The following is a 72,089-nucleotide window of genomic DNA, read 5'->3' as shown; positions in this document are numbered from 1 at the left end:
GCAAAAGTATTTTCATTGGTTTTTAAATTCTCAAAACTAATGCGGTTAATCTGATGACCAAGTGTTTGATTGGGTCTTGCCTTAGTCGTTAACCTTTAGCTGCTAAGAAGTGCTCGGGGACACCCGAAGGGTACGGGCAGAACGTTTGTCATAAATATCCTTGCAATTTTAATGAAATGCAGATTACGCAATAGACGGGATTACGCCTGGAAGTTTTGAAGCCTTACATCCTTTATCGAACGGGGCCAAGAAACTTAAATTGAGTAAAAATGTAACAACAACACTCATTTAGTTTAATTAGTGCTAGAAATATTTAGTATGTTCAATACTTGTGTATTCAATTATGTGTACAGACTGCTATAAGTGTATCATTGTGACGTCATTGCTTTACTGATTGATACGTCACCGTGATCAACTCAGTAATGACCACCAATACTGCTTTACTCTGGTAGGCCTATTTGAAGCACTAACTTCTTCAGAGTGCGTAATCACAGCTTATAGGTTAAGGTCCAACGCCACAAGGGTAGGGTAGGGTGATAAACAGTTTTGCGTCTTTATTCACAATCGGTAAAATGTTATCTTAAACTATTATTGCAACTGTTTTGGTTTTTTTCCATCGACTTTGGTTTCATTTAAATGTCTTCACTCCACCCTACTTTAGTTCTGTACATATCAACTTGACTTGAATGACTTATACAGAAGTCACACATACCAGGCACAAACATCTTGCCAAATTAAGTTACCATGCAGGTGATGCGAATGATATCAAAAGTATCTTTGCGACTTCTGTCCATACAGGTGAAGCGGACAATCACGTGGACGGAGTAAAGGGAATCAAATGTTACCAAGATTGATAGAGGGTAACATCTATGGCACCTGCTTAGGCTCGAGCATATAAGTTTAACTTTAAACCGTTTCTTTCTGCTTTTATGAAATTGAGTCAGGTGGGTATTGATGAAAATTACCTAAGTTGACAGTAGGTAATATTTTAATCGAATTCTTAGGATCGGGTATAACATTTTATATTCATATTTTAAAAGTATGTGTTTGCGACGTTAATCCATGTGAGTCAAGTAGACAACTTATCACATGAGTTGAGTAAAGGCAATCAGAGGTTACCAACTTGAAGATTGTTTAAGTTTTAAACCTTTGGTCATCTACTTAGGCTATGGTTTATATAATTTCCATTTTTTAAACTGAAGTTTAGGCTTTCTTAAATGCGATCCTGGTAGATTTCCATGAAAATTATCACGCATGTGAAGTAACATGTAAGAGTGAGGTCTATCAAACGATATCAAAGATGACATAGGGTTACATAAACGTCGACAGCTGGAATTCGGATCTAAATAGTTTCACCATTTGCCTAATGCATTTGTGTTTCAGCTGGAGTTTGCGGAGTCTGTTTATGTGAGCCAGGTGGATATTTATGAGACTGACCACGCGGGAGGTGTAAAGGCGATCAAAGGTTACCAGGCAGGACAGTGGGTAACATTGTGGTCAAATACATCAATAGAAAACCTGTTAGTCGCAAGAGTTTTTAGCCCATCATTACAGGTTAAGTTATGTCTTATTTCTAAACCTATACATTATTTGTTTTAATATGATATCATACAATGCAATATATATAACAAAATAGACACATTTCCTGGTATGCATAAAAGAAGATAATTATATTAACCAATATTTATACCAGCAATTATATAAAAGAAACTATCACATAATCGTTCTAGTCCTGCAATAGGTAACATACACTGAATAGAAACCTCAATATGGTTCCTATTTCATAAACAATAAATATCCTTCCAAACAATCAGCAACAAATTATTTTAAGAATTATCGATTTATTTAGATGTAATATGGTTTCGTTAATGTCACCTTTGTATAAACTATTTCTCGGTTAAGATATCGATGCATATCTTTATTATTATTATTGCATTGTTCACTCTCGGTCTTTAAATCTGATTAAATCCGTTATCCTTAATTATTAAATGAACATTACAATTATTCGCAGGTTACAACCTGTTTCACAAACACAATTAGACTCGAACTCGACCTCACACTGGCCAACACCTGGATTGAAATAGATGCAGTGCAGATTCATGGAGTAATTTATAATCCATGTAAGTCGTCAAACATTCATGAGGGTAATATACTGCGTGTCAGTTATGCGTTTTTTTTCTACGTAGAAATGACACTTCATAATGATCTATAAATGTGTTAAAAACAGTGACGTTATGAACTAAATTTCAAAACTGACAGAGTCTTCCATCTTTCTTATATATTAGACAAATAGAGCAGTCGATTCAAATGAGACGGTTTACGCCTTGTCAGTTTTGCTTATTTCAATAAATAATGTAGTAAGATGCTAAATATACGATATCATGAATAGTAATACAAGAGAAGTCCGATGGTTCCATATTTGCGTAACTTTTTAACACATTTAATTACGAATGCATTGATCAGTGTCAATAGCTAATATCTTAAACTATGTTTATTTGAAACTAAAAATAGCATTAAACATTAAATATATATTTTGAAAACCTAAATTTCGTCGCCGTCGTCGGCTTGCAGAATATTGAAAAGTGGGTATAACCTAACGAACCATTCAAGACGTCCTTATGAAACTTTGAACACACGTAATCAGATTGCATTATTGGGCCGTTTTTTTTCATTTTTTGTACAAAAAAGAAATATGAATTACCAATGAATTAACCTTTTCATAAGATTTCTTTTAAAATGACAAAATGCATCCAATAGCGAAAATATAACCTTAAAACTATTTTCTTTTCTCAGCATCTGCATTCAACCACATTGAACTGTTTACCGGACTCTCACAAGACTCGTATCGTGAAGAAGGCTCTCTCCCTACTGGCGTTATACCATCGAATTTTACCGTGAACGTTGAGACGTTTGCTAGATGGGTGAAAATCAGGTCAGATGTTGACTCGGTCTTGGCTATTTGTGAGGTTGCTGTTATGGGATATTTGCCAATCAAACGACGTAAGTTCTTGACATTGTATTTTTTCATGATTGATAAAGGTCTAGTTCCTGTAGTCTATATTTTATTTATTAAATACAGCATGCCTAATATTATGGTTTATAAGTGACTCGCTCATGTTTTTGGTTTTTAGTTTTCCCTGTAATGCATCTGAAACCCTTATTTTATCATTTGTTTTCTCTCTGATATCGAAATAGCAGAACAAAAATACAGTTATAGCATGAAGAAGTATTTTGGATTTAGTGGGGTTCGAACCCACGAATAGTGTAGTTCTGAAAGAATTGTTGTGTGCTATAAAACAAACTAACATGCTTATTATGTTAAACCTTATGTTCATTTCAGAATTTAAACATAAGCGAACTTCGTACATGCAATGATATCAATAGGGTTAAAAAAGAACTCACTATGATTTAGTGTTTAATATGTTAGGTATAATGCTCATCGACTTAGTTTTTGCCAATACTGTGATGTTCCTACTCCATTTGGACAATTTCGTATGAAGTTTCAGGGGTGTTTTGAACTTTGTTTGTAGAGTTGTTTAGCAAAATCACACAGTACCAGTGCGCAGGAACACCGATTGCTACCCATTTCGCCGTACCGTCAGATACACTGTGTGCAAGGCTGTGTCAACATCAACTTGCTCCGCGGTGTCACAGTGCGCAATACGAAACCGCTTTACGCCAATGTATCCTGTACGAGGGATTTGACACAGCGCCTGGATCGGCTGGAGGCGTTATGCTTGTACACGCGTATGCTGTTCCTCTACTAGATTAGGAAATGGAACTCCTTCTTTAAAGGATCTTAGTCATAATTTTGATATTTTTACATCTGTATCAACATTACAGATGGTAACATATTGTTTTCTTATGCCTCAACTCTTTTTGTTTAACGTTGAGAATGCGGACGCAAATAACGCAAATATGAATATAACAGCATACAAATAACTAGTTCTATTTTAATCACAAAAGAAGCTTTGTAGTTTGTTTATGTTTACACTTTTAAACAAAATATATATAAAAAAAAGATTTTACAATTTTGACTTCACTTTAAAACATATTTAGTCGAACTTGATCATAATGGAATAATTGCTTTATCACTATTTATTATCCCGTTTCATTTAACTTTAACAGCTTATAGCAATTACAAATGTTTTGTTTTGTTTTCTTGTTGTAAAATTTACGATGTTATCATAACATAATATAATATTTTTTTATCATTATTACTTTATGTAATTTTATTGGTTGTTATAAGCTGCTTATCTGTTGTTTTTTGCACTTTGGTATATCATGCGCTAACGATCAATATATCAAAATCTATTGATTCTATAGAACAAATGATTTCCATCGTTTGAAATGGTGTGTTCAGGCAATCGTGTAGTTGTTGTTGTTGTTTTCCGTTCGTTTGGAATTGTTAAATCTTACATTTAATATAAAAATTGAGATACGTCTGCTTTGATGCCTTGTGTATTTGACAGTTTAAAACAATAAATATACAGTCTCCATTTTACCATGAAAAGCAGGTATGCATGCCTCCAGCGAATCACGTTTACGAACGTGTCTGTTACACCCTCAACAACGACAAATTTAATTTGTGTATGATTTTATTTAAATTTAACTACATTTTAGCACTGATGCCATAATTTACCTTAGAGGAAACTCACTTTGAGGACTCAACTAAGGGCATGCATCCTGGCTCATAAGGACCTTATATATTAAACACTAACACGGAATCGTACATTTCATAAGTTTAATATAACGTATTTACATATAGGAGCAGTTAACTGTCATAATTTCAGCAGCCTTGCTCGTCGGGAATGGTTGAATGAATCCGAAAGAATAAAAACACAATGTTAAATAACACTAAAATAGGTATATATTTTTTGTTTTTTCACTCAAAGACACGATGGCTTTAAGCATTTCTTTTTCAGATATATTGATATTTTAAAATAGAGCGCTCATTCTTTTATGCGGAATGAAATGTTAACAAAGTATTTATAACGTTAATTCAGAGGTGCGCAAAACATTTTTTTTTGTTTCAAGTGAATAAACTTGCGACTGAAAGGTGCGACAAATACCACAATCCTATTATATTTACCTTGGCACATCAGGCAGTAACTTTTTTTATGTAAACTGTGTTTTCCTCAGTTTTTGCCAATAAACAGCTTAGATTTGTAAAATGTATATTGTTACGACCGAGCCTAGGACACCTGTTGAGAAACATATATTAAATCCGGTAAAGGAAAATCATATTTTTGAATATTTTGATTCCTTAAACCATAATAAACAATCAACGATATCTTTTTCTTTCTTTTTATTTTTATTCAAGTTATAAAGGGACTCTCAAATAGCACTGATTTAAAGCGATTAGTCTGATGGCACTTAAAGTGCATGACGTATCCCAAGATCATTAGTTTCGACAGTTCAAAGCATTACAAGTGATTGGTAGATTACATCGATATTTGTAACGAGATGGAATGATTCAGACATCCGGTTATGATAACTGATTAATCAGTGTTGGTGCTTGATCTGGCAAACAAATGTAGGTAATGTCCAATTGAATTTTACATAAATTGAAACTTTGAAAGGGAACTCTCCAAGTGTATTTAATTCAATTTACTAGCACAACTGTTTTTGGGGTTGTTGTGGTATTTTTTTGGGCTATGCACGGAAATTAGTTTAACCCAAACTTAATTCAAATTTTGCTGTCCGATCCGAGGCTGCACTCAGCAATCCGAATAATAACACCTAGTGTTATATATTGTATCTGCCATGTGCTTGTTTGTTAATGTTTATATTGTTATTCTGTATTTCTGGCTTTAGCCCTGCGCCATTGTAAGGCGTTTATGTATAAGGTTTCGATCACTTGACTTGTTATGATAGTTGTTCATATCAAGATCGCTTTAATAACTATATATAACCTTGGAAGCTAATTAAACTTACAGAAAACAATCATGGTTGTTGAAAAATGTGTGTTAGCTTGACAAATAGCTATACTTTTTAGAGTTGATTTACCGTACTGAAATGATATAGTAAAGTTCTTCATAGTCTGTTTTCTTTATTTTCTTATGTGATAACGTACAAGGTAATACGTGTTGATAAGGTCAGCCAATTCAGACACTAAAACAATGACGATGATGATGATGATGACGATGATGATGATGATGATGATGATGACAACGACGACGACGACGACGACGATGATGATGATGATGATGATGATGATGACGACGACGACGACGACGATGATGATGATGATGATGATGATGATGATACTTGTGTGCACCGCCGAAGACCCTCGATTATTGCACCCGAAATATCAGAAGAATGCGCAAAAGTTTCGAGTTAATAAGAATACTTTGGGTAATTTAATAGGTTTTGCCACACTTTTATAAACTCAGTTTGCAATATGTTTGTTTGATATGCTTCAGAAATATTGAATCATGTATTTAAATCACACACTTATAATAAACAAACGAAAATTGTCAAATAAACAGCGTAATGCACATCGCCTTTTATAAGTTTTATGATTTATTATATGCCTATCAGATTCCTTTTCCATATCAAACAGTGAAAATACAGCACGGCGTATTGAAAAATCCGTATCATAATACTGTCGTTTTCTGATTCCGTATCATGCGAGTACCGTGTGTAATCTCGGAACAACTTTCGCGTTGCTAAAAATAGCATGACAAACAAATCTGGTAAAACCTGTCAACTTTTAAATACATTAAACAATCGAACTTTACTCACGTTCCAGAAGCATGTAAATATTCAGGAACATGGTTCTCTTGTTCTTCAAAGAACCATGACGATAAGCATTAAGAAGAGAACACTTCCAGTCTACCTAGATAGCTACTTCAGTGAACTAGTTGTTTGCCATTTCGAAGTTCATAAATTGCTGCATTAATGATTATCCATGTTTATTATCATACATGTGAGCAGCTCGCCAATATTAAGATGACATACTGTGTGCAAGGCTGTGTCAACATCAACTTGCTCCGCGGTGTCATAGTGCGCAATACGAAACCGCTTTACGCCACTGCATCCTGTACGAGGGATTTGACAGATCGCCTGGATCGCCTGGAGGCGTTATGCTTGTACACACATATGCCGTCCCTCTACTAGAATTGGAACTCTTTCGTTAAAGGATCTTAGTCATCAATTTGATAATCTTAAATCTGTATAACAAATGTTAACATATTGTTTTTCTTATGCTTCAGCTTTTTGTTCAAAATGTTTAAGACCCAGATTAAGCAAATATAAGTTAAGCATTCAACTTTTAACATTAAGGTAGCAACATCTTTTGACTAACATCTTAACGAAACGTAAACCAAATGACTGTTACAGCATAAAAAGAGTTATATTTCATTTCCATACGTAGGTTTGGTAGGTTTGTAAATATTTACGTCTTTAATCAAAATTGATTTTTTAATTTATTAAGATTTAACAATTTTAACTTCAATCATGATAATAATAATAATAATAATAATAATAATAATAATAATAATAATAATAATAATAATAATAATAATAATAGTTATAATAATAATAATAATAATAATAATAATAATAATAATAATAATAATAATAATAATAATAATAATGATAATACGGGCTTGAAGACAAACGCGAAGCGTTTGTCTGTAAAAGCCCTCTTACGGTTTGTACGTGTATGCAAGGGACTACTTCTTTTTTGTCGGAGTGATAGGCATTCAAAATTTAATGGGCACCACTGAACCGTGAAAATGAGAACCAGAAAAGCTCGTCATACATTGTTCATATTAAGCGCGTGCATGCCGGCATGCAAATTATACATGTTTAGGGCGGGGTTTGACCTCCGTTAACCAATGAAAATCAAAACGGAAATACCCGAGGTACATGTACAATCCACCTTCGGCACTTCCATAAAAGGAGTGGAGAACACATATTATGAATACACGTCTAAAGAGTACTTCTTTTGACCGGAAATTATATTTCATAACTCTGCAATAATAATTCAAAACGAACAGGGTTTGTCATAACAATTATTTATTTACCCCACATCTTAAAAAAATACCGTCTAAACCGGATATCTAAATTAATGTATTTATGCGCATTTTACGACGGTTGATGTAAACAATGATTTGCATATATCAATATCATGATGCAATAACACGGATTTAACGTTGTTTTCACGGTGAGTTGAACTAAGAATTATACTTGTTATTGTAAATTCAATCGTTCATACGTTGCTGTTTGGACACCATAATGACATAACGTTGGTTTTTACGTAATGAACAAGCTAAGTTGATGCAATCGATATCCACATCATCAATCGATATGACCTTCAAGTCATAATTTATGACTCATCACTATAGATGCCAAACTAACTGTTAACTGTGCGGTTGTGTACTTCGTTCATTGTATTGTAAAATATTGTAAGTATTGAATAAAAATGTTAAAACTTAAGTAGTGAAAACTAAATTTAAAAAACATTCATTTTTCATTGAAAATCATTATGCATGATAATGGTAAACATGAGAAGAAAAGTGAGCCTGGTGTGTATAGTTCTGGCTTCCATAATTTTAATGTTGATATATATTTTTAATGTTTACAACACATTAAACACGTCCAAAAAGGTAAAATATAACGTGTTCGCTGAAGTTCTTTAACTACCTGGTGTGGGGCTCAGACTCACGACCACAGGAACACTAGCACGGCGCTCTTGCCAACTGAGTTAAACGGGCAGCTGGTTCCAACTCACACAGACTTGACTCGTCCGTCCATTAAAGGGGCTGTCTTACAGATGATAAAATAGCACAAAAAAGAAAATTATCGAAAAATATCATAAATTTGGCATCTATCTGTGACACAGTCCCTTTAACCATTTAGGCTCTAGTAGTGGTGCCACCATAATATAAAGCTTTGAAAAAATGTGAGTACATTACTTTACGCTCTAGTAGTGTTGCCACTATAATATAAAGCTTCGAGTAAATGTGAGTTCATTTGTTTACCCTCTAGAAGTGTGGCCACTATGATATTAAACTTCGAGTAAATGTGAGTACATTTCTTTACCTTCTAGTAGTGTGGCAACTTTGATATAAGGCTTCGAATTAATTTAAGTACATTGGTTTACCTTCTCATAGTAAGCCCACTGTGATAAAACGATTTGAGTAAACGAGAGTCTATTGTTTAACCTTCTTATAGTGAGGCCACTATAATATTCAGCTTGGAATTAACTTGAGTACATTGGTTTACCTTTAAGTAGTGTGTACACTGTCATATAAAGCTTGGAGTTCACGTGAGCACATTGGTTTACCTTCTAGCAGTGAGGCCACTGTCATGTATAGCTTGGAGTTCACGTGGGCACATTGGTTGCCTTCTTATTGTGAGGCCACTGTCATATATCGCTTGAAGTTCACGTGAACACATTGGTTACCTTTTTATTGTGAGGCCACTGCCATATATCGCTTTGGAGTTCACGTGACCACATTGGTTTACCTTCTAGAAGTAAGGCCACTGTCATGTATAGCTTGGAGTTCATGTGGGCACATTGGTTACCTTCTTATTGTGAGGCCAATGTCATATATCGCTTGAAGTTCACGTGGGCACATTGGTTTACCTTCTAGTAGTGTGGCCACTGTCATGTATCGCTTGAAGTTCACGTGACCACATTGGTTTACCTTCTAGAAGTAAGGCCACTGTCATGTATCGCTTGAAGTTCACGTGGGCACATTGGTTTACCTTCTAGTAGTGTGGCCACTGCCATATATAGCTAGGAGTTAACGTGAGCACATTGGTTTAACTTTTATCAGTGAGGCCACTATCATGGTTTACCTTCTAGCAGTGTGATCACTGTCATATATTGCTTGGAGTTCAAGTGGACACATTGGTTTACCTTTAAGCAGAGTGACCACTGCAATACATAGCTAGGAGTTAACGTGGGCACATTGGTTTAACTTTTAAACTTTTAACAGTAAAGCCACTATCATATAAAGCTAGGAGATAACGTGGGCACATGGGTTTACATTAAAGCAGTGTGGCCACTGCCATATATTGCATGGAGTTCACGTGGGCACATTTGTTTACCTTCTAGCAGTGTGACCACTGTCATATATCGCTTGGAGTTAATATGGGCGCATTGGTTTACCTTCTAGCAGTGTGGCCACTGTCATATATTGCTTGGAGTGTACGTGGGCACATTGGTTTACCTTCTTGCAGTGTGGCCACTGTCATATATTGCCTGGAGTTAAATATGGGCGCATTGGTTTATCTTCTTATAGTGAGACCACTGTCATATATAGCTTGGAGTTAATATGGGCGCATTGGTTTACCTTCTTATAGTGAGACCACTGTCATATATAGCTTGGAGTTAATATGGGCGCATTGGTTTATCTTCTTATAGTGAGACCACTGTCATATATAGCTTGGAGTTAATATGGGCGCATCGGTTTACCTTCTTATAGTGAGACCACTGTCGTATATAGCTTGGAGTTAATATGGGCGCATTGGTTTATCTTCTTATAGTGAGACCACTGTCATATATAGCTTGGAGTTAATATGGGCGCATTGGTTTATCTTCTTATAGTGAGACCACTGTCATATATAGCTTGGAGTTAATATGGGCGCATTGGTTTACCTTCTTATAGTGAGACCACTGTCATATATAGCTTGGAGTTAATATGGGCGCATTGGTTTATCTTCTTATAGTGAGGCCACTGTCATATATAGCTTGGAGTTAATATGGGCGCATTGGTTTATCTTCTTATAGTGAGACCACTGTCATGTATAGCTTGGAGTTAATATGGGCGCATTGGTTTACCTTCTTATAGTGAGACCACTGTCATATATAGCTTGGAGTTAATATGGGCGCATTGATTTACCTTCTAGCAGTGTGAAAACTGTCATGTATAGCTCAGAGTTCAAGTGGGCACATTGATTTACCTTCTAAAAATGAGACCATAAGGATTGTCATATATAGCTTGGAGTTAATATGGGCGCATTGGTTTACCTTCTTATATTGAGGCAACTGTCGTATATAGCTTGGAGTTAATATGGGCGCATTGGTTTACCTTCTAGCAGTGTGGAAACCGTCATGTATAGCTCAGAGTTCAAATGGGCATATTGATTTACCTTCTAAAAATGAGACCATAAGGATTGTCATATATTGCTTGGAGTTAACTTAGGCACATTGGTTTAACTTCTTATGGTGAAGCTTCTGTCATATTTAGCTTGGAGTTAACGTGGGCACATTGGTTTAACTTCTAATGGTGAAGCTGCTGTCGTATTTAGCTTGGAGATAACATTGGCACATTGGTTTACCATCTAATGGTTAGGCCACTGTCATGTATAGCTAGGAATTCACGTGGGCACATGATTAACCTTCTTATAGGGAGGCTACTGTCATATATAACCTGGAGTTGATTTACCTTCTAATAGTGAGGCCACTGTCATGTACAGCTAGGAATTCACGTGGGCACATGATTAACCTTCTTATAGGGAGGCTACTGTCATATATAACCTGGAGTTAGCGTGGGCACATTGGTTTACCTTCTAATAATGAGTCAACTGTCATATATTGCTTGGAGTGTACGTTGGCACATTGTTTTACCTTTTTATAGTTGTGCTAATGTCATATATAGCTGGGAGTTAACGTGGGCACATGATTAACCTTCTGATAGTGAGGCTACTGTCATACATAGCTTGGAGTTAATATGGGCACATTAGTTTAATGTCTAATAGTGTGGCCACTGTCATATATAGCTTGGAGTTCGCGTGGGCACATTGATTAACCTTCTTATTGTGAGGCCATTGCCAAATATGGCTTGGAGTTCACTCGAGCGATTGGTGTACCTTCTTATCATGAGTTCACTGTCATATATAGCTAGGAGTTAACGTGGGCACATTGGTTTACCTTCTAATAGTGAGACCACTGTCATATATCGCTTGGAGTTAATATGGGCGCATTGATTTACCTTCTAGCAGTGTGAAAACTGTCATGTATAGCTCAGAGTTCAAGTGGGCACATTGATTTACCTTCTAAAAATGAGACCATAAGGATTGTCATATATAGCTTGGAGTTAATATGGGCGCATTGGTTTACCTTCTTATATTGAGGCAACTGTCGTATATAGCTTGGAGTTAATATGGGCGCATTGGTTTACCTTCTAGCAGTGTGGAAACCGTCATGTATAGCTCAGAGTTCAAATGGGCATATTGATTTACCTTCTAAAAATGAGACCATAAGGATTGTCATATATTGCTTGGAGTTAACTTAGGCACATTGGTTTAACTTCTTATGGTGAAGCTTCTGTCATATTTAGCTTGGAGTTAACGTGGGCACATTGGTTTAACTTCTAATGGTGAAGCTGCTGTCGTATTTAGCTTGGAGATAACATTGGCACATTGGTTTACCATCTAATGGTTAGGCCACTGTCATGTATAGCTAGGAATTCACGTGGGCACATGATTAACCTTCTTATAGGGAGGCTACTGTCATATATAACCTGGAGTTGATTTACCTTCTAATAGTGAGGCCACTGTCATGTACAGCTAGGAATTCACGTGGGCACATGATTAACCTTCTTATAGGGAGGCTACTGTCATATATAACCTGGAGTTAGCGTGGGCACATTGGTTTACCTTCTAATAATGAGTCAACTGTCATATATTGCTTGGAGTGTACGTTGGCACATTGTTTTACCTTTTTATAGTTGTGCTAATGTCATATATAGCTGGGAGTTAACGTGGGCACATGATTAACCTTCTGATAGTGAGGCTACTGTCATACATAGCTTGGAGTTAATATGGGCACATTAGTTTAATGTCTAATAGTGTGGCCACTGTCATATATAGCTTGGAGTTCGCGTGGGCACATTGATTAACCTTCTTATTGTGAGGCCATTGCCAAATATGGCTTGGAGTTCACTCGAGCGATTGGTGTACCTTCTTATCATGAGTTCACTGTCATATATAGCTAGGAGTTAACGTGGGCACATTGGTTTACCTTCTAATAGTGAGACCACTGTCATATATCGCTTTTAGTTAACGTGGGCACATTGGTTTACCTCTCGTTCTGTGGTCACTCTGATATAAAGCCCAGAGTAAACGTATTCATATTTGTAAACCTTCTCGTTGAATGAACATGATATACAGCATGGATTTAAAGTGATTAAATTGGATTATCCATTTGCAACCGTGCTATTCGCTTGGAGTAAACGAGAGTTCATTGGTTTATCTTCTCGGTACGTGGCCTCTGTGGTGTAAGGCTTAGAATAAACGTGAATACATTCATCAAAGTATAAAGAGAAATACCGAGAAAAATTATAAATAAAACAGAAAAATAACTTATAGGTAACCCCAAGTACTTTTAAGATAAGGGATTTCAACTCCGTCTGTAGATGCAGGAATACAATTCAGAGTACCTAATGCGAAGATTTTTTCAATTATATGATGCAGTTATTGCACACAATTAGTAAATAAAAGCGTTTAAGGGGTATAGACGCCAGATTGTCCAAAATCGACATATACAGTATTTCATCAAAACCAAATATAAATGATCATGATGATGATATGAGCAAGTATGAGGACGATAATATATCATTTTACAAGATTAAAATAATATTTAGTAGTGTCAAAACCGTTTTTTAATTTATGGTGCTAATTTAGCATTTGAAAATGATGTGATTAGTACAGATTCATAAACTTAAACTATATCTGTTTTCTTTCCAGTTCACCACATTGTTATTATGTATTGTTTTGTAGTGCGTGTTTGTTATTTATGTCGAAAAATACCTTCTTGAGCGAATTATTCTTTTGCATCATATACCCAACTTTAAATAAAGATTCTTGTATTTTGTATCTCGTATCTTGCAATAAGTCATATTTTTAATGTTTGCTGAGGACATAAGTAACAGTTCTTGTAAATTTTCCTTTACATTATCATTTTCACAGGAAACATTTCATATCGACAGAAAACGCTTTGGTGTATATTACAACCATACATTTCCTAACAATTAAGTTTAAAACCAATTGATTTAAACATAAAACGGTATGTCACATTTCTTCTAACAAGATTCAGACGCTTTGGAGTAAGCTTATGTTATTTTTTCAAGGAATACATTTTGCGTCAGGCCGATATTAAACAAAATTCTAGTTGCACAGAAATGTTTTCATCTTTGAGATATTCGTGATTTTTTCCCTTTTGATTGCATGTTATTGTCCTTTTTAAACGTACACAAACATACAAGAATGTACTTTATTCAGACATTTGTATTGGGTCAAATTGTTCAAAATATCAGTTTGAAGAAGAATTTTGATCTTATATATAAAGAGTGCATCCGGGCACTGTGTATTAAGTTTTAACGTACTACTACTAATGCACAATTCAATTGTAACCACGCAAGGTCCGGGGGTATACAGAGTATAGCTTGAAAAATGGGCCGTTTTTTTACCTTTTAGGTGGCTCTGCAGTGCCGGGTGAATGCGGTGGTTTTGTCTTCGCGCCAAAACTAGCAGGGAACAGGACTAACCTAGGGTCCCTTGGGTGCGGGGGCATTTGGCGGGGATTTTTCCAGCAGTTCATCCTTGGATTTTACCCGGGCTTGACCAAAAGTCAAAGTCCCCGCTATTTCACGGACCGGGGTGGGCGTGGTTTCAATTGACTGGTGCGTAATTAAACACATTCGTAAAATATCCTGATAGTTGTCTTTTGTTTAAAGTTAGGCTATCCTTTGTTTGGGTACATAGTAAGTAATATCACAAAAACTTATGTTATGATATATGACTTGCTTAAATAGTTCTTAAAATGTGCAGCAATTTGTTATATCGTATTTAGTACTGTTTATTGAAAACTCGTGATGTTTGTCCTTTGTTTATAGCCGGGCAATCCTTTGTTTTACTTAAATAGTATGTTATGAAACAATGTGAGAATATGACTTACCTTAATGAATATTAAAATTAGTCGCAGTTTACTTATTTCAGTGATAAACAACAATTCCATCCCAGGTATGGTTAATTGGTATTGTAGGTATCGCGAATCATCCTAAAAATGACACGACTAGGACCCTAACATTTAGCCGAAATATGCGAGATAAACGTTTTCTTACTTATTCATAGTTTAGTCTTACCATTTGTTTTTATAAATGGTATCTAGGAAATGAATTTATTCGGAGAAGGCAACATATACACAAAAAAGTGCATACTCAAAAGCATCAGCTTAAAGGCCTAGTTTAATGAATGTCTGGCGTGATAATCCCCTGCTGTGCATCTCCTGTTAATTGCACTTGTGTCACAGTAGGGGCCAATTTCCTGTGTATTCTTTTATTGGCTCAGGGCCATTTAGGGTCCATTTTTATAATAAAATATTGAAAATTGCACAGCAGGATACTCAGATTGGAGATCTGATAAGACAATAAGGTAATAAGATTAAAATCAATTAACAGAGGTTGTGTACAAATACACTTTTTTTTCTTTTTTCTTGTTGTGTGTTGTTGTTGTTTTTTTTTGTTTTGTTTTTTTTTGGGGGGGGGGAGGGGTCACTTATAGAAGGCTTAAACTAGGCCTTTAAGAAACATTATATTAAACATAACAACGTTCCAGTTGTATTTGTCATGGAAAGCCAAGACACTCACACACACACGCACGCAAAACAAATATAATAGAGTTATAAGTGCTGCGTTTTGATCCGGGAGGTTGTATTCGACTCGAGTGGATTTTTGCAGATTCGGAATTCAATTTCACGAGGTGCAAGCCGAGTGAAATCAAAATCTGCAAAAATCCGCGACAGTCGAATACGACATTCCGGATCAAAACGCAGTACAAATAACCCTTTTATTATATACATTACTGGTTAGATCACTTAAAAGCCACATGTTTTCATAATAAATGTCATTTTAACGACGCACTATTTTGTTCTATGACTTCATTTTGCGCAACGATACTTGTTATGACGTGACGTCACAAGAGTGGAATACGGCCGTATTGCAATGGAGTTGAATACGGACTACCGTATTTTGCGATATATAATGGGTATATAATAAAATTAAATGCCAGTCAAGATTATAACCATTTAAACCACATTACTTTACAAATATCTTCCATCATGGTATTTGCGGAAGATTACCATGTTATACTGCCACAAGTTACAATTGAAGAAAATCCACCAACAGCACCGGGAATCAGCTTCGCTATGAGCACAATACTATAAAAAACATTAGAGTTTAATTGAGATTAAAAAGTAACAGATTACTTCTGAACATGTGAAATTAAGATACGTCTGCACAGTAAGTTCAAAAGTATTACATGAATATTTGATAAAAATGTGCGAAACCTATTTGATTACTAACAAGATCCATGATAGATATCAGAAATGTATCAAATCTAGAGGGAGGTAATTAAGAAATATCCGTGTCTTACACATGAATTCATGATCAGATTTGCTTTTAAAAGTATAATACTGTTGTATCATTAAAACATTAGTACTGGTATGTTATATATATTAACAATGTAACCATGTAACCTTGTATATCTTTCGTATATGAGTGAAGCCCTACGATCTAAAACATGTTTGTTTGTTTGTTTTAAACAGAACTATGTGTCTAAGGATGAAAATAGTAAAAACAAGTCAGGAAAGAAATGCACTAAGTTTGATACTAAGTAGTAAGTTGTTTTAAAGTAATTTATTCCAAATAAAATTATGAATATACATTGCACATTATATATTTTTAAAGAAGATATTGAATCTCTAAAAACAGCGTGACAAGACTTATTTGTCAAGCTTCCAAACTTTAAATCTCGAAACAATTAAAATGACGCTACAGCAAATTCAGCCTCATTGAACTCGGAATGCGCTTGAAATGTAAATTTTACCGGCGTACTTAAAGACTGTGCTTCTGCTACGTGTGTTTGAATGTTTCCTAAAATGCAATCTAGATATGTTAAGGCCTATCGTGATACAAGTTTGTTGTCGTTGGCATTCTCCGACTAGCATAAGTTTCAAGAAAGCTAATATTCATTCGCATTTTACTTATCCTTTATTTGCATATAATTTAAAAGCTATGTCCGGTAATTAACATAAGTCGTACTTAATCAAATAAGATTTTTTTTCAATAAATTTTGTCTGTCTTCAACGCTTATTGTTACCCGATCTTTTAACCAACATTTTGTAAAGCCAATCACCTCTCCAAAACTGATTTGAAAATATTCTCTAGGTTGACTTTATCGGATGTAGGACATTTTGAATCACCTGGTTACTATTATCAATTAAATCTACAATTAATTCGTGTTTGTTCAATATGACTGAATGTACGTGTGTTGTTGAAATATGTGAGTAAATATCAAAGAAGTAATGCTAGTACCTGACACACAACCTGAATGTGTCTGCTTTTGAATAAGTTAAATAATAATTATACTAATTTAAGTAAGTAAGAACTGTGGGCTATAAGTGTAGGGATTCCAAAGTGAATCCCGTCAAACGTAGATTCGAGGAACAGCCACTATATCATGGAAAGTTATATAAATTAGAAACATATCCACATAGAAATTGCAGCGTTTTAGATGAGTAAGATACTTACGTAAAATTAAATATAATGAAGGCATGCATACTGTTTTGAACAGAGACAGATGAACTAGTTAAAAAAAAACAGCAAAAAGTTAAACGTCGACCTTCACTCAATATTTAAAAAGCATCTATAACTACCGTTGTTTCTACTGTGACAATAAATGAGGAAGCATTGATTGTTACCATGCACTTGAAGAAATAGACGCTTTATTGGCGCATCGTCAATGCCGTCATAGGACTGCGCAAGGTGCCTTAAACCGTATAAGGTTTTTGGATTGCAGCAATGTAGGTATTGTTCTTAAAAAAATCAGGAATTTTACATGTTCTATGTGCAACGATGTTTAAATTATAAAAATGTAATTCTGGATCAACCCTTGTATGTGTTGGAATTCTAGTCTTTGTTACATGCATGTTACACAGTGCATTAATTCCTGAGTACGATTACAGTGTTGAAATATCCAAATTTCTTGCAGCATGCAACAGAGTCCATCGATGACCGAATGTGTTACATATTATAGCGTTAGAATCCCCGAGTTTGTTGCATGTGACATATATATTTTCAGAATTGACGTCAACATTACATGTTTTAGTTTTCAGTTACACTATGTTAGAATGTCCGTATATGTTGCATGTTTCACATTTTTTGAGTGTTTGTTACATTAAAAACAATTTCCGTCTTTGTAACATGTTAATAAAATTATTTAAAATGAACGGCTATATTACATGCAATACAGTTTCGGAATGACCGTTATTGTTAAATTTTAAAGAATTTTAGAATGACCGTCTATGTTGCATGTTTCACAGTGTCTGAAAGACCGTCTATGTTGCCTGTTTCACAGTATATGAATGACCGTTTATGTTACCTGTTACACAGTATTTGAATGACCGTCTATGTAACCTGTTTCACAGTGTTTGAATGACCGTCTATGTTGCCTATTACACAGTATTTGAATGACCGTCTATGTAACCTGTTTCACAGTGTCTGAAAGACCGTCTATGTTGCCTATTACACAGTATTTGAACGACCGTCTATGTTGCCTGTTACACAGTATTTGAATGACCGTCTATGTTGCCTGTTACACAGTGTTTGAATGAACGTCTATGTTACCCGTTACACAGTATTTGAATGACCGTTTATGGAACCTGTTTCACAGTATTTGAATGACCGTCTATGTTGCCTGTTACACAGTATTTGAATGACCGTTTATGGAACCTGTTACACAGTATTTGAATGACCGTCTATGTATCCTGTTTCACAGTGTTTGAATGACCGTCTATGTTACCTGTTGCACAGTGTTTGAATGACCGTCTATGTAACATGTTTCACAATGTTTGAATTACCGTCTATGTTGCCTGTTACACAGTGACTGAATGACCGTCTATGTTCCCTGCTACACAGTTTTTGAATGACCGTCGATATTACCTGTTACACAGTATTTGAATGACCGTCTATGTTACCTGTTACACTTTGTCTGAATGACTGTCATTGTTTCATGTTATACATTGTTTGAAAGACCGTGTATGACACCTGTTACACAGTGTTTTGAATGACCGTCTATTTTGCATGTTACACAGTGTTTGAATGAAAGTCTATTTTACATGTTACACAGTGTTTGAATGAAAGTCGATATTACCTGTTACACAGTATTTGAATGGCCGTCGATATTACCTGTTACACGGTATTTGAATGACCGTCATTGTTACATGTTGCACAGTGTTTGAATGACAGTCGATATTACTTGTTACACGGTATTTGAATGACCGTCATTGTTACATGTTACACAGTGTTTTGAATGACCGTCTATTTTACACAATATTTGAATGACCGTCTATGTTACCTTTTACACATTGTTTGAATGACCGTCATTGTTACATGTTACACAGTGTTTGAATGACCGTCGATATTCCATGTTACACAGTGTTTGAATAACCGTCTATTTTACATGTTACACAGTATTTGAATGACCATCATTGTTACCTGTAACACAGTGTTTGAATTACTGCCATTGTTACATATTTCACAGTGTTTGAATGACCGTCTATGTTACCTGTTACACAGTGTTTGAATGGCCGTCATTGTGACATGTTACACTTTGTTTGAATACTCGTCTATGTTACCTGTTACACAATGTTTGAAAGACCGTCAATGTTGCCTGTTCCACAGTGTTTGAATGACCGTCTATGTAACGTGTAACACATTGTTTGAATGGCCGCCATCGTTGCATGATACACAGAGTTGGAATGAACGTCATTGTTACATGATACACATTGTTTGAATAACCGCAATCGTTACATGATACACAGTGTTTGAATGACCGCCATCGTTACATGATACACAGTGTTTGAATGACCGCCATCGTGACATGATACACAGTGTTTGAATGACCGCCATTGTTACATGATACACAGTGTTTGAATGACCGCCATCGTTACATGATACACAGTGTTTAAATGACCGCCATCGTTACATGATACACAGTGTTTGAATGAATGTCATTGCTACGTGTTACACAGTGTTTGAAGATCCGTCTTTGTTATATGTTACACTGTGTTTGAATGACTGTCTATGTTACATGTTACACACACAGTGTTTGAATGGCCGTCTATGTTACACACACAGTGTTTGAATGGCCGTCTATGTTACCTGTTTCACAATGTTTGAATGACCGTCTATTCTACATGTTACACAGTGTTAGAATGACCGTATATGCTACATGTTGCATATTGTTTGAATGGCCGTCATTGTAACATTTTACACAGTGTTTGAATGACCGTTTATTCTACATGTTACACAGTGTTTGAATGACCGTTTATTCTACATGTTACACAGTGTTTGAATGACGGTCGACATTACATGATACACAGTGTTTGAATGACTGTCCATATTACATGTTACACAGTATTTGAATGACCGTCATTGTTACCTGTAACACAGTGTTTGAATGACTGCCAGTGTTACATTTGATACAGTATTTGAAAAACCGTCCATGTTACCTGCTACTCAGTGTTTGAATTTCCGTCATTGTTACATGTTACACATATTTTGAGTAATCGTCTATGTTACCTGTTACAGAGTGTTTGAATGACCGTCTATGTTGTCTGTTACACAGTGTTTTAATGAGCGTCTATGTAACATGTAACACATTGTTTTGATGGCCGTATATGTTGCCTGTTACACAGTGTTTGAAGTATATGTTGCCTGTTACACAGTGTTTGAATGACCGTCTATGTAACATGTAACACATTGTTTGAATGGCCGTCTTTGTTGCCTGCTACACAGTCTTTGAATGACAGTCTATGTAACATGTAACACATTGTTTGAATGGCCGTGTATGTTGCCTGTTTCACTGTGTTTCATTGACTGTCATTGTTACATGTTACACAGTGTTTGAAGAACCGTCTACGTTACCTGTTACACGTTATTTGATTGACCGTCTATGTTGCCTGTTACACAGTGTTTAAATTTTCGTCATTGTTACGTGATACACAGTGTTTGAATGACCGTCCTTGTTACATGTTACACAGTGTTTGAATGATCTTCATTGTTACAGGTTACACAGTGTTTGAAAGACCGTTTATGTTACCTGTTACACATTGTTTGAATGACCGTCTATGCTACATGTTCCACAGTGTTTGATTGACCGTCTATGTTACATTTTACACATTGTTTGAATGACAGTCTATGCTACATGTTCCACAGTGTTTTAATGACCGTCATCGTTACATGTTACACAGTGTTTGAATAACCGTCTATGTTACCTGTTGCACGGCGTTTGAATGACCGTCTCTGTTGCCTATTACACAGTGTTTGAATGACCGTCTATGTTACATGTAACACAGTGTTAGAATGACCGTCTATGTTACATGTTACACATTGTTTGAATGAACGTCTATGTTACCCGTTACACAGTGTTTCATTGACCGTCAATGTTGCCTGTTACACAGTGTTTTAATGACCGTCGATATTACCTGTTTCACAGTGTTTGAATGGTCGTCTATGTTACCTGATACACAGTGTTTGAATGACTATCTTTTCTACATATTACACAGTGTTTGAATGACCATATATGCTTCATGTTGCATATTGTTTGAATGGCCGTCTATGTTACATGTTGCACTGTGTTTGAATGACCGTCATTGTTAACTGTTACACAGTGTTTGAATAACCCTCTATGTTACCTGTTGCACGGCGTTTGAATGACCGTCTCTGTTGCCTATTACACAGTGTTTGAATAACCGTCTATGTTACATGTAACACAGTGTTAGAATGACCGTCTATGTTACATGTTACACATTGTTTGAATGAACGTCTATGTTACCCGTTACACAGTGTTTCATTGACCGTCAATGTTGCCTGTTACAGTGTTTTAATGACCGTCGATATTACCTGTTTCACAGTGTTTGAATGGCCGTCTATGTTACCTGATACACAGTGTTTGAATGACTATCTTTTCTACATATTACACAGTGTTTGAATGACCATATATGCTTCATGTTGCATATTGTTTGAATGGCCGTCTATGTTACATGTTGCACTGTGTTTGAATGACCGTCATTGTTAACTGTTACACAGTGTTTGAATAACCGTCTATGTTACCTGTTGCACGGCGTTTGAATGACCGTCTCTGTTGCCTATTACACAGTGTTTGAATAACCGTCTATGTTACATGTAACACAGTGTTAGAATGACCGTCTTTGTTACATGTTACACATTGTTTGAATGGCCGTCTATGTTACCTATTACACAGTGTTTGAATGACCGTCTATGTTACATGTAACACAGTGTTAGAATGACCGTCTATGTTTCATGTTACACATTGTTTGAATGAACGTCTATGTTACCCGTTACACAGTGTTTCAATGACCGTCAATGTTGCCTGTTACACAGTGTTTTAATGACCGTCGATATTACCTGTTACACAGTGTTTGAATGGCCGTCTATGATACCTGTTACACAGTGTTTGAATGACCATCTATTCTACATGTTACACAGTGTTTGAATGACCGTTTATGCTTCATGTTGCATATTGTTTGAATGACCGTCGATATTACCAGTTACACTGTGTTTGAATGACCGTCATTGTTACATTTAACACTGTGTTTGGATGACCGTTTATTCTTCATGTTACACAGTGTAGGAATGACCGTCTATACTACATGTTACACATTGTTTGAATGGCCGTCTATCTTACCTGTTACACTGTGTATTAATGCGCGTCATTGTTACATGTTACACAGTTTGGAATGACCGTCATTGTTATATGTTACACAGTGTTTGAATGACCGTCTATGTTACCTGTTACACTGTTTTTCAATGACCGTCATTGTAACATGTTACACAGTGTTTGAATGACCGTCATTGTTACATGTTACACAGTGTTAAATACCCGTCTATGTTACCTGTTACACAGTGTTTGAATGACCGTCATTGGTACATGTGACACAGTGGTTTGTAATAACCGTCGCTGTAACATGTTACAGAGTGTTAAATATCCGTCTTTATTACAATAAGTACTACATTACATATTTTGTGTTTTATTCAATACAAATTTTACAATATACTTCCATACGCTTATAATATATAACTATGTAATAATGAAAACTTTGCATACTTATCAGAAATGTTAATCAATTCCAACCGATGTACAAAATAGATATTATTCGTATTAAAAATCTGTACAGACATATTGAAATTTAAGAATCTTACAGGTATTTGGTTTCGTTGTAGTCTCTATCTAACTCAAAAGGTTCTGTTTTGTTTTGCTCACTTCCCATAACGAAACACAACGTGTTTCCTGCGTTGTTTGTGCGTCGTCTTGATAGGCGTCCTAGGGCAATTGCAAATGGTGTACTGTCTCAGAGTTTCGAAAATGCATTCCACGGAGCAATCCGTAGTCTCTAGCGGATCGAAGCGTGTTGTCGCAGACGTGGTTTGTAAGACAACCAGAATGAACATTCCTGTTATGAGAATCTTAGCTGACTCCTGCAAGTATATGTATGCATCGTCAACACATGCATGAATCAAAAAAGATATTTAGTGTATATTGCAGTGACAGCAAAATATCACACGAGAGGGATTAAATCAAAGCGTAAATAATGACAGATTCTAACAAAGAACAAGTTCGATTTGGAATAACGGTATTTCTAAAGATACATTTATCACAGCATTGTGTTGTTTTTGCAATCAATATGAACATATGAAAATGAGTATTAAAAGGTTTGAACTTAAATAACAAAAACACGACTAGTATGAATATATTTGATTCCAAAAGTAACTAATCATATACTCAATATATGTAAATGTTTTCTTTTGCTGTTGTCGAAAGAATATATATTCAAGGCTTTGAATATTCCCAACAATGTCAAAACAGTTCCATATATTTGTACTTACCATTATAAATACGCGTTATCCTCAAACGAACTTGACGAAAACTGTAGGGTCGACTGTAGATCCAGATGGCACCAAGACCGAAAATATTCGAATTTAAATGTGCTTTTATCTTGATTGAATGGCCTTTTATACTTGTGTTAGGTAAATACCAGTCACAGCGCTAGTCATGATGACACGGTTTCAATAACAAAAAAACAACAGGATGGGTCTAGTGTTTAGGAAACTGTGAACATTAATTGAATTGTTTGCACAGAATGTGTCTTTTATTGCTTTTCAGTTCTAGATTCCAGTTCAAGACCAGTTTGATGAAGATTTTGTTTTTGTAATGCAATCACGACAAAAACGGCCATTTTATATGATTTCTTTGTAAGTCACAGGAATATGTATGTTTGTATTTATTAGGATTGTTTTTTGCGAAAATATTTGCTTGTTAAAATAGTGCCGAATAATCATGACATCACATATTTCAGCTAAAAACCTAGATGTACAATTCGAACATTATATCGAGCGTATATTTAATGTTTGCATTTAAAGAAATGATGAATCTATCGTTGGATATGCTTTAACTTGTACATAATGTTTTCAATTTGTAAATTAAAAGACGATTAAATGAATGAACTGTGTTAAAAAGCTATGAGTAAACATGATCCGATTGTTTCCCTTCTGGAAGTGTGATTTCTGTGCTTTAAAGCGTGGAATAAACGTGAGTACATTGGTTTACCTTCTCGTTGTGAAATTAAGCTTCGGGAAAACATTAGAACATTGTTTGACTACTCGTGTGACCTTTATGATAATTAAAAGCCTCAAGTAAATTTGAGTAATTTGTTTTATATTTTCTTAATATGCTTTCTGTGTTATAAAGCTTCGAGTAAACATAAGCATTTTGTTTAACCTGTTCGTATTGTGTTATCTGTGTTATTCGTATTGTGTTATCTGTGTTATTACGCTTTGAGTATTCATGAGCTCATTGATGAACTCTTGATGAACTCTTTGGCGCTGTGACCTCCGTGATATAAAGCTGCAGAAAAAACAGGAGTATATTGATTTACCTCTTAGTGTGATATACAGCTGGGGCTTAAGGTAAGTAAAGTTTATACCTTTGCATATGTCCCTTGTGTTATATAAGACTTTGATTCCGAAAAAGATCAACTTTGAATTGCAGTAGTGCACTATGTTGACGAATTGAATATATCAGATGATACAGATGATTGAGACAGATGGTCATTTCAAATAAGGCTATAACGTAATGACAACTTTGATATTTTCTTGGGATTGTTATTGCAAAACGGATAGACAAAACATCCCCATATTTTACAAAATATATGTCAGTTATAATGTGCATTTTTTTTTATCAATTTACATTCACTTTGGGTCGTTTTGGTCATCGAGTCGACAACATCCAAAGTTAATTTAAACTTATGTCAATGTTGACAAAGTCTAAGATGTTGGTATCCATTAACACTAACTGTTATAAGACGTTGACATAATGTGTTATCATGAAATAAATTTACCTTAAGAAACAAGTACTGCATAGAAATGAATTGCAAAATAATTATATGACTATTTAATTTCCTACATATTGTATGCTAATCCTGGTACGGCGCAGTTTGTAAGCAGCATTTTGTTATTTTTTATCTTCACCTTGCCTTTAATTTAACAAAATTTTATACGATAAACATTCCAGGAACCACAGTTATTGTAAATCTCACTGTACAAGGACAGGTGGACTTGTGGCAGCAAATCGAAATTTGACCAGTGTGGTAGAGTGTTCGGACGGAATATTTTCGAAAAATATGATTAACCGAACAATATGTAAACAGATTGGAATAAATTTTCTATATCACTGAATCTGAACGGCAATGTTTTGATAAATCCTGGATCTTCTGATTGTAACTATATGAACAAATTCATTGGTAACAATAAAAATGTAAATGGAAATTCACCTTCCACTATAAATCGTTCCCATACTTCATTAATCGTCCTCTCTGTGCAACATGCCCTGATTATATTCATTGCGATAATTTTTCAGAATAATGTTTTTCTTATCCCCAGCCCCGAGAAAATATCAACTAAACGATCAGATGGACCATGAGCATCTGCAACTGACAATTGCAACAACTTTTAAGATATGAATGACTCTTTTCGTCCAATTCCAGATCCCGAAGAAGACTGATTACATCCTCGCGATTACAACAAGTCATTGACGAGCATCCCCAATAAAACAGAAAAGGCAAAATAGGAATCCGTCACATTACGTGATATCTTGGTACCGTAAACATATTTAAAGGCTTGTAAGGCCAGAAACACCTATAATAGAAATAAGAACACGGCAAACTGATTTAGCTACACACAGTCCTTTATAAAAAGAACAATATAACTGTATTTTACCATAGATGTCCTTATATATAAACGAGCCATGAGCAAGCAACTGAAGAGACATTTTGCTAAGGAAATCATCATTTCCTGGTAGCTTTCAGTACAATATATGGAATTTGAATTACCCTGTTATGGTTAGTGGAAGACTGGGAAAAAACCTCGATGAGAACAAATATGTAGGTGCAGTGTTGATGGACCTCTCATAAGCATTAGACTGCCTGCCCCATTGTCTCATCTTAGAAAAGCATAATGCATATTGCATATTGTCTCTGAGCCAAATTATGCAAATTAATGCACAGCTATCTTACAAACGAAAACTAACAGTTTAAACGTGGTCTTTTTACCAGTGAGTGAAGACGGGCCACAAAAATCAATATTTGGTCCTTTTAGTCTTCAACATCTTTCTAAATGGCATCTTTTACTTTATCAATAAATTAACGCAGATTTGTATAAAATGAAGATTACAAAACTCTTTCAGTGTGTGATACAAATCCTGATGTTGTAAAGACTACTATTTATTAAGAGGAATTTACATTTCGATGAACAGGTTTATATATAACTACAGAACAATTGCAGTCTAACCCTGATTAGTAGTTTTAGTTTGCTCCAAGTCTGTTAAAGAACTGAAGGAATTCAACAGACTTAATCTCGCTATTTTTGTTATGATCAAGTTAAATTTAAAGCTTTCGGGTAGATAATTATTAAATTTTGATGCCAACATTTTTATAGTGTGCAAAAAGGCCAAGCAAGTGAATATCCTTTAAATAATTTGGCCATCAATTCAAGGCTAATTATAATTTAAACTTTTCTAACATCAAATTTCAACTACTGTTTTGTTGTTTGGTATTTGTGTAGCAAGATTAACACAGAAAAATTGAAACAAATCAATACAGATATAAAAATATTTTCAAAGATTGCACCTCAACTTATCAAAACCTTCATCGAAGAGTTCACTTGCCAACATTACATCTGAGCAGAGTTAGATGCATCGTCATTGAAACCAATAAATGTCTTTACGGTATTTCTTCACTCGTGACTCGTGAAAAAACGTACGTTTCCTTACAATTAAGTAAAACGCGAATTGATTTAAACAACAAAAAGGTATGTCACAATTCTCTTAAGATCATTTACTCGCGTTGAATTAAGCCACCGCGAATTTTTCTAGGTATCCATTTTGCGTCAGGCCAATATTAAGTTCTAGTTTGCAAAAAGTATTTCATTCATGAGATAGTCATGTGGTTTTCTTCCTGATTGCAGGAATTTGTCTAAATTTAAAGTACAATTACATTAAGGTATGTACCGATTGTTTTCAAAATATAAGTCTTAATCTTTAATATAAGGAGTGCATCCTCGACCACATCCGAATACTGTGCATTAAGTTATAACGTTTCTAGTACTGAATATTGATTATTGTAAAATACCTTCAAGTTGATAGTTGTCCTCTGATTATAGCAAGGCTATCCTTCGTTTGGTTACAAAGTAAGTAATAATACAAAACAAACAGGATATATGACTTGCTTAAATGATTCGTAAAATGTGTAGCATTTATTAATTACGTAATTAGTACTGTTTATTGAAAAATCTGACAAACATATTTGTCATTTGTATATAGCCAGGCTATCCTTTGTTTAGTTTAATAGTAGGTTATAAAACAAAGTGAGAATATGACTTACCTAGATGTGTATTAAAATTAGTCGCAGTGTACTTAGTTCTGTGATAAACAACAATCCCATACCAGGTACTGCCGAACCCCTTAAACAGTAGAGTAGGTATCGCGAATCATCCGATGAGAACACAAATCACCACAATACGACCCATTTATTAGCGCATTTTTCATAATAATTATTGATGTATTCCTTTTTGATATAATAATGATTATAATGGTAATCATATTTATAATAAAAAAAATATAAATATACTGAAAAATAGAAATCAAGTCAAATCACGTCAATCAATAAACAAATTGAAAATAAACCGTGTACATTACATACACAGTATCTGCTATTTTTTAATGTAAAAGCTTGTTTCTATGATGAGGAAATTGAACGTAAAACGGTTTGGTGTTTTCAAGTTATTAAAATTGAAAACATATTTAACTAGAGCGTTCATGTAAGTCCATTCATAAGCAGTCAAATGTATAAAGGCATATAATAACTGAAATATACAAGGAAAATGTTTGAATATCCCCAAAACCGGTCTTGTCAAATGTTTGAAATCTTCAAAAAATATCTTGAAAATATCAATGGCATGCTTTTAACAGCTGAAAATCGTTCGTAGTAATGAAGCGATTTATAATCCAAAAAAAGAAATACGCTTTCCATTTGTTAAAAAAATACATATTTATGTTTAAACATCGTAGATATATTGGAAACAGATTAAAATATGTTCTTTATTACTGACTATTTACATGTTTGGCATTTCGTTATTGACGACGTAAGAAATATATCCTTTATAGACATAAAGGTTTCAATTGACCCTGCCCTAGCCCCAAGGCAATTGTAATTGGTATAATTTTCCAAAAGCTTAAGCAAAACGCCACAAAATGAGTTTTGTTTACGCTCTGGGAGCGGGTGTATAAGTGAGTTACGGGCGATATCCTTTGTTGTTTTCCATAGTTTGTCTCCCTACTATTTCTTTTATGAATAATGAACGTTTATAAGGTAAAACGTTGGTAAATCATTTCTTTTAAGTTCTGTGAAGTATTTCTCATAATTCAAACGGAACAAATTGGTGTATACTTATTATTCGAACCGCCAACATTGGTGTATATAGCGTTACTTATAACATGTTAGTACACATTGAAAACCTTTTATACAAACAATAAGACACACAGAGTGCTAAAACAAATAAAATCGTGTCATATTGCTTGATGAAAGAGGAATGTCATATTACGATTATATCAATAAACCACTAAAATGTCTTATGATTGTGCAGATAACGCGTGTGTAATTTACATTACCTCGAGGTATTTTGCACAATAACAATTTATGCTGGTAAAGATAACATTTTTGTTTTAAATTAACACTGTAGTTATACGCAATTTATTTTCTGGTTTTATTGTTTATTTGAAACCAATAATATAACCTTGCCATTTTTAACACGGAAAGATAACTACATCAATTTGATACTGTTTTTTTTTTCATGAGTGGAAGAATACTCTCATGAAACTGTTTTCAGAAAATTGAGATCAGTATGTGACATTGTTTCACGTATGATGTCGGTATGTTGTTACTTATGTAACTGAATATGTAGTTTCTGAAATAATGTCGAGGAGATTACATATTTTTATGGAATATTGTTTAAATGCCTTTCAACTTTTTGAATCCCCGAGTATGTTGTATGATAAACAGTGATTAAATCCCCGTGCATGTTACCAGTAACAGCACGTAAGAACACCCGTCTATCTTACATGCGATATAATGTTTAAATGGTCGTCAATGTTACAAGTCACACAGTGTTAGAGTAACCAGAATATGTCAGACAGTGTTATAATGTCCGTACATGTTACATGCTACACTTAAATACCGCCTATGTCGTGTATTGCACAGTGGTAAAGTCTCCATCTACGTGGCATGTTACACCGTGTTCATTCAAACAAGAAAGAAATCATGGAGGTACTTCTAATATTCTATTCTATATCTAATTCATTATTACAAATCTCGAGGTATAATGAAGTTTCACATATGTTATGTAAATTAAAACAATATCTATGAAATGAAGTCAACCAACCTCATGAATATTATATTTAAATATATCATTCGAAAACAAGTCTTAAATAAAGGAAAAGTTATACAATACTTACATTTTATATCTTGTTTGGAAACACGGACTGTGTAGTTTCGAAGAATCCAAGTCAGAGAGGTAAATTTTAATAAATATCCAAGTTTATCCTAAAATGCAATACTACTACTAGTCGTATACCATTGTATATGGCGTTTCATTATTAATATGAAAAATTAACGCTTTAATAAGCTTCGATGAAGGTTCCGGCAATAATGATTTGATGTTGTCCCTGGTGGTGTTAAAGTTTACGAGCAAATATAGCTACATAATCTACATTTGTGTTGTTACATTGACCATTGTTCTTAATTGCAAACGAAATAAAGTTAAACTAATCAACAAGATTTCTTAAAATTATTTTATGACAGTTTGTTGGATCTTTAATTTTGACAGCAAATCACAACCCAAACAGCCCCAAATACAAATACGAAGCACAATGAAGTATATGTTACGCGCTTTTTAAAAATACGAGTATATAATTTAATATGGAAGCGAACTAATGTCACTTCTTGTAACTTAGGAGAAACAAAGTGATATCTAGATGATAGTTAGCCTCATAAGGATATACTAAGTGCTTATTAACATATGCTAAGTCTTCTTAATGAAATTGTAATTTTGTAATTAGGAAGCACTTAGTCCTTATTAGGATACACCAAGTCCTTATTACGAGAAAATATGATATATAATCTCTTATATTAAGTCAAAATGAGAAGACACTAAATTCTTATTAGGAAATGCTATCTCTTAAGTTTTGGATACGAAGTCCGGATTAAGATAAATTAAGTCCTTATAAAGAGACAGTATCTCCTAAACATGAGATGCATTCTCCTACTAAGGTGATTTAAAGTCCCAATTGGACCATTCTTTAATATAATTCATAATTATTATAGTCGTTTATAGGGGATAGAAGGTCCATACTACAAGACACTTGGTTCAAGGCTTATTTCTGCTAGTGCCTAAAATAAAAATATGTCTGTTTCGGGTAACCCGACCCTACCTATAAAATGCACCGACCCTAACTATTTTTTTCCGTTTCTGAGCCAAAAAAATATTCGTTAGCGAAATGAGAGTTACGAAGGGCGGATAAATGCAGATTTTTTATTCAGAATTATTGTTTATATGATAAAACAAAGTCAGGCAATGACAGTAATGTAGGAAAGACTGCCATGTGCAAGAAAACACTCTGAACTTACGACAGATTTTGAAAAAAAAAAAAATCCCGACCTACCCTACCTAGAAATATTGGGAAGGTTACCCTAAACAAACATTTTTTTTTGGCCTAATTATGAACAAAAATGGTCTTATTTGATGCTTTGTATAACAATAACGCTATTCCAAATGGTCATTTTTTTTATATATATACATGTATACGATTTTGAAGTTGATCTTGATCTAAACTTCACTGCTCATAAAGTACATGGTCACAAACCTTGAAAATAACTCCGACGTATATTCTAAGAATATCTCATTTATAAATGTAAGTTTCATACTGGTAGCAGAGTATTAACTAAAGACTTTATGTCTTGTGTAAGTACATTTGCCAAACATATATTTCCAGAGATTTCTTACTATAGTAACCCATGCTAATATGCCCCTTTAAATCAACCTGATTCTTTGCTAACAGTATTTATAACCAATTAAGTTGTTTTCCTATCTGATGAGATAATTATTAATTGCTTAATTATAATGATAAGGTACTGTTGAAGTGTATCGGACTAGGATATTGACGATCTGTATTGCACTAACCTTTGCGTTTAGCCCTCAATTATAATGTAGTTTGATATCGCTAAAACACTCTGGCACATGTTGAATTCAGTAGTTCTTTTGTTTGTTTGCAATTGAATGCATGCCATATAATGTAATTATGCTTTCAAATGATTCTTACATAAGCATCGCTTGAATAGAATTCAGGTTGCGCAAGTATTTCATATGTACGTTGTTTTACTAGTCTGAGAAATAAAATGTTATAAGATACGTAATATGTATCAGTGGAATAATATTGATTTCTCGCTGTTTCATACAAAATTGTATTTAATTATTCAATATTTCAAAAACGATGTAAGAAATGATATCACAGGTTATTATTTTTTCCTCATTGTCCGATGTATGCCGATGAAATTGACTTTGAATGTAAGCGTAAGAGAAAAAATATTAAAATTCCCTTCAAATGTAGCTCACTCATGTTAGAACACAGAATTTGTTTTATTATGGTTCACAAAACCAAATCGAAACAGTGAATAACAACAATTTGATACTTTCAATTGATAAAACCGTGCATATAAAATGATGCTTTTATAAAAGTCATTCATACATGTCTATAAACCACTGTAAAGCATACAATTCATATAATTATTTCAAAAAATACTATTGACACACAATTTATCATTAATTGAATCGTAATGATCCTTAAAATATGATAAAGTAGGTGTGAAATAAAAGTTAATGAAGCCACAACGCCAGTTATTAAATGCTTTAATGAATAGATAACTTTCAAATACAAAATTAAACTGTACTGTAAAACTTCTGATCAAATACCTTTATACGCTATCAATGAGACATAGGTTTTAAAATATTGTTATCAATATGTTTGGAAAAACAACAGCCTACATACTCGCAGTGAAAACAGAATTGCACTTGGGAGATTGGGTGGGAGCTTCGGACTCCACACACTTTGACCATCCCAATTGCGTTCATACCCCGATAATGACATTAATCCCGAAATTCATTCCTTAATTGATGCCTGGTGTCAGACCCAATATTAACTTTGATATCAATCGAAATGTAATACTGATAATTAATATGGTCAATAAATGACCAAACTTCATGATTGACACCAAAAATGAACGATCACATCTTTTTGAATTCTATTGAAATAAAAATGCATAAACTTTCACTATTGCCTGGCTAACAAGCTTGTTCTCAGCATTAAATCCGGAATAAATATATTTTATGTTTCATATATACAAATATTGCATTATATTTCTGTAACTTTTTGCCAAAATAAATTGCTATGTTTGATAATATTAGAGCACAAGACATACAAAATTAATTATAGAGTACGGTTTACTTAAGTTAGGCCCTAAGTGTTTCCTTCCTTTTTAGTTTTTTTAAATAATAGCTTTAAAATGTAGATTCAGTGACATTTAAATCGTGTATGCTTACTTAAAAAAGGAAATGGATGTTATGTTTTGTCAAGTGTTTTCTTTATATCAACGAAATAGCATCAAGGATCTATGAACTTTAAACTATTTACAAACATAGGATCAACAGCTTAGGAAATGTAAACTGTTCGGCTTGTTCGTATTGATGTTAAAGAAAGTTGTATGGATTTAATATATTTTCGAAAGATAGTGATTTTGCTGGCAGTGGCACAGATGAACGGCGGCTTCGGGGCAGGAGACCAGGAAGGTTGCGCACACGGCGCTTCTAATTACACTTTTATCGAACGGTACTATCATACACATCTGTAGGTACTTAATGTTAACAAATAAATGTATCAGTCTGAAGACAGATATGCACACAATATCTCCGAAATCCTATGCATTAGAATGTCTGAAATAATCTTAGAGCTTGTATTTTAAAGATTTTTTAGGTGTAAAGCAAAATACTAGTTTACCCGAACAATGTCAGAGAACGATGCCGCTATGAACCAAAATGTTTTGTTTTTTTTGGCAAAGCTGAGCGTAATTAGTTGACTGTATGCTCTTTAACACGTATGCTCATGTGAGAGTAAAGCATATTTAAAGTGTGTTTTTTTTTGCCTTTTATCAATGTAATTCAGCAAACAATTATTCAGTTATAGTCTCTAATTAAAATAACTTGACCATGTAAACTACTTAGAACGTAAGCACACTTATTTCTAAGGATTTCCGAAAATTATTTCAGAGCGGTTGAGAGTGTGAAAAAAAATGTCATGGTCTATCGCCTAGTGAGCTACAAACCATCTTGTGACTTTATCGGAAAACTGATCGACATGATTAACAATAAATGTAAAGAAAAAACAAGGTAGGTTCAATTGCACAATGTCCTGGAGGAATAACGTGGTAGCGTAAGACAACATTGAATTCTTTTTACTGAATAACTGAATATGGTAGTTTTTTCTACATGTACTTGAAGGAGAGTTTCTCACATTTTTCAAATTTTCTTTAAACTTTCATAACCATCATATTCACCGTAGATCTTGAGAGCTCACGTCACCCTAGAATGACAATACAATTTATCAAGTGAAATGTGAAATACACTGACATAATTGTTATTTTCAAGTTTATCGATATATTCTTTTGATTGTGTCCAAAATCTTAAAAAATACGTAGATGATATTTATATCCTATCACACACATTTATCGATGATAAGACAGACATGCTTTTTAATTACTACACAGACTGGAAATACAGTGAGAACCCCCCCCCCCCCCACACACACACTATAAACAGGAGAATTGGAAGTATTCATTATCACCTTTTCAAGTTTCTAAATTAACCAATTAATTGCAAATTTATGTCACAAATAAGGTTTGACTCAAACTTTTACCAATAACGTTTTAAAAATTGCATGTATTAAAATATTAACTTAGCAAACTGTGAATCTGTCCTGTTTGGAAATATATTTGACATAATCATTTATTGAATGTTTTAACCAGATAAGATTATTTAATAAAACATAATTAACTGTAAACTAGTTTTGAATAGAAACTGGAGTAAATACCGAAAATAAAAGACAAACGTCTAACAATTATTTAAACAGCTGTCTTCACCCAAAACAAAACAAAATAGAACATTTATAATCTTTATCGATGAAAATAGTTTCAAAAGCTTAAATGAAAAACGACGTTTTCAATGGAATGGGCATTAATTTTGCACGACATGATTTCACATTCGGACAAGGCATAAGGTGTGCACCATCATAACACCTACTTCATGTTAGCTGTTGAAGTTTGAGACAAATATGAACAGTAAAAAATGTGTGACAACAACAGTCAACAAAAGTTGACGGTATTGTACAGTAATGCGTACAGCAAAGGATGCGGATCTTATCCGGGTAGTCAATTTCTCCATTCATTCAGTTATTCTGATGCTTGCATGTAAACATGTGTTACAGAATTGTGTCTCAATCTGAGCCGAAGTATCACAGCATAATCAGCACAACCCACGTGACAAAATGTTGTATTGGATTCATTACAGAAAATGATATCTGCGTTAGAGGTAAGCTTTGTTCCAAGCCCTGCTCCGATCACAGCCCGATTTTAACTGGCTGAATAATATGTGCGGCATATAAATCAAAAACTTCATTGGAAATTTTTGTAACATTTAGGGTTATACTTACTAGTATATTAAACAAGAAAGTCTTAAATTAAAAATGTTGCCTGCTTGGAAGGCCCTCTTTTTGAAATGAAAATTGATTAATCATTACTAATTATGCGAAGGGGTGATCTTATTAGAGGGATGTATTTTATCATTATACCACACTCCTCAAGTTCGTCTGCATTTTTGCCCACTGACTTCACTGACTTCATAGGCCGTACAATACAAGCACTGGGTGTATTGCTATTGGTTAGTCCGTATTAGCCAGACACTTTGCTAACAAAATGAAGTCAAAACGATATTATCAAATATCACTGTTAAGATTGTTTTTACGTAGGGTATTAAATGAAAACATATGGTTACCAAATTGAAAGTAACAGTCTTAGAATTGTTCGGTATCATAAAATAATGTTGGCTTTTTTGAGATGACTGTGTATCTTGTCATATATAAGCAACACTCAGGTTGAACATAAATAACAAATGAATTTGATGAAGGAAATTTAAACATAAATATATATTAGAACCATTATTTTACCTTAAACATTTATATATAGAGAGAGAGCAGACAATAAAATATTGGTATTTTTTGACAATCTAAGGGTTATATTTTTACTCCTGATTTTTGTATTTACAGGATTTATTTTGTCCTGTAATATATTCGTTTTTTTCCATTCAAATAGTAGGCATAGTTGAATGGCTGTAGTAATAGCCAGAGCTTGTGACCCTTCTTTGTCGTAACCGGTCCCCGCGACGGAGCCTGTATTTCGTATAAATAGCCTCTAAATTTCGCGGTTGGTCGTTCCGTAGGACTTGCAGCATTGTTCTTGGTTTGACCTTTTCTTAATATAACTATGGACAAAACTAATCCAACTCGGGAACTATATAGCAAAAAAAATAAAATGAAAACAAACTTGGATTCTGACTTATTTATTGTACAATAAAACAGAAAGTATATCCTAAAACAATATGTTATAGGGTAACATTATAAAGCACAAACGTTATATCGAAGCAAGTAAATAACAAGTGCATGCCATTCATATCGTCACGGCGATTTGAGCGATACTGTACAGCTTATTTGGCAGCCAAGACAAAAATAACATTTGGGTGACAGCCGATTCCTTAAGCCTTTAATTGTCATGGTAAATTAAATGTACCAACATAATTGAAATTTGATTTATGTCACTAGTCTAACAGCCAGTTATTGTGCTACACGACGATATGTACCCAATTGACATATGGTGCATGTAATGTGTATTGTCATCAAGACGAACGAGCTAAATAAATTACAGCACAGTTGTACACAAAAGGCTTATTATTTTATTGATTCAACAAAAAATACCGAATATTCGAATATCGATTTAGACATTTGAATACCAAAAGGTTTAGAACATTTATATTTTTCGAACTTATTATTGATTCTTTTGATTCTTAATAAGACTATATATCAAGATATATCTTAAAGTTATATGTTTTGCGATTCCATGATTGTTATGATTATGATTTTTTAAATTTGTGTTGTTTTTTGAAGTCGAAGCATGCTCTGATGAAGCTTGTATGTTTAATTCAGAAAGTGTTGATACATGTTTGGACATGTGTGATATATATAAACAAGTTTGAGCCCCAATACAATTCTGAGTGTTTGTATTGTCTGCTCCAAGTGCGCCAACTTATATGATGTCGTTGAAATTTGTCCCAGCCCAGTACTCTGATGTTTGAGTTGGAAGTGATATCGGGCCAAACTTGCAAAACAGTCAACAATTTCAAATACACTACACATATCTGTATGCTATTTAAAAGCTTATTATAAAATATCATCAATATTTGAGATGTTCTATTCATATATTTGTTGCTTTTTGAGTAATTGTGTGCTCGTACTTCTGTCTTTTTTAGTGTACACTATATAACTAAAATATAAGACAGGAACGGGTATTGGATATGACTTAAATAATTCATAATTATGTTTTGATAACACAAAGTTAATGCGAACACATTCGTTGTATCATAAGTTGATATAAATGCCCTTAAACTGCTGGATAAAGGTATATATGTTTAAAACTTCTACCAAGGAAGTTATCTGGGCTAATACTACCCTTTGCTACAATCGCCAAGCTTAGTTGTGGAATGATGCCTGCTGTTGAACCACGCCTATAAAGCAGAGGCTTGTCAGCTATTTAAGGATTAAAATTGGACATGTTGCATTTTATTTGGGTATGGTATGCAATGGGGCTGTTCAAAATGGGCGGAGTCCTTTTCAAGGTCAAAATATTATAAATACATATTATTGCATAAAATATGTGTTTTCGGTCCGTTATCGTGGTGTATTCAAACGCAAAAACGGGGGTTATCGGTAGAAAACATGCATTATTCAGTATATTCACGTGCTGTTAATGCCCGGTTTTTTGTTTTACATATGCGCTATCAGGGCCCGCATCATAACAATGAAGGCTGAGCGACCTGGTTTCTGACCGAAAGTTGGTCAACGATGCAAACTTTTGCATAAAAAACATATTTTAGCATATATAATGTAGCTGCATACAAATAAAAAAACATGAAATAAACCAACTATAACTTACATATTTTCTACTGAGTTGTCTTTTCCTGGCAAGCTGATGTGTTTTCTAAATAGTTTTTTCTGCAATTATTTTGACTATTAAAAGCACTAAATTATGTCTAAAACGACTAACTCCTCCGAACTTTAGTTATTTCTGTCGATTTTATTCAGAACCTACGACTTATATGGACATGATTCCATTACGTCGTATGCAATGAACAAAGAAATTTAAAATATTTTTTTTCTGATGCTGAGGATGCTGTACATTTTGTCAATAACATGTTTACAAAATTGTCAGGCTTAAATTAGTTATCAAAACAAAGAATGGTTAAAGTAGGACTGTATAGGTAATTAATTGATTACCCAATACGTATTGTGTGTAAATAATCCCAGTAATCCAGTCAATTTTCGAAAAAACAACACTTTCAAAACGAATGAACACTGCAAAAAATGGCGTCGAAACAAAATGCAGCTGCCGAGTTATGTTGCGGCCCGAAATGAGCTTTATGTAAAAAAAAATTCAATCGCATCACTCATGACGTCATACAAGCACCCGTTATAGAGGTTATTTTGAACTAACTGTTTTTGCATTTTCGTGACATTTAACAGCCTTTTTAAACACAAACGTTTCTTCAACTGTTTCATCCATCATGAAATCATCTATATTAAAATCAATCAAATTATCGTTGCCCACCTTGTTTTAACTGCTTTACTACGGATTACAGTTTTGCATGTCGCCAATAATTTTACTACGATGTGATTGAAAAAATAGGTCCGTAGTAAATATTAGTATTATTGCGCCCAATGACAGGACAGAAGTATCGAACAAATGCACGCGATTGCGATGGGAAATGCCATTGCACATTATACAGATATTATATGAAATTGATAAACAAAAACATCGTTAAGGAATGAAGTGTTAATGTAAATATTGATTGACATGACATATGGGCCTTAACAAACAGAGTCTTTTTCAGATAGCGATTTACAAGGATAACGCGACAGCTCATAGTATAATCTTTCAAAATGTGACACTTTATCTTCTTAGTATATTTTCTAATAGCCCCAATTTGCTATTTGCCGATACTCAATACATATAAAATTGAGCATTCTTCAGTGACATTGGGACATTTCAAGGAAAAGAATAGATGGGGATTAACTTGTCAGACATTCATTAAACTAGGAGTTTTAGCGCATTTTATTTTTCGTTTATAGCAGAAAGATCAATTTATGATGTTGCACACACCTGAATAATAACAGTTCCAAAGCATCATTGCCTTAATAAGGGCACAAGGGCACGGTTCTATACAGAATGTATGTCTGGGACATGCGAAAATAGAACCTGGCAATACATATGGTTATGGGCCATTAAACCATACGTGAAGAAATCAGGCAAGCAACAAGGTTTGGTCATTAATTATAATGCCATGAACGAAACTATTAAAAAGAAACAGAAAATATCAAAAGGCAATTAGGTTATATTTATATTCTTACTTATAAGGAAAACCACATTAGTTTCAAAGAAAATAACAACACACGTCTCTACTAGCTGTATAACTGACATGTTGTTTGTTCGTATTAGTTTGGGATTTAAAATATTTTATGGCTCTCATATACAATTCCGAAGTAAACCATGCGTCCTATTCCTTCGTTGCATTAGTCGTTACTTGAAAATGTTATACATAAGGTGTCTAGAAATGCAGACCACACTTATTTGTCCTTCATTGACAGTTTTTTTTAATATAAAGTATGTATGCACTGTGCTGTTTTGTGCTGTTCTTCCATGTTTCTTGTTTTTGACTTTTTGTTTTTTGTGTTCTATGTCTTTTGCGTTTACCCAGTGCCCAGAGTTTAAACTTTTTGCTACTGAGCTTGTTTCTGTAGTTTTCCACATAAGTATTGATCCGGATGTTTATACAGGACAAAAGAGTGCTTGTGCTCAAGTATCAATATGTTTTTAAAGTTGAATAAAAGAGAACAAACGGGTGCTCTTTTTTGCATATAACTTAATATAATTTGACACTGTATTGCAAAAATTGGTAGTTTCCAGTGTAGACATTGGAAATATATTTGCCTGTATAACTCTGTCAATTAGTTGTTTGTAGCTTTATTCCGTATTGACCTCAGGGTCATGTATTTTGACTCAACTTTGTAAGACGGATGTTTTCCTGTGATTGAAGTTTGTGCCTTGGATTGTTATACAGCAGGCTATTGCTTGTTTCTCATTTGGCACTATTTTAAAGTAAAAAGCCTGGTCAGTGTCTATATAACACATATACTAGTAGTGAAAACAACTGTTGTTTCACGCCATTGAGCCGTGAAACGCAACTTCATTGTCGATGACCGATACGGACTGTTCTTTAAGATGCGGTCCGACATACACTTGCTCTTCAGTCGAAAAATGAATGCGATAATAAAGACTAGTAGGACAATGATGTGTGTGACGTTTGTGGGTAGGGTCGGTTGGGCCGAGTGTCTTCTTGCACTCATGCACTTTCTTTTAAACCGTTGTGTACGCACCTAGGTAAAATACACATAACAGTCTCTCGTATAACTAAGATTGAAGCCAGGTGATCGTGTCATTGTAACACCAAAAACAGTTTTATTAAAATTGAAATAAATCTTTGCCGACTGAACAAAATAAGAGAAAAGGGTGAAACCTTCGATTCAGAAAAAGATACACGGTTATTGCCATTTTCTTTCTACTTCATAAATTTGAGTAGAACCATTCAATAGATGACCTTTGTTTGTTTTGGTGAAAGGTTTTGATACATTTTGCCAAGTGATCAATACAAGTTCTACAGTGGCTATGCGGGGAATTAACTTTTTTCACGTTCGGTTGTCATACGATAAAACATATTGAAATGTATATCATTATATTAAAGAACTTGCTACTTAAGTTCATACTTTTAAATCATTAAAATAAGACTAAAATGATTTTAATTCAGCAACTTCGCTGATTTCTAGCTGACTGATTTCATAGTTCTCACTATCACAGTGTTCTTTTTTCCGGTTAAAATGTCAGAAAAAGTTAGTTTATTTTTGTTATCAGTTCGCTGTTTCAAACCTAAGGCTAATTATGTTACAGTAATTCGTTATTTTGCCAATAAACCTCCAATAAATATGAACTAAATACCCTCAACATCCAATTCTCTATCATCTCCTCGAGACGTCTCGCCATACACACCATAAAGTGCTAAAGCTAATATCACAATATGATTAAAATGGGGTTTATGTTTTAACTTTTGGCTACTGAGCTTGTTTCTGTAGTTTTTCACGTAAGTATTAAATGAAAATTTTAATAAACACCAATTCTATATTTCATCTGATGCGAATCATCCTGGCAACACAGTCAAATCAAACAACTTTCCAACGGGTGCACTTACAGGGGGAGTTATTGGTGCCGTTATAGTCTTGGGTGCTGCTGTCGTTATAACTTTCTTGGTCACACGAAGGTTTGTTGTAATGATAATACTGTCAGCGTCGTGTTACTGAAGTTGATTTTGGTATCGCTTTGCTTCTAGGGAGAATGCCACTTATTGTATTAAAGTTTGCTGCAATAGGCTATGTGATTTTCTAGCAATCTTTTATCTTATAGTTAAAGTATCATATTGTTGCTTCTATTTAATTTAATTTAATTATAAAATTTACAAATGAAATATAAATACTGGTTTGAAGGTTTTAACAAATACATTTTCAGATTATTACAAAAGGAAGCACAAGGCCATAACGACGAGCGAGATGATACAAACCCTGGTATAAAATACATTTCCAGTTGTATTTGTAAAATATCAATTAAAATAGTTAAACGAATAAAAACATTATTTTGATGCGTATCTGGTCTGTTTACCGTGATTGTATTTTATGCATCTCGTTCAGTGTCGTTTTGGCTCTTAATCTGTACCTCTTAACGAGTTTATATTTGAATTTCTGACTATCTAGCTTCTGCCTGTAATTTTAATTGTTCTCCTGACTGACCTCAATGAATTTGCAAATATAGGAAGTCCAACTTTACTAGAACTGTATACACTGTCCTTGTAAGAATGGGGGATGCAATAAGATGCTTGAAACCTATGTATGGCCATCACAGAATGTTTTTGTTATTTTTCCAGTAAAAGGGGAATCTTAAAGACCATAAAACTTCATTTTCCCGCTGGTCCCGCTGGTTGTTATTCCAAGTGTAAATGTATACAGTTGTTAAATCATATGCTTTATAAAAGTATTTCGTTTAACATAACGGATCTATAAATGTTGTAGGAGGGGCAGCAACTCAACCCGGACTATACGAATCGTTAAATATAGCCAGCATGGAGGAACGTGACAGGGGGGATGCCTTCACAGTGTTATTCACGACAGGGCAAGCTGGAGTGCCGGAGAGTGACCATTACGAAACAATACCGAACTAATTGCAATGGGTATAGCAACAATAAGTCAGAGTTCTCACTCTGATACAAACACGATGACAATATCGGTCAGGAAATGACAACACAGGTCAAGAAATGAAAATACATTTCTGATCAGAACCTATTTCAAAATTTTGGTTTAGGGTCTAATTGGTATAAAGCACTAGACCTAAGTACAGAGTAGAACAAACGTTAACTACTCTACGTTTATAAATGTATCATGTTTATTGCTTTGTTAGGAAAGATGTCGGCTACTTGTTTGGATACTCGTTTTTCTAGATCTTCGTAAGATTTTAAGAAATTTCATTTACAAACACTGTAAAATATTAATAACTGTCGGAAAATAGCTCATTGAGCTAATGTTTCTTTTCGACACATACCCGACTTTAAATAGAGATTTTTGTTTCTTGTATCTTGTACTTCATACTATTTACTTTTTCCCAGCATTATGTAGGTTTGTATTCCTATTATTAATGAGTGTTGCAAAATGAGGATTGTTGAAGCTTGCTTTTCATTATGAATGACATCAATGTGTAAATGAGAAATGATTTGGTTTAATGTAATCATTGTAAATATCATTAATAGTGTTTAATCCATATTATGTAAACAAGACACACATTAACCTTTAGTAAATATTTTATCTTGTAGCAGTAGTAGTAGTAGTAGTAGTAGTAGTAGTAGTAATAGTAGTAGTAGTAATAGTAGTAGTAGTAGTAGTAGTAGTAGTAGCAGAAGCAGTAGCAGCAGCAGCAGTAGCAGCAGCATCAGCATCAGCAGCAGTAGTAGTAGTAGTAGTAGTAGAAGTAGAAGTAGTAGCAGCAGTAGCAGTAAATACTTAAATATTTCAAAGAAATAAAAGGATCCTACAACACTGTTAACAAAGAGAGACTTCGGCGATATTATAAAACATTGCATATATGAATAAGTTTGTTTATCTTCTTCTCAGATATTTGCTTACATAATACATTGGTCAGGGATCAAATACTAATACACGAATTGTTTAGAGTATATGAAACGTTTGCATATATATATAGTAAGTAAAAAAAGCAAAATAGAGTGCAACAACTAGGTTACATGATACAATTTTTAAGTCGTCATGTTTTCAGTTTTGAAAATTTTCTTTCATAATATTCATGTATATGTTCACGATAATTAAGCAATCAATCTGATTCTATTTGTATTACTAAGTTAACATTGAGTTTTACAAAATATGTCAATAGATCAATCACTATTTTGTTTTTATTATTACGTTTGGCATGTCCAAATTGCTTAAGGATAAGCATGCTTAATTGTAACATGTTTCACCATATATGGTACATACATGTGTGTGCGTGAGTGTGTGCGTATGTTTGTGCGTGTAATTTGTACCTTATTTGTGAGTAGTTCCAAGTTACTTGACAATTTACTTCCTTTGTGAAAAAAATCCCGCCAAATGCCCCCGCTACCCGGAGACATTCTATGTACAAAGGCCAATTTCCCGCTATTTTCGGCGCGAAAACAAAACCAACGAATTCACTGCGCACTGCGGGGCCACCTTGAAGGTAAAAAAACGGCCCATTTCCCATTTTCCCCGCTTTACCCGGTAAACCACGGATCTGGGTGAGGGGGAGCCGTGGGTACAATTGACTGGTGCATTTTAGTTGGTTAAACATGAGAATAAACAATTGTGCATTGTGGTTGGTTAAAAATGAGAATAGACAATTGAAAAAGCTTAATAGTGAAAATTCACCTAATTGAATCGCTTGTTGTTGACTAATATCGTATCTATCTACACACATATATATATATATATATATATATATGTTTTGTACATTTTCCTTCCAGATATTCGCTTACAGATTACATTGTATACGGATCAAATGCTTATAACCGAACTGTTTTATCCCACAGGTTACAGTATATGTAACGTTAAACTTTGCAGTTTATCGTTGGTAAACACAAGCAAAATAACGTATAATATAAGTTAGTACTAAAATTGGTTTTAAGTCATCATCTTTTCACTTTTGGCCATTTTCTTTCACGTTTGTCAATGAATACTTATTATTTAAATTATTACAAACAAAAGATATTTGGATACATATTGAAAACGTCCAACAAAAAATAAGTAAAAGTAAACTTGTAAATAGAAAGTGAACCTATTTGCTTAACGGAACTAGACTGAACTATTTTTTTCGGACTGACCAAAATTCGTGTAAGATTATGAAATATAATCAAATATAGAATAAACAGTCAACATATCCGTTTTATATTTGTGAAATATCGATATGTAGTCAATTTCTAAATGATCCATATTTTCCTTTACATATCTGAGTTGTGTATGCATTTAAAAAAAAATAAATAAATAAAAAACTATGTAAATAATAACGCCAGTACGTACTGATACGTATCGATTCTGTTCTTTATGAAAATATATCAATTAGTGATAATATCGCACATTTCTACCACTATCATTGAAGTTTGAAATCCCTAATACCATTGATTTCTTCGTAATTGCTTCGACATCCATAATTCCACGACTGACTCTGTCTTAGAATTGTACATAATATTATTCATTAGGAAAATTTATCTTCAAGAACATTTAGTCATAAATTTATAACCTAGTTTAATATTTATTACTATGTTTTCATTGAGTTTTACCAAACAAGTCAATAAATCAATCAATATTTTGTTTTAGTTAAAACGTTTGGCATATCATGTTTCATCAGATGTGTCCGCGCGCGCGCGCGCGCGTGTGTGTGTGTGTGTGTGCGTGCGTGCGTGCGTGCTTGTGTGCAGCAAAAATACAAAACGTAAGTTTTACCATATTGGAGAGTAGTTATAAATATCTTGGCGATAGACTTTTGGGCCAAAGTTGGTCGAAAATAAAAATAGCAAATTGAAAAGGTACACGACACTTATTTGGAAATATCTTTTGATGATTTATCTCGTAATTGTATATATATATATATATATACAATGCAAGTTTGAAGGGGTGCAGGTTTAAGAAAATGTTGAATAAAAATAAGCGTTATTTGCCAACCGGTTTGACTTCATGCTCTTGAGGGTAATTCACCGTAACCATATGGCGTCGATTCTTCGTAACGTACTCAACATAGCACCGACACAATTTTGCTTTTGTAATACGCCGTGTAAAGAGTGAAGGGAAACCTGTTTGCCAAGAACATTACGATCCACCCATGTAATGTCGTTTATATATTTTATTTTTCGTTCATTTTCAATGACCATAATAGAACGATATTGAGAGGGAAAGCTTCTCTCGACGTTTTCGGACAATGATAAAAAATACCTCCGTATTTCCGACAGTGTTTAAACATAAATGTGAACTTCACCCTTCAAGCAGGTAAGGACAGCTATATCGATGCCCCGAAGGCGGCTTTTGTGGGATAATTAATCAAAGCACCGATCTATCCATATTACCTTAACAGTGTGTGTATACCACGTGATAAATTGCGTCATAAATGCTACGTCGGAAGGCAATATTTTGCTTCGAAAGAAGACTTAAACAAAGATAACTTTACTATTTTTTCACCATTTTAAATGAAACATAGCGCAGTCTACGCCGCTTACGGAGCCCCGCCTTTGGTCTTTCACCAGAGTTTGATTGCGAGTCAGTTTTATAAAAACACTTCTAAAAACCTTTTCACAATACGGCCGTCTGACGGAGCACTGTCAAAGCATTATTTCGGAAACAGGTTTGTCGAAGTGTTTGATAAAACTAATCATCTATGAAACTTAGGTAATACAACGAAGACGGGGCTCTTTAGACGGCATAGACTGTTCTTTGTTTTATTTAAAATGGTGTAGTATAAGAAAAGTTATCTTTGATTTAAGTCTTGATTTTAAGCAAAATAGTTGCCTTTCGACGTAGCATGTATGACGTAATATATCACGTGGTATACACACACTGTTCAATCAATCAATGCAGTATTTACGTAAATTTGGGATAAACAAGTTTATTGATGATTTGTTCTCTTGATTTGATAAATATAATCCATATAATTTGGGCAAATATCACCATCGATTTTACTCAATAACGCATACGATCATAAAATCAAATAATAGCTCCAATTAATTAGTGATGTCATAGCGGTACCCCATGAAACATATTTTAGGGACCGCTATCACGTCACTGGAGGGGATTTCCAATCCAGTATTAAATCGGAGAACACTAATTATTCCTTGAATTCTAAATGTTTATCTGTATAATTTGTGTAACATTATAACTGTGCCTTACTTATATCTAACAAAATCAGCTGATTTGCATTTTCAACAAAGTATGTCCTTTAAACCAACGCCATCGAATCGTTTAAAGCATTATTGGAACATAAATAGGACTATTTCCCTTGTTGTCTTGGGGTCCGGCAAGGTGAAAGTTTATCTCCTTTTCCTAATTTTATTCTTTGTAAATGATTTGCATCAATATTTTCTAAGTAGCTTGGTTGTAAATGGTATTGTTATTAACAAACATGAACATGATTACAGGTTAATTGATTTTTTAAAGTTATTTGTACTCCTTTATGCGGATGATACTGTTATATTGTCTGAATCTGCTATAGATTTACAGAATGTACTAAACCTGTATGAGAACTATTGTATACAGTGGAATTTAACTGTTAATACCTCAAAAACTAAGGTTGTCATTTTCTCCAGAGGTAGACGAAACCACCATACGTTTTCTTTATGTAATGATACAATAGATGTTGTTACGGAATATAAATATTTAGGAGTTATTTTTAGTAAAAGTGGATCGTTTTGTAAAACAAAGGACTATATTTCAATACAGGCAACAAAGGCAATGTTCTGTTTGCCTAAAAATTAAAAATATTTATGTTTATCTATTGATTTACAAATAGATTTGTACAACAAAATTATATAACCTATATTACTATACGGTTGTGAATGTTGGGGTTTGGGCACCAATTACATACTCGAAAAGGTTCAATTGAAATTTCTAAAATATATATTTGATGTTAAAAGTAGTACGCCAACATGTATGATATATGGTGAAACGGGTGTTACGCCTTTACAAATAGATATAGATTCAAGTATGGTCAATTACTGGTCCAACTTGATCGTTACATCATGTCATAAACTCTCAATCTCAGTATACAACGTCACATTGAGTAAATTCCTGTTTTCTGCCAATGTTAGAGCTAATGACTTCAAATGGATTAAACATGTTAAGAATAGCTTCATCATATGTGTTCTTGTTAATGTTTGGCAAAGCCACGAATTCCCAAATAAAAAATGGTTACAAAAGAGTGTTAAGCAGAAATTGTCTGATTTGTTTTTAAACGAATGGTACACTACTGTGAACTCTTTAAGTAAATGTTTAAATTATAGATTGTTTAAAGAAAGTTTTGAATTTGAAAACTATCTTGTTAAAACACCGCCAAAATTATTGAACTATGTTATACGATTTAGAACAAGAAACAATCATTTTTTTATTGAAGTACGTAGTTGGAGGAATATTGACAGAAATTGCCACCTTTGTGATTCAAATCGTATTGGTGATGAATTTCATTATTTGTTAGAGTGTAGTTATTTCACTAACGAAAGGCGACGTTTCATTGATAACTGTAATTTTAGAACTCCGAATATATTGTCATTTAAACGTGCTATGAAACTAAACCCAAAATGTATTATGTTTCAAAGTTGTGTAAATTCATGAAATGTATCATTAAAAAGTTCAATCATAGAATATAATGTACTCCTCTTTATACCATGATGTTAATTATTATAGTATGATTGAAGTTCATTTTTCAAAGCCTTTTTATGTGTAACTGTATAGTATGTTCATTGCAATTCTCATTTTGTCATGCATGTATGACATGAGTTTACTGAATAAACTTGAAACAAATACTCTAATATGTATTTTAGAATGTTAAACAAAACGATCTGTTCTTCTCTATACGGAATAATCGTTTGACCGCTATTGCTCTCAACTTACTATTTGATGATTTTGATTTATTTTCAACTTGTGAAAATATGCCTTTAAACAAGTAATTGTGTTAATGTACTGCTGATTGGTTGCAAGCTAAAATTCCATATGTTTCAATAAGTTCAATATATTCTGGCATATATTTCTGCTGTGTTCTGCGGAATTCCGCTACTAACTTCCTCCATTTTTCGCAGCCTCACTTTAATTCGAAAGTCTTGCAGTTTCACGCTATTTTCCGCAAAGTTACGCTAATGTTATATATATATATATATATATATATATATATATATATATATATATATGTCAATTAGTGAACATTATAAAGGTGACAAGCATGATTAGTTTTTGTGCATTGCAAAAATTCAAAGGGTCGCGAGACCAGAGAACTTCAGAGTGCTAAGTTTACCTGGACAATTCGATGGACCTGTTCTCGTTCACTGCAGGTAAATTCCAATGTTAACGTATACAAGTAGCATAACGCAGCTGTTTCAAGTAAACTTGGCCTCCATATAATTACTGTGATTTAAATAATGTTAAAGATTGTTATTAACTAATAAGTGTTAGTACGTTATAGGCTAAGTTTGATAGGACAGTGCTGCTTTCAGCATTCGTATGACTAGTAAAAACACTCTTGTAAATGATATAATGTATTTTGAAAAAAAATGTATCTATTTGGGTGTGTTGATATGCCATATAAACAGTACTCTTGGCTTATGTCGTGTGCACTTACGGATTTCGAAACATTTGTCATCGGTTCATTCAGTACTGGGGTTGGACGCAATACATATCCCTGGCTGTGGGATAAACATGAGACACGATAGGACCATCAAAGGTCAATGATACAGACCATGGTGCGTTATGATATGATATATATTTTGAAATCCTTAGATTATGTTGTCACTGCCCTTATTGCCCTTAGTGCAATGTACGTAGATTTTATGTTTGTCGTTAAATGTTTCATGTATATAATAGTTGTGTCGCTGAGGCTGAACGAAAGATATATTATTCAATCAAGTTAATTGCTTTTGAAATATGTATGTATATACCTATAATGACTAAAGGTATATACATACATGTTTTTAAAGCAATTACACTACCTGTATAACAATTTTTTTGATTGTAACATCTCATACTTTAACGTCTAATGTATGTGTCTAAATCATACATTTTTAGGTTCTGTTCAGGCCCTTTATGTTATAGTCGCAATTTATTGTTTGAAAAGTGATATCACACCTCTCCAAATAGTTGTGGGTGTTAATAAAAAGTGATTGTTCACTGTATATTTTCAGAATAAACCAATAAAAAATGCATTTGATTGAATTTATTTTAAACTATGTGAACACAAGTTGAGTATAACAAATGGCGAGTTCGAAGTGCATGTTTCTATTTAGAACCAGTACGAGTTCTTACATAAATCAGTCATCTGTTCACTGAGTGATATCAGCACACCAGTAAGAGAAAAATATTTTCGCCCGTAAATGAGGAAGATGGGGGATGAAGTCTTCAACGGAGAGTTTCAGTTTTGTTTTTTGTTTTTTTTACTTTCTTTCATTCTAATTGGCACTGTTATTCTCGATGTAAATATTCAAATACATTCCCTGCAAATGAAACACAGTTCAACGTTTCCGTTGTTCACTACCATAATATAATCCCTATTAAAACCAATTAAACGTATGCATATTAGCAAATTTGTGACAATTATGAATAGAGAAAATAGTGTTATTTATATGATTGCAGGAGATGCAAACCGTTTTAGAAAAGCCATCAGATATGAAAATACATGCCGTTGAGAGGAATAAGAAAATGAAAGGCAAAAACAGACCATTTGCAGTCATACCAGGTAGTATGATGTTTATATTATGCAGAACAAGTTATGAATGCTTCAATTCCAGAACTTTGATTGGTTTCACTGGTCTTCGTTATACATGCACCAACCAAAATAACACTGCAACACTTTCATAATGTATATGTGTACGAACAAAAACTATATTTAAAAGTTGAAACAATCGAATAAAGTGCATGAAATGGTCGTCACCTGAGTAATATTGCTTCACCATGTTGGCATGCCATGATTTTCCTGCATATTTTGCGTATTTTGCGATGTATACAAGGTAATATCTTTTAACTTGTGAAGACTTTGAAACGCATTAATTCACGTTTGCCCACATTGTTATACAACAAATATTTTTCTTATTGCAGTTATTTACGTGCTTTTTCGTATATGAGCAAAGAAAACAGAATAAAGCACCAAAATGTTAAATATTAAATGGACTTAAACATAGTATACTTTATTGGAAAGGGGGCATAAAGAGGTCTATCATATTCGTTATATATAGCCAAACCTTTTTCTGTAAAATTTGATATAAAATGAAGCTTAATTAGAATTTGTTAGAATATCCTTCACTGCGAATATTTTACTGCAATAAAATGTTAGATTTTAAGTTGCATTTCATGCTACATTCCCCCGTTAAAATGATTTTGTGTTTGCTGTTCAATTTTAATTTTATGCAAATGGATCAAAACTGACTTTATATTTAAAACCATTCATACTTAAGCTGCATTAATGATATATATTGCAGGAGATCGCAACATACCTTTTCTGTTTCTTGATAATCCACCTAGAGCTTCTGGATATATAAATGCAGTTTACATCGACGTGAAGAGCATTGAAAGAGAAGGATCATTTATTGGTTGTACTAAGTCATATGAAAGAAACGATGACTGACTTTTTGACACTGCTGTTCTAGGAAAATTACATCTGTGTCGTATGTCGTCTTCAACACAAGACCAAAAAGTTTGGTTTTTTACGTTTACGATAATGTTGTAAGATTGATTTATGATTAAACATTAGCTATGCATTTTTATTTATTAATCAACATCGAACATACGAATGAAATATTTGATACCAAGACTTTTAAATAGTCAAAGGTACCAGTATCAATCAGTGATTGTAAATATCGTTTTAGGATTATATTATATGTTTTAAAAGAATCATCATCTCTGACTGAGATACTTTCAACTTACTGTGAATCTAATTAAGGATACTGGAAATGCCAATTTTTCATGAGCAAAATGTCGGATTGTATTATCCTGCTGCAAAGCACGTTATGAAACAGGGCATGTTGCAACGATCAAACATAATAAAACCAATGGGGTAATTATACTTCTTAGCTATAATAGCTATTCAGCTTGTGTTTAGACATATTAGAACAACGTTTTGATTGAATTTATTTTAATTGTTGTGCCACTTCAGCTGGTACATATTTTATCAGCGAATATTCAAGATATTTTATAAAAAAACAAATGTTTACATAGATCACACCATTACAAATATTTTGCTGAGTCTCAATACTTAAATTTTCAATAGCAACCTTCTGTAAGGGATGTCAATCACTTTTCATTCAATGGATGGAATAATACCAGTGACAGCCCGCGATCAACTAAAGATTTCCTTGATCGTATCAAAAGCGTTAACGCAAACTTAAGAGAAACTTCTAACCGAGGCCCGGTTCTTGTTCTCTGTTTGTGAGTATAGGATCTACTTTATAAATTTATCATCTCTGCAAACGCAACTTTTCAACGAGCAGTGTTTATTATCCCCCACCGAATCGAAGATTTCGGGAGGGGGATATTGTTTTGGCGTTGTCCGTCCGTCCTTCCGTCCTTTCGTCCGTCCGTCCGTCCAGTACCATACTTTGGTAGGCATTGATCAGAAAATGTTCAAACTTGGTCAGAATGTTCCCCTTGATCAAATCTCGATCTATTTTAAAAGTGGGTCACATAGGGTCAAACACTAGGTCACTAGGTCAAATCTTAGAAAAATCTTTGGAACATACTATAGGCATTATACATGGTCAAATATTCATGAAACTTTATCAGAATGTTTCCCCTGATGAACTCTTGGTCTTTAATAAAACTGGGTCACATCTGATAAAAAGAGGTCACTAGGTCAAATCTTTGAAATTTTTTGTCCAGAACCATATCATGGTAATGATTGGTCAATTTATGTTCAAAATTGGTCATGATGTACCCCTTGAAGAAATATGGAACACTTAAAAAAGTGGGTCAAATGGCTCAAAAACTAGGTCAGTTGGTCAAATCTTAGAAAAATCTTTGGAACATACAAGAGGCATTATTCATGGTCAAATATTCAAGAAACTTAATCAGAAGGTTTTCCTTGATGAACCTTTCGTCGTACATAAGGTTATGTTCAAAATTGGTCATGATGTTAACCTTGATGAAATATGGACCACTTAAAAAAGTTGGTCACATGGGGTCAAAAACTAGGTCAGTAGGTCAAATCTTAGGATAATCTTTGGAACATACTAGAGGCATGATACATGGTCAAATAATTATATAACTTAATCAGAATTTTTTTCTTGATGGAATCTTGGACTAATCTAAAACTGGGCCACATAAGATTGAAGATTAGGTCACAAGGTCAAATCTTAGATTTTTTTTGTCCGAAATGGAAATGATTGGTCGGATTATGTTCAAACTTAGTCATGATGTACCTCTTGATGAAATAAGGAACGCTTCTTAAAGTGGGGCATATGGGGTCAAAAATAAGGTCACTAGGTCAAATTTTAGACAAATCTTTGAAACACATTAGAGGCAATAAGTATGGTCTAATGTTTATGAAACTTCATCAGACTGTTTTTCTTGATGAACTTGATGTTTTAAACTGGGTCACATGTCATCAGAAATTAGGTCACTAGGTCAAATACTTCAAAAATCTTGTCCGAAAATATTTTACTTTACTGATATTTTTACTGCGTTTTAAAAGTGGGTTAATGGGTCAAAAAATAGGTCATTAGGTCAAATCTTACAGAAATCTTTGGAACACTCTAGAGACAATACATCTGCTCTATTTTTCCATGAAAATTAATCAGAATGCCTCGATGAAATCTTGGAATAGTTTGAAACTAGTAGGTCATGTGGGGTCAAAAATGAGGTCACTGAGTCAAATCTTAAAAAAACCTGTGGACACTCTAGTGGCTATATTTTTTGCATATATGTGGACCAATCTTCATGAAACTTGATCAGAATGTTTGCCTTGATGAAATCTTGGATAATTGGGAACTGGGTAGCATGGAGTCATAAACTAGGTTTCTTGGTCAATTCTAAATTTTATATATATACACTATTTTTTTTATTTCAAACAGTTGCAATCAAACTCAAACTCATAAATATATATATTACATCAATAATTGATTTCCATTCCTTGACCCAATCAGGGGATATCAATTCAACGAATTTGCTTGTTCCTGTTGTAATTTGTATATTCAAACAATGTCTTTTGATGATTGAGATGTGTTGAGAGCATCCTTTGGGATGATGGTCTATAACAAGGTCGTAGTTACTCTACAAAATACTCATGAGTCAGTGAAGGACATCTACAATGTTTTTCTTACCTTTGTTGTCAATAAAGATTCTATACGAAATACAAACTTTCGTTTTGTTCGCTTGTCTCAAAATATCTCTTTTTAAGAGTATTTTGGAAACTAGTAAATAAGTAAGTATAACCAAATCCTCTGCGTATTGTCGTGTATTAATAAGTAAAGTGGAAACTATTAAGACGAATCCAGCGGCAGTACAAATCAAAACGACCTTGTGTTATGGTGCAAGTATTAAAGACGAACCCAAAACTGTAATTGCACTAACATTTGCCAGTCAAACTTAGTAATGGACTTTATCAGTTATCATCCTGCGTATGAACAATGGATAACATTGATAACATGAATTATCATTAAATTATTAACGTTGTTTGAAATAATATTTGACTCTTATTTAATATCATTGCAGAGACGGGGCGGGGAAAGGGCATTGTTTTGTGTTGTTTCAATTCTGGTCGAAAAGACGGGCATAAACCAGGAAGTCAGCGTTGTTAACACAATCAGGAAAGTCAAGTCCAGACGGAAATTAGTAATCCCTATCAGGCTTTCTGTAAACTACCATTAATGATTAATATAATTAAGCAATACTATATGCTGGAAGAGTCTTTGACCAGCTGCAAAATTGTAATTTGCAGACGTTGCTACCTGAAAACAATATATTTTTGTATTTATATATCATTTACCGAGGAAAAAATAGTAATATTCTGTTATAGTAAATATCGTACCTTCATTTGAGGAGGTAGTCCTTATTTTGTTGGTAAAGACAACTGCTTATAATACAAATACAAATATTCAAGATGCTCCTCAGTACCTGTTTTGAATTATTCCTACACATCTTAACACGAATGCTGTTATTATTCTTCAGGCACAGTTTGAATTCTGCAACGAATGCGTGTTGTCCTACGTGAAGTCGTTTGAATACAGCCAATATTTGAATTTCACTGCTAGAATATCAAGTGTATCAGATGCTTAAACTAAATGAAAAATAACTACAAAAACGAAAACAGCTTAAGTAAGAAATAATTTGTATGGTTACCAAAATATGAAAAAGTGAGTCAACTGTTCCGGAAAGTGAGAAAAAGCCAATGATATTGTTCCAATAAAGAGGATAAATTTATACAAACGCTTGTCAATGCTTGAACATAACTAGTTTGTCCTGCTTGAATGTTGTACATTGTACATCGGAGGTTCTGTTTTGTTGACAATTCCATTTGTATGATACCCATTGTATTTCTATAAGTATTGCTTTCGCCAAACCAGATGAATATGTAAGCTGTCCCTTTCGGATTTTATGACAACTCTTACTCTGCACTTTAAACAAGTTGTCCGGGTTGAAGTACGTATATAGTACAAAGTCATCCCATAAAAAGATATGAACTTTCATTTTTATTCATGATTTGTGTTATAGTTTGTTTGTAAATTATAATATATTGTTGAAAGGTATGAACTTTCTTTTTAAAAAGAAAAGTGTTTTAATCTAGATGTAAAACAAGTAATGAATGTATCAAATCCGATGTAACATTAATTTTGACCCCGTTGAAAAGTGACCCTATCGGTCATTTTTGAACTGATTATTGCTCATTTTTCAACGTTGTAAAAAGGCCCTGCCCATTATTTAATGACCCTAGCCACGCATTAAAAAATGACCCCGTTGAAAACTGATCAGCTGTATGCAGGTCATATATCAACGTTGAATTTATATCGAAGGCAGTAACGGCTCCGTTGCCGAGTAGTCTAACACGCTGAAAATACTTTTGGACTTATAGTTGTGAGGTCGGTAGGTCGCTGGTCCGAAACCCTGATCTGCCATTTTATTTTTGCTTTTTGCATTTTTTATTTTCATAATATATGTCAAACAGCATCAGGATAAAACATTGACCATAAAGGATAGTTTTTCAGGCATGCTAAAAATAAGGACCAAATCGTTTACGAGTACTTTACAAAAACTTGACGTCTTCTTCACAATTGTAGATATCGTTGGTGTAATTGCAAAATGTGTCTGTCGTACGCTATGCTTTATATTTGGTTATCTGTATTCGAATCTCAATAGCAAACCAATGTACTGGATAGAAACGTATCATCGACCATCGTACTGATCAGCCTTTTCAAAATGATAAAATTACTCTTGCTCGAATTTGGGCCCTAATCGACTTGAGAAATTCTGATTCAGAAACCATTTGATAAAATAAGTTGAAACATAATTTACAAGTCTTCGTAGACAACTGTTACTTAGTTTCCTCTAATAATAATGTGTATATTGAATATTGAATAGTGTGTGCAGTTTGATAAAATATTTGTTTCGACAAAAAACAACAACAGCGTGACTCTTTTTCGAGACTTTCTGTTTTAAGCCAATTTTGTGCGAAATCGAAACCTCTACTTATCATAGCATGGCCTTGGGTGATAACAAGCTTATTTTTTAACTCGACCATGTGACTTGGCCTTTTTAACCTTTTAGCATGCACCATCAAATGTGTAAACAAGCTTTCCTTTCGATTTGAACAGATGAAGTATTTTTTCGCATAACGCCTATGACGACATTTTAAAAAGCCTGTACCCAATATGATATTTAAAAATTATATATGGCTGCAATACCAGAAAAGCAAATTCGCTTTTCAATGCGTCGTGACTGAAGAGCCCGTAATGGGATCTGACAAATTCGAGGGGTAAATGCGAAAGGTTCTAAGTGACATTGGACTAATAAGCAGAAGAGCCTTTTCGCTTTCACCTCGCGAATTACGCAAAATACAAGTTGTGCATTTCTATTTGAAAAAATATTGTCTCTTTGAAACTCATTCCAGGTATATACAAACACTTATAAACGAACGACGGACGGACGGACAGTGGCTGATCACAATGTTCAAAGGTCACGCCACTACTTCACAGTTCATCTTTAAGAGGGCTTATACCCTTGCCTATTAAACTATCACTTGATAAAGCTAGAAATCGCAGTAGGAATTTGGAGGGTAGTGTAAAGTTTTATTACAAAAATCACGATATGGAGTGAACAATGTCATGCAAAGTGACAAATCACGATCAAATCCACGATTTTTTTTGGAAAACAGCAAACAAGAAAACTGAGTCTAAGCTCCTTCAAACATGTTAAGTACATGCATGACTATTAACATGAACTCATCTAGTACTAAACTTTCAAATCATAGTTATATTCGTCCAGTGAGTTAATATGGGAAAGTTAAGAGTACCTGCATTTTGAGAAACTGAAATTATAGCCAGCAATTAGCAAAGTCCTCTTCGTCGCATAGCAGATTGAAACCATTTGGGTCCATAAGATTTGGTATACGTTCGGTTCCATGAATATTATATGAAGAAGATTTTGCAAAAATTAAAGCACGAACACAAATTATATTTGGGCGCGTTTCAGATTCCTCTAACATTAATTCATCGCAGAAGTCGTTCACAAGTGCAGCACCCAGCACAGCGCCTGACACATATACTTTTTATTGTTCTGGAATATATTTTCCTATTAAAAAGTGCAATTTGGCAATCTGTGAACGAATCCCATTATATCGTTAATGAGGAGTTAATGCTGACATATTAAAAATGAACGTTTCATGGCTCTCTTATACTTTTGCAGTTTTGAAGGACACAGATTTGATAATTAAGGCGGGATGCACTGACGCATGGTCTTGAGGGCAATTGTATATGCCCCTCTTAAGTGCGGAACATTGTATTACTCCTCTCTTTTGCACGAAAACGTACAGAAACGTCACCATGTGCCGTAAAAGATGGGGTGGCGAGGGGTCGGGCCCCCTGAATTTTGACAATCCCTTTTTTAAATTTGTTCATCACCCCCCCCCCTCCACTTTCAAATTTAAATCGGACCCCTTTCGTTATGTGAGGCTCCCTTATAGGACGCATTAGAGACCATGCATCCGCGGTAAAACACTACATTGTTCTCTCGTTCATAAATAATTGAGAAATTAAAGAAACACTTTTGGTTATCAATATTGGAGTTGGATCCCCGGCATTGTATTCTTTATCCGCGCATGCTTAACGTTGCATAATGATGTTGTTGTCATAGCTTTTATTGAATTGCTTCAAATTTAAGAACGCCTCTATGCGTACCACCTGTCAAAAATGACACCATTTGTGATCAAAATTAATCGACTGATTTTTGGATCAAAACTTAATGTTGAATTTTTGTCAGGGTCAATTCTCAACGTTGAAAAATGACCCCGAGTCAATTATCAACGTTGAAAAACGACCCATAGGGTCACGTTTCAACAGGGTCAAAATTCGTTGAAAGTATACCTAAGTACCGTCTTTCTCTCCGGAATTATTACTCTGTCAGCAGGTGAGGAAAGGTTTTATGCGAAACTATGACCAATAATTTCTCTGTTTTGACGTACAGTCGAATCCCGTTGGCGAGGACTCCCAGCGACCGGCAAAAATACCTCGAGCATGGGCAAAGTTGAGCTAAGCGGAAATGCTTACCTTAAAGTTTAAAGAGATCGGTCTCTTAGATACAGTTCGAGCCAATGAGGATTTCGAACCAAGCGAGTTCGAGCAAACGGAGCTCGACTACATATCAAATGTTTGAGAGGAATTGTATACAAAGGGATAAATATATATGTACAAGTGTAGAAAACGATAACGATGGCTGGGTCATAAATAGCTGTTCTAACGATATTGATATTAGACGAAACACTTCACAAAGGCACTCTCACAGATTGAACGTTTTAACAACTCTTTTTATTCCTTTGTCTTGCAACGAGCCATTTTTTGCGAAAATGCATAGAAACTAGTTATATAAGACTGCTGACAAAAATTTAGATCGCAGATTTATATATTTAAGTTCAAAAATTGATGTTTTATGCAATTTTATCAAACCGTAAGTAATGGTTTGAGCCATAAACATTTAATTTTCGAACAGAAATATGAAAATCTGCGACCTGATCTTTTGTCGGCAATCTTTTATCATTAGTTTGCAGATATTTACGCAAAAAATTGCTCTTTCAAAGACAAAAAAAAGGTGTAAAAGGGTATGTCAGTGAGATAGCTGCGGTAAATATATGTTAATCATGTTTGATAAATTTATACCCTGAGGTGAAAATCAATAAATGAAGTATTTACAGAAGGTTTATGTAAACAAGTGTATCCAATTCTCGTTGTTTGATAAATATAATCCATATTGTTCAAAGTTGACCATCGAATAATCTGCATAACGCATATGATCATAAAATTCAGTACTAACTAAAAATAACAGTGACGTCATAGCGGAACCCCATGAAGCATACATTCATGGGATAACGCTATGACGTCACTGTAGGTCTTTTCAAATCCAGTATAACATAGGTGTTTGTTACTAATTTCTTGATTTGTAAATGTTAATCTGTAGATTGGGTGTAACAAAATTGCTGGTTCTTACTTTCCATTTTAAACCAACGCCATCCATTCGTTTAAAGGAAAATGAAACAATGTAAAGCATAACGATCTGTTCTTCCGTATACGGTATAACCGTTTGGCGTCGAACGTGGTGGAGACTGTCGGACATTACCCAATCATTCTCCGAAATCAGTTGAGTATGCCATACTACTCATTTGCTTTGTCCCATCTCATTGTTCAACCGTATAAGTAATTGAAAGTAACTAGAATCAGCTTTTAAACATATATAGCATGATATATTTATTTACTGTTTTTTGTTTCTTTTATACAGATTTTTATACAATGTAGAATTTTTAACCAAGGTACAAAAATAGTTGAAGTAAAGAAATTGAACTATTCTACCTTGTTCAAACATGTCTTACCTTCCAACTCTCCCCTCTCAAAATTCAATCTGCCCCACCACAATCGGGGAGACTGCTACAAGTAACCAAATGGTATTCAACCTTGCCATCCTTCTTTTCAAGATTGTTTGCAGTTCTTCTCACATTTCATTAATACACAGCCTATCAAAATCATAGTATACCAAACAAAATCCCCTCACACTGTGACATTGCATTTTGTTCGATTTCTCTGGTATCGAACATGTCGTGGTAAGGTTTTTTGTTGATTTTTTAATATGTGTGTATAATTTTATTTCTGTGGACCTTCGTGCCTTTATAAAAGAGCACAGTTTAGGTTAAGGCGGCAGACAGGGAAAGTGTCCTTTACATTGATATATTGTCAAATCTTAAGCTGATATGTCCCTGTAGTTTACATTTTACTATTAATACAATTATTAGTATGAACCTATTATCTGGTCGATTTTATACACATTTGTTTTTGTATTAGTTATCGACACGGACAACACATACAATAAGGTGGTATTTGAACAGCTGCATTAAAGTTAATATTCGACTAAAATGCATGAAACTGATTTATATCTGATCTCATCTCTGATCTTGAGCGGTATAGGACAAATCTTCTATAATCCTTGTAAGTTTACTTCCTGGTCTGTCATATCAACACGATTAGTTTCGGATATCATTTGAAGTAGTAAACATTTACTGTGCGGTGATGAATTAAGACTGTTTCAGTTTTTACTGACGTTGGAGATCTGTCTAAACTTAAGATAATAAAATTAATACCAAAATGCTAATCATTCTAATATCGTTTAGTTTAATAAGTGTCGTGGTTTGTGAAAGATGTCCACCTGGGAAATATGGTGACCAATGTGACCTTAATTGCACATATCTTCATTGTTTCTGCAGTTCACAATTTAACTGTGAGTTGTGCGAGCCTGGATATTTTAACACAAGTATTTTCTGCAAGAACACATGCATTCCTTCAACATGCACGTGTACCGACTATACAAATTGCCATTCCTGCATAGACGGACATTATGGATTGAAGAATAAATGTAACCAAAATTGTTCTGCTCTTTGCCATGGAACTAAATGCTACAATGACGGAACCTGTGTAAATTGTAAGCCCAATTTCACTGGAAGTAATTGCGACTCGTGTGTAGATGGCCGATATGGAGCAAACTGCGCTTTACAATGCAGTCAAGGTTGTGAGGGGAATAATTGTAAACCAAGTGATGGATCATGCAACTGCAGAAGTAATTATAGTGGTGACAAATGTGAAAACTGTATTGCAGATCGGTATGGAGAAGACTGTTCAAAAGAATGTAGTCCGGGCTGCATACAAAATACTTGCTCCTCCACTGATGGAAAGTGTAATTGCAAAGAATTTTACACAGGAGAAAATTGTGACGTTTGTGTAGACGGGCGTTACGGTGAAAATACATGTGACCAAAAGTGCTCTTTTGGATGCAATAAAAAAACATGTAGCCGTAATGGAACGTGTATATGTAAGCCTAATTTTACTGGAAATAAATGCGACTCTTGTGTTAATGGCGTTGGTTGTGATGGGAACAATTGCTCCCATATTGATGGAAAGTGTATTTGTAAAGAATTTTACACAGGAGATAAATGTGACGTCTGTGTAGATTGGTCATACGGGGACGGTTGTTTGAATGCATGTGAGTTCTGCTATTTATGTAATACATTTTTAAGTAAACAGCTATTACATTCTACATTTTCTTATGATATTATTTTACATAGATAACAATAAAATATATAACTAGGAGATAGTTGAACAATAGAAATAAAGCAAACGTGCATTAATAAAACACGAATGCTATGCACGATCTTAAAAACAATAAATGGTGTGAAGGTTTTGCTAGTCTCACTGTATTATTATATCGTCGAATGAAAATTTGTGCCAATAAGGACAGCGTTTAAAAAAACTTGTTCAACTAGTGTTCTGTTCAAAAATATTAATAAGAAGAACTTCATGATTTTTGCTGATTTTAATGGTAATTTAGCGACATGGAATGAGTCCACAGAGGGAGAAAAACTTAACGTTGGTGCTGCAATTGGTGTGTCGATTGCTGCTGTTCTTTTACTTGTAGCGGTTATCGTTGCTGTCATCATTCTCAAACAGAGGTATAATGTAAAGATAATAATTTATACCGAAGTTTATTCATATTTTGTACGAAGTACTTTTATATTTAACCAAATTATTAATATTGATAATAGATGCAGTTATTATTCATTAAAATATCTTACATCATTTTCGTCTTGTTTCCATTTCAAAGAAATGAGTTATGCTGGAAAAAGCGACGAGATGAAGAGCAACACAGCGAAGTAATACATACACCCCAGCCGGTTGTGTACGCTACAGTGCCGAAAAATAGTAATGCTATATTGTCCCTTCATTATTGTCCTTCTTTGTCCATTTGTCCTTTGTTTGTTTTATACTATCATACGGAAGTTATTGCAAAAACAACAACACAACAACATATAAGCGTCGTTATTTCATATTCTTAAAACCTGTGCTCAATCTGTTTATTTTAGGACATTCATCTGTTCCCGCTCAGCAAATGGAGTCCAATCGTGGCAATCAGGCACACCACCCTCGTACTTCATTAACCGATCACCACGCAGAAACTGGTAAAATAATCAAACGTATACGTATGCTGTTTTGCTTGATTGTGACGACAGTGATTTACAACATTTTCGAGTAAGGGTTCTGGGTAGACAATATTAACGATGTCCTGTTTGCGTGGCCATTTGTAGAACGTACCTAGGTGGGGCTCGAACCCTATACCCTTTGGAAAAGAGATAGACACATACATTAATCATTACAACAATTTCACCGTGGATTGATTTTCCTATAATGTGATAACAAGTATTATTCGACAACTACATATTACTTACTGTATATGTTTAGGATATGAGCAATGAAAACATTTATTTGCCTTAAAGGAAACAAATTATACGAAGACATCTCAAATGGACCTGATGATTCAGGCATTATTCAAAAGAACGTCAAACAAGAGACAGAATACATAATGCAAACACACCAGGTTCAACTGGTGATGACAGAAGAAACTACTGAAGATGATGGCCTTGAAAATGGTAAACATTAGATTGTACAATTTTTCATCTCATACTGCATTGTTTTAAGGTATGGTTTTACTGTTTAATATTCATATGTATGAGTATATTAATTCGAATTTGTAAGGAGTTCAAAAAGACGTAAACATCAAGTAAGTTTTGTCTAGACAAAAAATATACACTGTAATTGACCTATATTTGTATAATAATTGTAATGAATACTTCTTCACTGTTATAAAAACACCATTAAAATCATTTAGATGAAGATGACCAAATAGCTCGAGCAAGAGCAATCACCTTTGAAGAGAAAGGCGGTATATATTACAACAACGCTGATAAAATCAATAATCAAAAAATCGCTGTCAACAACTTAACGAAATACGTGATCGAGAAAACTGTCATAGATATTGAAGAAGAATTTGAGGTAAAAGAAACAACTTCCCTATTTAAGGCCCTAACATCACCCGTTAAATATTTCAGATTTTTTAACTATTTTTTTCTTGGTAAAAACATTCAACAACTGAATGGAACTATGGAACTAATTAGATTGTCTTTTAATTGACTTATATTCAATTGCATAATATGACAGTTCCAGTTTCCTTGCAGAAATTTCCTTATGGATTGACAAAATCATACGCCGTGTCGCAGAAGCTCGAGCATAGTCATCGAAACAGATATAAAGGAATTTATCCATGTATGGTTTGTGTTTTGATAAAAGCGTAAAGAGATATCATTTTAAAAATGCATTTGACAGGTCATGTCTATCTTTCCATGTAACCGAGCTGCTCTTGTCTATAAATTTACCATGCTTATGCTTTGAGATATATGTGTCATATGTTAGTCTAGTTAAAATGTACGTATGATTTAATCACAATATCAATTCATCAATTATGGGAACGTTTATTGTATGTTATTGGATACATATTAGTATATATTTACAGACGACGACACAAGGGTCAAGCTACGCGACTGTCAGACAGATTACATCAATGCTAGTTTCATAAATGTAAGTGAGCGTAATTTGTGTTGCGTATGTGTTGCCTATAAGCCTTCATTTTATATTAAGTGAACGATATATATTTCAAACATTAATAAAATTAGATATAAAGTATTGATAGCATTTCATCAAGTATCGAACAGTTGTTTCTCATATAGAAGGTGATGATTGAGTTGTTATTGATTTAACTCATAGACTATACGTTTATTTCAGGGGTATAATAAACGACATGCGTACATTGCAGCTTTAGGTAATATATGGGCTTTTAAATGTTTGAATTATAACTTAAAATATATTAGGCAATTGATAGTTTCTTATCGCCCCAATCATAACACGATTTCTAACTCATGCTGCAATATCATTTCGTACTGTGAACATATGGTTACAAGTAGGTTATTTTGTACTTCAAGGATACTCAAAACTGTTTGCATAACAAACACATTAAGGACGATATTGAGTTCATGTCTACTTAAATACTCAGCTGTTATCATCTTCACTGTTTACTTAAAGGTCCCATGTCAAAGCAGCTTGGGGATTTCAGTCCATTTTGGCAGATGATCTGGCAAGAGAAAGTGGAGAAAATTGTCATGCTGACCAACCTTGTTGAAGATGGAGTAAGATGTTTGCAAAACATGTACAATTTAAAGATTTATTTGCAAAAATTATATTCCTTGTTTCATTCCCAAAGATATTCACCAAGTTGACATTCAATAAGTCCCTTTTCAAACATGATTGACACACTAACTTTTATTCCTTATGTTGATCAATCAAACCTCATTTACGTTAATTTAAGTTTTGCATTACCTTACAGAAAGACAAATGCGAGCAATATTGGCCACCTCCTGGGACCAGTAAAAATTACGGAATGCATTATATTTCCTGTCTTAACGAGAATGAATATGCCGACTATAAGAGGAGGGAATTCACAATTTCAAAGGTGTTGTGATTGAAACAAACAATAGTGTTTAATTATGTAATTAGTTCATATATTATAGTATAACAGTTCTGCATTATAAGTGAAAGAACAACCATATTCGGTCACATTCCTACATATAATATACGCAACACGTTCAGATAGGTCTTCTACCTTATGCAGATTGGTTGAAATTTAATCTCGGTATATACATTATTTCTTTTAAAAAAGGCTATCCGAATGCTACGTTTAAAATGCACGTGGACGATATTCAGTAGTCAACCTATCTTTTTTTGTTTTATGACTAAATCAATACAATGCACATCGTAAAGATTACATCAGTTGCAAAGAATTTAAATATTTTTATGTATGCAAACAAACTTTTCTTTCGAGTGAAATCAAGGTTATCAAAGATTACTTCAGTTTAATATTTTGTTATTCAAACAAGCTTATCTTTCGACTGCGATCGTATGATGAATTACAATGTGTAACAAGTGTGCAGTATTTTAAAGCAAAATATCAATCTTCAAATAAAACTTCCGTATTCAATGTACATGCTGTTAACCATATTTTACATTCAAATTCTTAAGTTAAAGTTAAGGAAGATTTTTTAGACAATAACAAAACGATAATATTATTGCTTTTGTAATTATAATTACATTTACGGAAACGAGCATTTAGGCCTTCAAATGAATCATAACAGCAAAAGAAATAAATATTCATTTAAAATGTCACTGCGTATATGAAAAGTCATTTTAAACTTAATTTGCTGAAGGAGCATCGATGAACTATCCTACAAGACTTACACAATTGTATTATAAATTGGATTTGTAACCTTGAACAGTTGTACAAATAGTGCACTTATATCTTTCATTTAGTGAACATTATGCAAACAATTAAGGTTAACAAACATTATTATCTCTTGTTCATTGCAAATTGTCAGGGTCGCGAGACCAGAGAACTTCATCACCTGCACTTTACCTGCTGGCCTGACAAAGATGTACCGGAGGATGTGACAGGAATCACTGAGTTCAGACAGAGAGTGCAAAACATACCTAGCCAATTTGATGGTCCTGTTCTCGTTCACTGCAGGTAAATGTTGCTCTATTTGGAATAGCTCCAATGTTACTACAAGTATATACAGGTAGCATAACCACCACCCGTTCGAGCAAACTAAGCCTTCATGTGTTTGCTTTAATTAAAATTATATTAATGATTTTCAGCAAATATTCATTGTTAGAACGTTATGGATTTTGTTTGATAAGACAGTTCTTTCATCATTCCATTATTTATAAAAACACACTTGTATATGAAATACTGTATTCTTAACATTTCACTATTTATGTGTGTTGAAGTTTCATAGAAACAATACTGTCGTCGTACCTCTTGTGCATGCACGTATTTCAAAACATTTGTCATTGGCTCATTCAGTGCTGGGGTTGGAAGAACTGGAACATACATCGCTCTAGATATTTTAACAAAAGAGGGAGAGAGTGAGGGATCAATACACATCCCTGGCTGTGTGATTAACATGAGACACGATAGGGCCAATATGATACAGACCAAGGTGCATTATGATATGATATATATCTTAAATTCCTCAGATAATGTTGCCAATGCATTTAGTGTCAGTATTCATATTTGTGATATAAGAAGTAGATTAATTTTTCGTATAATGCAACAGGTCAATAATAGTTGTGTTGCTTAAGCTGAACAGACTATATATCTTACAATAAATTTGGCATTCCAACATAATTATCTTCATTGCTTTTGAACCATTTATGTATATACCTTCACACTAGTAACCGGTACAGTAATTTTGTTGATTGTTGCATATTTTTAACGGCTAATGTTAGTATCTAAATCATGCTTGTTTGAGTTCTGTTAAGGTCCTTCATGTTAACGACGCTGTTTATTGTTTGTTCAAAATATTATTTCACGCCCCTCCAAATATTTGTGTGTGTGATCATACACTGTCTATTTTTAAGATCAATCCAACAAAACTTCATCTGATTAAATTTTGTTTAAAATCTGTGAAATTAAATTGAGTATAACAAAAGTCAAGCTCGTAGTGGATGTTTCTATTTAGAACCAGTACGAGTTCTTACATAGAGCGCTTGTCTGTTCACTGAGTGATATCAGCAAACCAATAAGAGGGAAATATTTTCGCCAGTACATGAGGCAGATGGGGAATGAAGACTTCGACGGACAATTTCAGGTTTAAACGTTGTCGCCTTTTAACTTAATTTCTAACTAATTGGCACTGTTATCATCGATATGATTATTCAAATACAATATCTGCAAACGTAACACTATTCAAAGCATTCGTTGTTCACCACCCTGATGTAGACAATATCAAACCAGTTTTGCATATTAACAAATCTGTGAAAATTATCAATAAAGCAAAGAGAGCTATTTATGTGATTATGCAGGAGATGCAAACCGTTTTAGAAAAGCCATCAGATAATGAAATGCATGCCGTTGAGAGGAATAAGATAATGAAAGGAAAGAACAGACCATTTGCAGACATACCAGGTAGTATGATGTTGCTTAATGCACTAGTGTGTGATTTTTCATTACATTTTATGGAATAGAGAATCAATTATTATTTTCTGTGGTAAGATGAAGGAGGTCACTTCATTATTTATGGATGATGTGTAATAATCAATAATATATACTGAATACAATGTGTGTACCAATTATATTTATAACTTACAAACCTTAACGGAGGTCTTAATGACATAAAACAAAGCTACTTCATGTGGTCTACTTCAAATATACTGTCTGTCAGATATTTCGTATGATAAAACTGACGCTCGTTTATCATTTTAATATTTTGAGTTGATATATTAAGTTAAATTTCAATTGTTAAGATTTGCATGTTTTCGTTATGGATTCATATTTACCTTATGCAGAACAAGCTATGAACTACTTACATTCCAGGACTTTCATTGGTTTCACTGGTCTTCGTTATACATGCACGAACCAAAATAAAACTGCGACACTTTCAAATTGTATATTTATAAGAACAAAAACTATATTCATTTAAAAGTTATAACAATTGAATCAAGTGCATGATCGTCACTTCAATAAAATTGCTTCACCATGTTGGCATGTCATGGTTTTCCTGCATATTTTGCGAATATTGTGAAGTATATAAGGCAATATTGTATAACTTGTTAAGATTTTGAAAAGCATTAATTCACATTTGCCCAACAACAGATATTGTTCTAATTGCAGTCATTGACGCGATTACTCGTATATGAGCAAAGTAAACCGAATTAAGCTCCGAAATGCCAAATATTAAATGAATTTCAAACAATTGAACGTTTTTAGTCTGATGAAAGTTGGGTAGTAATGTTCTAATCCTGGGGGCATAAACATGTCTATCGTATATATCCGAGATATGTATTGATAGCCAAATTTTTCTTCTGTTAAATTTGATATAAAATTATACAAAATGAAGCTTAATTAGAATTTGTTCGAATTTGCTATAGTGCGAATAATTTTCTGTAATAAAATGTGATCGTTTAATTTGCATTTCATGCTACATTCCTCTGTTAAAATGAAATTGTATTTCCCGTTTAATTTTAATTTAATGGAAATGCATCTAGACTGACTTTAGAATATAAAACATAAATATTTAAGCTGCATTAATGGTATACGAGTATATTGCAGGAGATCTCAACAGACCTTGTCTGTTCCTCAATAATCCACCAGGTGCTTCTGGATATATAAATGCAGTTTACATCGATGTAAGTAGCATTTAGACCTTGATTGATTTACATTATGTGATCAAATCATGATAACCATTTACTAGAATATATCAAAATAATGCTAACCAATAGGCACTGCAGTGAGTGTTGAAATAATATTGACAAGTTCAATGAGCCAAGCGCATCAGAATCAATCAATCAGCCACTAAAGAAATTCCTTTTTTCAGAGCTTGAAAGAGAGGAATCACTTCTTGGTTGTACAAACTCCTATGAAAGAAACTGTGGTTGACTTTTTGACACTGCTGTTCCAGGAAAAGTGTACATGCGTCGTATGTTTTGAACCTGCAATACAAAAACAAAAGGTATGGTTATCTTAATTTAAAAGTTGTAAGAGTGATTTATGTTAAAAGCCTAAGTTAAGCCTTCTATAAGTGACCCTCCCCCACCAAAAAACAACAACAAACAAACTGTGTATAGTACACAACCTCTGGTTATCGATCTTAATCTACTTGCCTCGGTTCCTCTTATCAGATCTCCAATCTAAGTAACCTGCTGTGCAGTTTTGAAATATTTATTATGAAAATGGACCCTAAATGGCCCTGATCAAATAAACGAATACACAGGAAATTTGCCACTACTGTGACAACAGTTAACAGGAGATGCACAGCAGGGGATTAACATGTCAAACATTCCTTAAAATAGGCCTTTAAGCATAAGATATATATTGTTATTTATTTATACATATTAAACTCATAAATGCTAACATTGTTAACAGTAGATGTTGTTTTCTTTTTACTTTAGTCAAAGGTAACAAAATCAGTCAGTGATGGTGAAAAGCGTTTTTGGATATAATAACATATATTAAAAAAATAGCATTTCTACCTGAAACTGGCACATGTGACTTTAGTTAATCATATTGGAAATCCCAATATTTCAGAAACAAAATGTCGGATTGTATTATCCTGCTGGAAACCACGTTTTAAAACAAGGCATGTTTCAAGTCAGCTGGACCAAACAAGAAAATCACGGCTATTGCACAAAAAGACTCCTAGCGATCAAACATAATGAACCCAATGGGGTAAATATACATTTTTAAGATATTATAACTGATCAGTTTGTGTAAAGACATATAAAGTTTTATAGATTATTGCTTACAAACACTACATCAATACAAATATTTTGCTCAGTCTCAAAACTTGAATTTTAAACAGCACTGTTCTGAAAGGGAAGTCACTCACTTTGAATTCAATACATGGGATAATACCAGTGACATCCCGAGATCAACAAAAGATTACCTTGATCTTATCAAAAGCGTGGACGCAAACATAAGAGAAGTTTCTAACCGAGGCCCGGTTCTAGTTCATTGTTTGTGAGTACCGTTTTTTATACATTTATTTACTATAGAATGTCATTAAATATAATCTTTTCAACATGCATATGTGTGTTTTCATTTATCATGATGTAATTTACATTTTATCTGCAAAGGCATTGCAATCAAAACTTTTCAAAAAAATACGTGGGTGTTTTTAAGTTGTTTTTTGCATAGTTAAACAATTTATTTTGATTATCGAGATATGTGAAGGGCATCCATAGCATTAAACAAGCATAGCGGCCACAAAACTAACTGGCACAAGTATTAAAGACGAAGCCAAATCTAAAGTTGCACTAACATTTGCCAGTCAAAGTTTATAATGGAACTAATCAGTAATTATTCATTTAAAAAAGTTAATATACAATGTATAAGGCTTTAAATATAAAATTTGACTTTTATTCAATTTAATTTCAGAGACGGGGCAGGTAAAAGTGCATTGTTTTGTGTTGTTTCCATTCTGATTGAAAAGATGGATATATACCAGGAAGTCAGCGTTGTTAACACAATAAGGAAGGTCAAGTCAATACGGAAATCAGCAATTCCTACCAAGGTAATGTTTAGAACCGTTGCTTATAAGTGTAAATAAGGAATACGTTTATTTTATTCTTTAACATTCTTTGATCATTTTCAGACGTTTGAAGTCTGACATTTTAACAATATATCTTGGGTTAATAAATATTATCGGATAATGTTATCTTTTATGATTTTCTGTAAAACGTAAATGTCGTACACATACTTAAGGAGGTTATCCTATTGTTTGGTTAACTACAAATATTATTAAAAACATGAATGCTGTTATTTACCTTCAGGCACAATTTGAATTCTGCCACGAATGCGTGTTGTCCTACATGAAGTCATTTGAATATGGTCAATATGCGAATTTCACCGCTAGAATATCCAGTGTATCAGATGCTTAAACTAATTAAAAAAGCTAGACAACAGCTAAGCTGAGAATAAATATACAAACGCTTGTCAATGCTTGAACATAACTAGGTTTTCCTGCCTGAACGTTGTACCAGTATATAGATGATCTGTCCTGTTGACAATCCCAATTGTTTGATACACAATGTATTTCAAGAAGTATTGTTTCGCCAAACCAGATGAATATGTGAGCTTTCCATTTCGGATTTTATGACAACTCTTACAGATATGTACTTTAAAAAAGTTGTCTGAGTTAAAGTACGTATATATTACGAAGTCATCCAATGAAACCATATGAACTTTCATTTGATTTTTATTCATGATTTGTGTTATACATTTGTAGTTTGTTTGTTAATTTTAACATTTTGTTGTAAGGTATGCACTTCCTTTTTAAAAAGTAAAGTGTTCTAATCTAGATGTAAAACAGGTAGTGAATGTATCTATGCCGACAGCAAGTACATGCCAACATTTACTTACGCCTTTATCTAGTCTCGAGAGTAAAGATTTGTATCCTCAATCTATTTTTTTTATGAACATGCTCGTACTGTTACACTGCTGAAAATTCATTTTGATGAATTTGAGTCTAAAAATCTAGGCTCATTTCCTACGTCATATCTTTAGCAATAATACAAGATGTAGCGAGAAATTCATGATGTGTACCCGTGTTAAATTATCCGCTCGTGTAAAAATGCGGTTATTATAAATTGTGCAATTTATATAATGCATGAAATATTAGAACATAAAATGGTTCCTCATATCGACAGGGTTCATACAAACGCGGTCACATACTAACAGCTGTGTTACAGACCAATGGTACTAATTAAGCATATAATTTCCTAATTATCATTCAAACCAAACAACACTATTACTATTAAGGATTTGTTTCTGAGGAAGACGTGCGTGAGAAATTTCCTCCCAAACGCAATTACATTATGCCAACGCATCTATTCTAACATCAGAAACCATTACTGTTGTGTTGTTACATTTAGTATGATCTGTATGTTCCAAATTTCACATGTATTTAAATGTCCACAATATTCGGAAAATAAATATGAAATTGTATACATATATTATGACAAATGCAACATAACGTGCTCAACATGTTGTTTCAATAGCAAATGCAACATTGATGGTACAAGGAAGTGTACTCAGTATTTCATGAGTAGCAAATATGACGCTTGCGATCTGGGTCTTTTTAGGGATACCATATGTAGTTGAAATATTTTGTGACACGTGGCATCATTTATATTTCGAGAAAAGTTTATGTACTGACACAATGGTTAAATAACCGTTGAATTTTTAGAAAAAGGAACAGTGTGTCAATTGTCGGTTAAACTAAGATGGTCCTAATGTATCCATTATCGAAAGATAAATGATATCAAGTATCGAGTCCGAAAGATATTGTCCATTGCATGCGTCTTCGTATTACCTATTCTATTTTGCACTGTAAGCTATAATTATATTTTAACGCGCTTGAGATCTGACTGAATGCGTCTCAAATTACCTATTCTATACTGCATTGCATTGAATTGAATAAACAGCCTACTGCAGTAATGGATGTATAGGTTGACTTAAGTCTCATTGAACAAGGCTTTTCCAATTTTTAACATATATAAACACATGGAAAACGAAAATAGTTTGTTTTTAAT

General features: G+C 33.8%; 2 protein-coding genes across 3 annotated transcripts; both read left to right on the top strand.

Annotated features, from left to right (window-relative positions):
• The first annotated feature begins 33,362 nt into the window (after nucleotides 1–33,362).
• Nucleotides 33,363–43,986, top strand: LOC128206994 (uncharacterized). Of its 2 annotated transcripts, none has more exons than XM_052909770.1 (6): nucleotides 33,363–33,531; nucleotides 33,969–34,088; nucleotides 35,182–35,285; nucleotides 41,288–41,390; nucleotides 41,636–41,691; nucleotides 42,193–43,986. In XM_052909770.1, the coding sequence occupies exons 1-6, from the start codon at nucleotides 33,407–33,409 to the stop codon at nucleotides 42,339–42,341; spliced, it is 657 nt and encodes a 218-aa protein (XP_052765730.1). In that variant the 5' UTR covers nucleotides 33,363–33,406; the 3' UTR covers nucleotides 42,342–43,986. The 2 variants fall into 2 exon arrangements, with proteins under 2 accessions (XP_052765730.1, XP_052765728.1); XM_052909768.1 differs by having other exon boundaries at nucleotides 33,363–33,549.
• Nucleotides 43,987–60,114: 16,128 nt separating this feature from the next.
• On the top strand, nucleotides 60,115–71,763 carry LOC128206429 (receptor-type tyrosine-protein phosphatase alpha-like). Its single transcript, XM_052908854.1, has 21 exons — nucleotides 60,115–61,101; nucleotides 61,447–61,567; nucleotides 61,720–61,817; nucleotides 61,979–62,074; nucleotides 62,390–62,542; nucleotides 62,782–62,945; nucleotides 63,128–63,215; nucleotides 63,463–63,527; nucleotides 63,732–63,768; nucleotides 64,029–64,132; nucleotides 64,330–64,455; nucleotides 65,375–65,523; nucleotides 65,863–65,998; nucleotides 66,521–66,649; nucleotides 66,864–66,966; nucleotides 68,110–68,186; nucleotides 68,375–68,509; nucleotides 69,085–69,225; nucleotides 69,359–69,516; nucleotides 69,934–70,069; nucleotides 70,329–71,763. The coding sequence occupies exons 1-21, from the start codon at nucleotides 60,210–60,212 to the stop codon at nucleotides 70,434–70,436; spliced, it is 3,216 nt and encodes a 1,071-aa protein (XP_052764814.1). The 5' UTR covers nucleotides 60,115–60,209; the 3' UTR covers nucleotides 70,437–71,763.
• The last annotated feature ends 326 nt before the right edge of the window (nucleotides 71,764–72,089 follow it).

Source organism: Mya arenaria, chromosome 10 (genome assembly GCF_026914265.1).
Source record: "Mya arenaria isolate MELC-2E11 chromosome 10, ASM2691426v1".
Classification (NCBI taxonomy): Eukaryota; Metazoa; Mollusca; class Bivalvia; order Myida; family Myidae; genus Mya; species Mya arenaria.
This window is presented reverse-complemented; position numbering and strand designations above follow the sequence as displayed.

Excerpts from the sequence above, each read along its gene's own strand:
- LOC128206994 (XM_052909768.1), top strand. The coding sequence starts at position 33,407 with ATGGATTTAATATATTTTCGAAAGATAGTGATTTTGCTGGCAGTGGCA. Across the intron at positions 34,089-35,181 it reads AAATGTAAAGAAAAAACAAG|AATTGTGTCTCAATCTGAGC; the intron begins GTAGGTTCAATT and ends CATGTGTTACAG. Across the intron at positions 41,692-42,192 it reads GCGAGATGATACAAACCCTG|GAGGGGCAGCAACTCAACCC; the intron begins GTATAAAATACA and ends TAAATGTTGTAG.
- LOC128206429 (XM_052908854.1), top strand. The coding sequence starts at position 60,210 with ATGCTAATCATTCTAATATCGTTTAGTTTAATAAGTGTCGTGGTTTGT. Across the intron at positions 62,075-62,389 it reads CGATCACCACGCAGAAACTG|GAAACAAATTATACGAAGAC; the intron begins GTAAAATAATCA and ends TTTGCCTTAAAG. Across the intron at positions 64,456-65,374 it reads GGGAATTCACAATTTCAAAG|GGTCGCGAGACCAGAGAACT; the intron begins GTGTTGTGATTG and ends GCAAATTGTCAG.